This window comes from Mytilus edulis, chromosome 9 (assembly GCF_963676685.1).
Source record: "Mytilus edulis chromosome 9, xbMytEdul2.2, whole genome shotgun sequence".
Taxonomy (NCBI): Eukaryota; Metazoa; Mollusca; class Bivalvia; order Mytilida; family Mytilidae; genus Mytilus; species Mytilus edulis.
In genome coordinates this window covers 16,181,497-16,242,748 of record NC_092352.1, presented here as the reverse complement: position 1 = coordinate 16,242,748, position 61,252 = coordinate 16,181,497, and the positions used below count along the sequence as shown (strand labels likewise).

At 32.2% G+C, this 61,252-nt stretch overlaps 3 protein-coding genes and 1 long non-coding RNA gene across 7 annotated transcripts; 3 read left to right on the top strand and 1 right to left on the bottom strand.

Annotated features, from left to right (window-relative positions):
• Nucleotides 1-6,382: 6,382 nt before the first annotated feature.
• LOC139487702 (ankyrin repeat and KH domain-containing protein 1-like) lies at nucleotides 6,383-35,658 on the top strand. 4 transcript variants are annotated; one of them, XM_071272692.1, is made up of 34 exons: nucleotides 6,383-6,709; nucleotides 8,134-8,287; nucleotides 9,221-9,377; nucleotides 9,789-9,939; nucleotides 10,928-11,075; nucleotides 11,599-11,832; nucleotides 12,364-12,506; nucleotides 12,892-13,081; nucleotides 13,505-13,696; nucleotides 14,177-14,286; nucleotides 14,855-14,942; nucleotides 15,354-15,481; nucleotides 15,816-15,956; nucleotides 16,542-16,638; nucleotides 17,810-18,724; nucleotides 19,126-19,941; nucleotides 20,623-20,768; nucleotides 21,600-21,742; nucleotides 22,245-22,350; nucleotides 22,663-22,770; nucleotides 23,135-23,310; nucleotides 23,628-23,689; nucleotides 24,238-24,434; nucleotides 24,932-25,149; nucleotides 25,490-25,899; nucleotides 26,312-26,420; nucleotides 27,130-27,258; nucleotides 27,871-28,020; nucleotides 29,411-30,711; nucleotides 31,521-31,760; nucleotides 32,448-32,675; nucleotides 33,466-33,647; nucleotides 33,990-34,130; nucleotides 35,454-35,658. In XM_071272692.1, exons 1-34 carry the CDS (start codon nucleotides 6,533-6,535, stop codon nucleotides 35,487-35,489), a joined length of 7,923 nt encoding a protein of 2,640 aa, XP_071128793.1. In that variant the 5' UTR covers nucleotides 6,383-6,532; the 3' UTR covers nucleotides 35,490-35,658. The 4 variants fall into 4 exon arrangements, with proteins under 4 accessions (XP_071128793.1, XP_071128794.1, XP_071128791.1 ...); XM_071272693.1 differs by having other exon boundaries at nucleotides 33,990-34,169; XM_071272690.1 differs by having other exon boundaries at nucleotides 6,390-6,709; nucleotides 10,928-11,084.
• Nucleotides 35,659-39,142: 3,484 nt separating this feature from the next.
• LOC139489580 (FAS-associated death domain protein-like) lies at nucleotides 39,143-44,302 on the bottom strand. Its single transcript, XM_071276157.1, has 3 exons — nucleotides 43,800-44,302; nucleotides 41,835-41,861; nucleotides 39,143-39,779 (listed from the first exon to the last, which is right to left on the bottom strand). Exons 1-3 carry the CDS (start codon nucleotides 44,200-44,202, stop codon nucleotides 39,511-39,513), a joined length of 699 nt encoding a protein of 232 aa, XP_071132258.1. The 5' UTR covers nucleotides 44,203-44,302; the 3' UTR covers nucleotides 39,143-39,510.
• A 10-nt stretch (nucleotides 44,303-44,312) lies between these two features.
• On the top strand, nucleotides 44,313-60,320 carry LOC139489575 (alpha-2-macroglobulin receptor-associated protein-like). The gene is made up of 7 exons (XM_071276151.1): nucleotides 44,313-44,758; nucleotides 51,565-51,706; nucleotides 54,958-55,107; nucleotides 55,837-55,932; nucleotides 56,281-56,510; nucleotides 56,841-56,999; nucleotides 58,400-60,320. The coding sequence occupies exons 1-7, from the start codon at nucleotides 44,621-44,623 to the stop codon at nucleotides 58,466-58,468; spliced, it is 984 nt and encodes a 327-aa protein (XP_071132252.1). The 5' UTR covers nucleotides 44,313-44,620; the 3' UTR covers nucleotides 58,469-60,320.
• On the top strand, nucleotides 52,269-53,467 carry LOC139487701 (uncharacterized). The gene is made up of 2 exons (XR_011655869.1): nucleotides 52,269-52,404; nucleotides 53,105-53,467. It is a non-coding gene; the product is annotated as an uncharacterized lncRNA (long non-coding RNA).
• Nucleotides 60,321-61,252: the final 932 nt, after the last annotated feature.

Here is a 61,252-nt window from a genome sequence, read left to right as displayed (position 1 = left end):
GCGCGTAGCATGATATGAAAAATTATCACAAAAAAAGATCAAAGGAAAAATGCACAAAATAGCGATAATACATGTTATATATTTTTGAGACATGTTTCAAATGATTAAATCAGTTGATCCTATAATATTGTTGCCTTGTAGTTTCATTAGCCTCCTCTTTTCGAAATCTACAAGGGTGTCTTCCGACGGATTATCATCGTTTCTCAAGACAACACTCTTTTCTCTTTCACTCTTCCTATCAGTGTGAAATCTCCAGTAAAAATAAAATTTACTTTTGTACGTCTTTTCGTCGTTTTTTTTCTCTTCGTTTTTCGTCATGGCTTTGTCCGTTTTTAATCGATTTTAAATCTTGAAAGCTCCTTGGTTGCGTAAAACCCTGAAGGTTTACGCAGTATATATTGGACGATGTCCGTAGTCTTTCGGAACAGCAATAGCTTATTAATTGACCTGATAAATAAGCATTAAACTTTCCTAATGGTTTTTGTAGTAAATTAAAAGCGTTATTAGGTAAACTTGGTTTTCAGCATGTCTGGGAAAATCAAAATACTAAGTCAAAGAATTAGAGGAGTAATTCGTAAAATATCGGAAACAAGCTCTTTTTTTGTGACTCTAATAATGGTAATAGTCATGGTAATAAACTAAGAACATGTCACAAAGTTAAAAATAATTTTGAATTAGAAAAATATCTTCTACTGGACCTTAAAGAAACGAGTGACTGGTGAAAAATAATGTTAATCCAATTCTTAATTGAACCAATGCATGTATATATCATAAACTTCAGTCCTCTGTGCACGATTTTATCATTTTTTACGCAAATATATCGTCAATTTTTTTTTCTATCTGTCTGTTATGATTTAACAAATATATATATATAGTTGAAGCCGAAGTTTACCGATTGTCGCCTTATTGTAAATAATCAACAAAAAGAATGGGTATTTGGCACGTGTTTAACATATACAATCAGGTAATGGTTTATGTTATGACAGATTCATCACCGGATTTTTACGAGGAGGGGCACACTTAGGTCACTATGCATACGGAAAATATGTCGGCGAATTGCTTCTTGGCAACAAGCAATTAAAAATAAGTAAAAGAATAAAAGAATAAAATAAAGAATTTTCCTCAGAAAAAAGTATATGTACATAAGTTGTATAATGAAAACTATCCATTTAGTTTTAAAAAACATATGCATATTTTTTTTTAATTTGAGGTTTCATATGACTTTAAACGTACAATTATTATACAATGATTATTTATCACCTTTTATTTAAAGCTAAATAAATAAATTTGGTGTATTTACTGTCTTCTGATTGGTTAAAATTATTAGTTTTATTTTCAATGTTGTCAATTTTGATGGCGACACGCCCACTCTGACGTTATGTATTCATACGCCAACATGTGTGTACGTTGTTATTGTTAATATAAATAATATAAAATGTTCCTTGAGCCTTATTTTTAATAGAAATTTATTTATAATGAATGGCAATAATTTATTTTGATTTTATTGAACCATAAAACTAATTTTTGACTCTTCACATTTTACATAATCCGCGAATTCAATGTGAAGAGTCAAAAATTAGTTTTATTGTTCAATAAATTCAAAATAGATAATAGCCATTTATTAATAATTAGTTTCTAATTAGCCATATTTAAAAAAAAAAATATCGATGAAATGTGATATCATATTTTTTCTTTTTCATATTTAATTTGTATTTTCTTTTCCGTCAATACTTATGACATCGGTTCGGACGTCCTAGCTAAGATATTCCTAAGATAGCTTCGATGTGCATGATGAGACGTGTCGTAGGTCGGTCCTAACTTTATTCTAAATTCTGTCCTAAGAAATTCTTAGGACGGAACCAAGGACAGTTTTGATAAACAGGCCCCTGGTTTCAAAGAATTTACATACATACCATTAGACAGTAGTGTAACTTTGCCATGTAAAAGACAGTCTTTAAAAGTTAATGAAAAAATCGTGTTCAGATAAAAAAAAAAAAAAAAAAAAAAAAAAGGAACGCCTTACAACAGTTCATAAATGTGGCCTTTAAACAAACTAATATTTAGGTCATGGGTATTCAGTGGTAATTTCAGGTTTTACCATGTTATGTTTTTTGTTGTTCAAATTCAAATTAGATAAATTTACCATTAAACTTGCAGGCCTTTTTAATGACCCACAATTTAAAATAAAAGAAGGCATCAAAATAACTAGAGCCTGTGTCGCTCACCTTGGTCTATGTGAATATTAAACAAAGGACACAGATGGATTCATGACAAAATTGTGTTTTGGTGATGGTAATGTGTTTGTAGATCTTACTTTACTAAACATTCTTGCTGCTTACAATAATCTCTATCTATAATAAACTTGGCCCAGTAGTTTCAGTGGAAAATGTTAGTAAAAATCTACAAATTTTATGAAAATTGTTAAAAATTGCCTATGAAGGGCAATAACTCCTTAGGGGGTCAATTGACCATTTTGGTCATGTTCACTTATTTTTTTGTCTTACTTTGCTGTACATTATTGCTGTTTATTAACCAACTAAGTACATTATTGCCAAAAATGACTTTTTTCTGTAATGGCCCTGTTTTTTTCTGTAATGGCCCTGTTTTTCTGTAATGGCCCTGTTATTTCTGTAATGGCCCTGTTTTTCTGTAATGGCCCTGTATCAATGCCCAGCTTGTCTGTATTAAGCCCAGTTAGGGTTTTTAATAAAGTTAATAAAATTAAGCTCTAAAAAGTATAATACCTTTTTGTATTTTATTTAATTTAGTAACCAGCAACAAACATTAAAGAACCATATAACTGGATATCTGTTCATCCTGTTTTGCAACACATAACTTCCGACGGATTATCATCGTTTCTCAAGACAACACTCTTTTCTCTTTCACTCTTCCTATCAGTGTGAAATCTCCAGTAAAAATAAAATTTACTTTTGTACGTCTTTTCGTCGTTTTTTTTTTCTCTTCGTTTTTCGTCATGGCTTTGTCCGTTTTTAATCGATTTAAAATCTTGAAAGCTCCTTGGTTGCGTAAAACCCTGAAGGTTAGCCATATTTGAAAAAAAAATATTGATGAAATGTGATATCATATTTTTTCTTTTTCATATTTAATATGTATTTTCTTTTCCGTCAATACTTATGACATCGGTTAGGACGTCCTAGCTAAGATATTCCTAAGATAGCTTCGATGTGCATGCTGAGACGTTTCGTAGGTCGGTCCTAACTTTATTCTAAATTCTGTCCTAAGAAATTCTTAGGACGGAACCAAGGACAGTTTTGATAAACAGGCCCCTGGTTTCAAAGAATTTACATACATACCATTAGACAGTAGTGTAACTTTGCTTCGGACGCAATAAATTATAAGACGTGTTGTTTTCCATTTTTTTGCCATGTAAAAGACAGTCTTTAAAAGTTAATGAAAAAATCGTGTTCAGATAAAAAAAAAAAGAAAAAAAGAAAAGGAACGCCTTTACAACAGTTCATAAATGTGGCCTTTAAACAAACTAATATTTAGGTCATGGGTATTCAGTGGTAATTTCAGGTTTTACCATGTTATGTTTTTTGTTGTTCAAATTCAAATTAGATATATTTACCATTAAACTTGCAGGCCTTTTTCATGACCCACAATTTAAAATAAAAGAAGGCATCAAAATAACTAGAGCCTGTGTCGCTCACCTTGGTCTATCATCGGGTGTGTTCTAGTATTGGTCTATATATACAATTTAGCCCAACAATGTGAGATCTTCAAATTTGAGTTATTATTGTTTTGTTTTTCCCTCAGCGGGATCCGAACCCTTGTTTCTGTGACAGTGTGGCATCACCGTCTGCACTTATGCTGTGTTCGATCAATACATTTCTGCACATGATTTCTGTGCACTCGTTTCACTTGAATTTGAATACGTTTTTCTCTTTAACATGTTTAAGATGTCTGTGTACAGAAAAAGAGATAGATCTGTAGATCTGTTCAAATTTTGCTTTTCTATACATGCAGTTTGGACAAAGTGAGTTATCACAACTTTTACTGGAAAGGTTGTAAATGGTATAGTATCTGTTATTCAAGTTGCAATACATATTGTTTCAATATACGTTCTGGTCAAGGTTCAACACGGTTCGTTCTTGTACATTTTGTAGATCGCGAATTAGCCTTTCTCGCTTCAAATGATATTGTCAAATATGACAATCTTCTATCTTTGGTTTTCAATCTGATCCTTGTCTACCATTGATATACCCAATTTATCAGAACTTTATGTTCCTCGATCCTTTAAAACACCTCGCCTGCAGTAGTAATCATTTTACGATATGAAAAAAAAACTATTTTGATCATTGGATAAAGAAAAGTGGCAAATGTTACTAATATTCAAAAACCTGTTTTGAAATTATATGAGTACCAGTTACAAGTTCAATGGAACTGAATTAGTTTTTGTTTCACATGTACGCGGAAAAGCAGTGGCGGATCCAGGGGGGGGGGGGGGGGGGGGTGGTCCGGGGGTTGGAACCCCCCTTTTTTTGGCCGATCAATGCATTTGAATGGGAGCATATAGTTGGAACCCACCCTTTACTCTGGGTTAGGAACCCCCCTTTTTAAAATGGCTGGATCCGCCACTGAAAAGTACATCCAAAGAATTACGCTAAAATAGGCAATTTTTGTTTCCTATTGTTGACTTTTCCTTATTTGATGGTGATTTTACTTTTGTCCCATCTTACGGTATGCATATTTTTCTGCTCGTATCCCCATGACTTGGTGACAATTTACATTTCAATTAAAACGTGTTCTACCTTTTCTAAAACATGATTTAGTATTAAAATGCAAATCTACTGCAAGCATGCGATACATCAAAAGAAAGCAAGCATGCGATACATCAAAAGAAAGCAAGCATGCGATACATCAAAAGAAAGCAAGCATGCGATACATCAAAAGAAAGCTGATTTTGAAAGTCATCATAACTGATGATGTAACTTTGGATGGGGTTCACAAAATAGAGAATAATGGACAAAAAAGATAAGAATAGAGAAAAACGGGAATCGAAAAAATGAACAATCGATCTGATCAGTTGATCCCTGTCAACTGATTTTTGTTCTTATGTTGTATTAATGTCACAGGTTAGGAAAACGTTGCCGAATGCTCACAATGACCACAATCATGGTGCATGTCCGATATAACTGTTTTTTCGTAAATTGTTTTGTTATAAATTAGACGGTTCGTTTTCTCAAATGAATTGTTTCATATTTTCATGTCGGAGCCTTTCAATTCATAGCCGACAATACGTTATTGAATGCCGTACGGATGCAATTGCTTCGTTTGAACTTTTTTTGATAGTAATTAGTTGTTGCATTGGCAATCACACCACTGTAACATCTCCGTATTGTTATAAAAACAATAATGATGAGAAAACAATCAGTTAATATTAAATATTCATTCAATTAATTGAACCAAACATTCATTACTGCATGATGATCAGTGATAATAGCCATCATGAAACTTAAATTTACTCACGAGTTCGTTGTTTGAAACAGATTGTTTAAATGTATAAACTATCAAATTTTAAAACCAAGTATAGGTCAAGTATGAGGGCCCTCATGGGGTTTTTGATTATGTGATTACTTGGCCGTTTTTTTTAATGATTATTTGATTATTAAGCCAAATATTTCATGATTATTTGATTACCTAGGACTGTATTTTTAGTTTATGATTATTTGATTACTAAAGATAAGCAATTATTTAATGATTATGTGATTATATTGGCAAAAAAATGGTGATTATGTGATTACTAGGACCCCCCATGAGGGGCCTCAAGTATATAATTCTGAAATTTAATTATTTGGTGAACTTTTCAAAATTAAAAAAAAAAATATGTAATTTTGAAATTCAAGTTTCTATAAAAAAAAAAAAAAAAAAATAACACATTTATCTGTTATTCCGACTTCATGTTGAACATATTTATCTTCTTTTGATTTTTGAGCGGGTGACTTAATTATTGTTCACTGTCCTTCACTCTTATGAATCTAAAAAATAACTGTTTTATAGAAAAATAAGCATAATGAAAACATGATGGGGCAACTGCATGGTGAAACAGCTCTGATTTTTTAAAAACTGTAATGGTCAGGGACGTCGAGAAATTTTTGTTTTCATTTATTTAAAAAGCAGACAAAGATTTTATTATATAATCGAAATATTTATTGTTTTTTTTTCCAGGAGCGGGCGAGCGAGTAAAAAAAATACAACCCAAAAAATAGATTAGTTTTGACTTAAACAATTTTATCCATGAATAATAAAGTTATTTGTATACTTTTTTATTCGAACAAAGAAGCGAATGAGACAAAAAATGAATTAAATTCGTTGAAAACAGTGACGAACCTAGCTCATTGTCATAGTTGTCTGCTCCTGCGCACATCAGTTCATCCGGGGCTTTTTATGGTACATTTGTAATGGCGGTCAAGGTGGCAACTTAGCATGAGTTTATGAAACGCAGAGTTTATTTTATTAGTGCTACAATTTTAAACTATAACCAGTTATTGCGTTTGAATTGACCGCAGAAATGCAGAATGGTAATCAAGATGATAATTCAGAAGAAAACAATGAAATGCGAACCGTTGAAATCGAGCAAGGCAGTCAGACGGGGTCATCTTCCGAAGAAAAGTCTGACAATGCGCCTACAGCTCAGTCAACATTTGGGCCCGATATATCTGCAAGCGACGACGATGATAATTCAGATGTACGTATGAACTAATTAAGGATTAACGGTTGTCATTTGATAATTTAGTTGAAATATGCGACCAGATTTAGGGACAGGAAGCCATTGGTTATCCGGAACATGTGACCCTAGAATCCATGATTACAAGAGAAGAAATTCAATATTAGTAAAATGGATAAATTATGCCACGAGGAATATGTTTTTGAATTGAAATAAATACATATTGCAATTTTGTAACTTACTGAATACAAATGAAGCCTTGAAATGTAGTCATTATCCTTACATCCATTCATAATCATAATCTATACAATTTACAAATAAAAAGAAAGCTCAAAATCACCATGCATGCACAGTCCTCTTATTTTATGATCTATTGAATTCAACCATATTTAATTACTTGTCACATGGATCATTTAGATAAGAATTGAAGCTTTATCATTTTGATGTGTTGGCTGTTGAAGAACACTGGCTTATACCTTTCTAGATGCATGTAGATTTTCCAATCAATTACAGAGTACATGTGTACTAATTGTAATTTCCAAAAGTTAACTATATATTTGGTTGACATTTGTTTTGGAAAGATGTAATCATAAACAATCATTGATTGTCTCAATTCATGTACATGTATAATTGATGTAAAATTTGAAATAACTTTCTCAAGTGTGTGGAAATGCCTTACTTATCAACCATTGAACAAGTAAATGTTGTTGTCTCTGTTTTTGTTGACAAGACAAACATGTTACTTGGCAGTGTTCATTGTTAAAAAAAATATCTGCAAATATACAGCAACTGTTTTTTTTAAAATTAACCCTCACCGAAAGAAGCTTAGTTTACCACGGTATTTGGTGCCATTGGAGTAAAGAATTACCTCTTACTTTTTATAAGCTTTAAGAAACAATAGATTCCTGAGTTGATTCCTTCCTGTGTTAAGTATGTTTTGGTTTAAGATGCATGTTTTTCTGACCTCATCAACATGAAACTTGGTATATAATGTCAGTAATTCAAAAATGTCAATTTCCAGGGAAATTATACTTGGACCGGTGATTGTCTTTATGAAATCAAGTCCAATTGTGTATGATTTCACATCTTATCCTAAAAAAGTAAAAGGATATAAATGTGAAAGTAGCAATATTGTTAGAAGCAGATGTTGTCACACTTCAAGTGGTTAAAGTAAACACTTCTCTTTAGGGTCTTGCCACTTCTTCATGTCAGAGTATTAGCTTCCCCCTTTAATTTAGAGTGAGCCCTGTATACGCTTAGTATCGTTAGATTGACATAATGTAATATGTTGGATTGTAAACAGGATAACTATCAAGAATTGATTAGAACTTGGACCTAAAATGTTAGAATTAAACAAGCAGCAGATGGATATTTTTCCATCAGTTCTGTTATAACATTATTGTTTGTTTCATGTATGTTTTAGACAACATTATTTTTTTTTATAGATCGGATCCTTTATAATGGACAATGAAATAGATGATGATCAGGACTTGGAACCTACTAAATTCCTCTTACCAACTGAAGGCATGGAAAATGCTAACATTCCTTCCATAGACCCTGAAACCCATGCCAGACTTGAAGCTTTACTAGAAGCTGCTGGTAAGTGCCACAATATTCAATAGAAATTATTTTTAATTCACTATGACTCAGGATAACTCAAAACCATTATAACAAGTTTACTTGTAAATGAATCACCTTGCATGTATTAGATACACCTTGAGATTTATAGCTCGGTGTATCCAAGAGGTTATTGTAAATGCAGAATGATAGTTTTCACTTAATTAGGAGGGGTCTTTCATCGATTTGACCATATGTTATTGAATAGCAAGATTGGAGCTGAAAATATTTTTATCATTTAATGACATCTTTGTGCAAAAATGAAAAAAGAAGTTTGGTAGCATTGTGAATGATACTAACCTACTAAAGTGAAAAGGACAAAAATGTTTACAACAGGCCATCATTATGTACATCTACAACAACGGGCTTGCCACACCATAGATAATATATGAATATTCAGCGATGGACACATAAAAATGTTAATGGTTCTAGTAACACGACCGACCTTAGGTGAAACCCCTAGAACTTTTTTTCCAATTCTAGAATTTTTTTTGTGGAATGTGTATTTTAATATTAACTAAATTTACAGACTCCAGTCATTTGAATTTCCATTAAAAGTCTTCACTATGGCTAAAATGCAAGAAATTCTTAACAAACTGAGTATAACATAATTAACCAAAAATTTAACATGTCCATATTTTACAACAAAAAATAGAAAATGGTGAACTTCCTGTAGGGGTGTGTATTATACTGGAAGGGGACTTTGTAAATATAAAATATTTTCTTGATTTTGACAATAAAAAAAAATCAATGCTGCCCTACTAACCACTCTTTTCAAGGATGTAACTGGAATCGCCTATATATTTTTATTTCGCTCAAAATTAATGTATCAGATATAAATAATAAATGTTCATTAAAATATTGGCAGAAAAAAATGTTTTTCATTTATATTTGACATTGAAATCTTGATTTCAGGAATAGGAAAGTTGTCAACAGCAGATGGAAAAGCATTAACCGACCCTGAAGTGTTACGAAAGTTAACATCATCTGTTAGCTGTGCTCTTGATGAAGCTGCACAAGCTCTGCACAGAATGAGAGCTGAACAACAAGGACAGATAGCTGGTGCTGAAGGGTAGGTCACAGTATATTTGTTATATCTTTAATATATGAGCTTGATTGAAATGGTAACTCTGAAATAAAATGTTAAAACAGTGAGTTTTACAAAGTTCAATTTCATTATACAGCGTTTCCAAATACTTTGGCTTTTAAACTCAGCTTTAATTTCACGTTCCACTGAACATAGAAAATTATAGTGCGAATGTGGCATACTATGGACACATGCTTGTATAGTGATAAGATATGTTTGGGTCAGTTATTTACCTGATTTGTTTGTTTTGCATTTTTAGTGGCATTTTCCACTACATGATGTACTTTTATTAAATCTGGAAAAAATCCTGTTGCCAAATACAACAAAAAGGAAATAAGTTAGATTCAACGGCAAAAGTTACCCTTGCCATTGCACTATAAACATATTTTTTTTCAGATGTAGATCATTAGCAGAAGCATGTAGTGATGGAGATGTTCCTACTGTAAGAAAACTACTTCATGAAGGTGGCAGTGTTCATGAAACTACAGAGGAAGGAGAAAGTTTACTCTCACTAGCATGTTCAGCTGGATACTATGAACTAGCTCAGGTAGGTTCCTAAAAATGAATTGTTTCAGTTGTCAGACCTAAGAGCAGAAAAAAGCCAATTGTCATCAATGGGTCTACGAGGGCCTATTTTGTATATTGACTAACTGCAATGTCATGTTCAAAGGGTTTTGGTCAATGTATACCAGATTTAGTAGAAGAAAAATATTGTGTTACTTTGATATATTTTGTAAACAAATTATGTAATTTAAAAGTAAATTTTGTAAATGTATGCATCACATTTAAGATGGTGTTTTAAGTTAGCTGTACACCTAATAATTGGCTACCTTTTTAGATACTTAAGCTTCAATGAAAGGAGTAGGTCTGTTAAGGGCCATTTATGGCCTCAAATTTCAAGGTCATCTGACAAAAGATTTTGGAAACTTTTAAATCACTCATGTGTCTATTTCAGTTAATTCAATTACTCTACGTGAAAGATTTTTACTGATTTAGACATTAAAAACGCTCCAATTCAAGATTATGAAAAATCTATCAAATATGCCAAAAATGTCTATTTTCAGATGGTTTTTGTCAAAAATGAACGTGGCCAATCTTTGTTCATCCTCAACCTTTATATATATTATGTATTATCATCAAATACGACTTACATTATAATATTAAGAATGAACATAAATAAATGGGGGCACTTTCATTTAAGACGGAAACCGTCAAAAATTTAACTAATATGCTAAAATTGTGAAGATTTCAGTTATTTAGCATGAGTTAATGATGCTAGTACCCAATATATATGCATTGTATTGTCAAAAACAGCCCATATTTATGTAGCAGAAGCATTCTACTTTCCAATAAATAACTAACAGTTTACATTTTAACAATTTTGTAAAACTGCTATATTTTGGGGCCAAAAAGGGGTCTTACTGAACCTACTCCTTTATTTTGACTATTAGCAATTTAACTAACAAAATTAAAGAATTGTTAAGTAGAAATTCATTTCTACATTGGAACTTAATAAATTTCTTTCTATTAAATAGGTTCTGCTAGCAATGAAGGCAAATGTCGAGGACAGGGGAATCAAGGGAGATTGTACACCATTGATGGAGGCTGCCAGTGGGGGATATGTTGACATTGTAAAACTGCTGATTTCACATGGAGCAGATGTTAATGCCCAGTCTTCAGCTGGTAAATATGGTAAACATGTCCACTTTCAAATGACACAGGAAATTTGCTTTGATTCTAGAATCTTGAAGAACACAAATCAGCTGAATAAAATATAGTTTCTGTGTCTATGATTTGACTAAATTAAAGTGAGCCGTAAAACATGTACATGTGTGCAAAGTCACTGAATCAAAGCACAAGTTCATGGTCATTTTGAAAGTGCATATTCAATATTTTGCAGACTTAAACTGACTTAAGATTTTAAGATAAAAGTGTATGACTAAAGAAAAGTGAAGACAGTAAACTGTATATTATGTTTTACAACCCTCAGTTACAAATAAATGTCTGCAAATTATCCTGACACTTTGTCTACAATTAAAATAAGTCCATGATGAAAGGTTTCAATTTTTTTGACCACTTTTATATGTAATAAATATGGATTTATATATGATAATGAAGACAAAAGTGTTAGGCCATGACTTTAACATGCACTATATTTGTGCTTTATTTACCTGTTTATATTGAATATGTATCCCTTTGAATTCAGGAAACACACCATTACATTATGCTGCCTGTGGTGGTTATGAAGATGTGGTACAGGTTCTCATCGAGGCTGGTGCAAATGTTGAACAGCATAACGAAAATGGACATACACCTCTGATGGAATCAGCTAGTGCAGGTCATGTTGGTGTTGCCAGGATTTTACTTAATGCTGGTGCTGGAATAAACACCCATTCCAATGAATTCAAAGAAAGTGCTCTTACACTGGCTTGCTACAAAGGTCAGTTGATGGCAGTTACACTATTAAGAAGCTTTCATGGATTGAAATTTGTGAAATTTCTTAGATGTAACCAACTTTGAAGAAGCCTGTATTTTGAGAAATGATTAACTCTCTTGATTTTACAATAGTACAAAGAAAATGGTTGTCCCATACAACATTTATTGAAGTTAAGCTTTTTATGAATTAATGTCAACATTAGTATTTATATCAAAGTTGCGACTTCCTCAAAGGTGTAGTAGTAGCATGCTTGCCATAAAAGGCAGTGTTGTGAGTTCAATCACTGGAAATGTCAGACCAAAGACTTAGAAATTGTTATTTGCTAATCCTTTGAGCTTCAATAAAAGATGCTTTTAACAAAGTTCATATATTTTCACATCACATTAATATGTTCTAATTCTGATATACATGTAAAATTTACATTCACCTATCAATCCTACAGCCATCCATACTTCAATTTTTTGGTGAAATTCCCTTAGCGGTTAACATTGTCAATGCAGAGAATAACTTAATAGTATTTAATTTTTGTTGCAGGACATCTTGAAATGGTAAAATTTTTGTTAGAAGCTGGAGCAGACCAGGAACATAAGACAGATGAGATGCATACAGCTTTGATGGAGGCATCAATGGATGGGCATGTAGAAGTAGCTAGGTTACTTCTGGACAGTGGTGCTCAGGTGATTAGATATTATAGACTTGTTTTGTTACTGGTGCTACAAATCTGAATTTCTAGTGGCTTCTATGCTCCACATAAAGATAGATTTTGGATGGGGAAGAAACATGTTTTTTTTTTGTGTGTTCTAAAAGTGATAATTAGTATTTGTCAATTAAGCTTGATGAATAGAAAATGTAAAAAAAAAATGCAGATTTCTTGAAAATTTTGACCACCAAAATTTGCAAACAACCAGCATAATTTCAGCATTTTGCAATAGAAAAGATATAATTTGAAAACCAGCATATTTCCCTCAAGGCCCACAAGAAAAAAAACTCTGATTTTAGTTTCTCATTTAGTTAATATTGATAGAGGATAGAATAAAACTAGATATTTACTGTAAATTTTAGGTGAACATGCCAGCTGACAGTTTTGAATCCCCGCTGACCTTGGCAGCATGTGGAGGTCATGTAGAACTGGCTAGTTTGTTGATTGAAAGGGGAGCTAACTTGGAAGAAGTCAATGATGAAGGTTACACTCCACTGATGGAAGCTGCTAGAGAGGGGCATGAAGAAATGGTGGCTCTTCTTTTAGCTCATGGTAAGTTAGCCTTTTACCATTGAAAATAAGTAAGTCTTTAATCAGTGATAATAGAGTCTTTGTACAGATTATATACATTTCTAACTATAAATCTAAATCACTGGAGTTTTAACGAAATTTTCATTATAATGATTTGAAAATTTTTGATACCACTGAAATAGCATTTCTATGTTAACATTTTTGTTGGTAGAATAGCCTATAAAACATCAATTTAGCCGTGAGAATTGGAAGGTCAGTAAAACGCTGAATGCAATATGTGTTGATGCATATGGATACATTTTATCTTTTCTAAATTATGATAACAACATTGTAGTTCAATCACCAAACTGTTTAACATAAAAAAAGAAATTGGCACAAATCCACTTTTTGGTAAAATTAACGAAATGATTACAATTGCTTATAAGTTATGTTAACTATTTGCAGGTGCTGACATCAATGCCCAGACTGAGGAAACCCAGGAGACAGCCTTGACATTGGCATGTTGTGGAGGATTCTTGGATGTTGCAGACTTTCTCATCAAAGCAGGAGCTGACTATGAACTTGGATGTAGTACACCTCTCATGGAAGCTGCACAGGAGGGCCATCTTGAACTTGTTAAATACTTGTTAAAAGCTGGTAAGAATTTTATTATTTTGAACTGAGGAATATATTTAAGTAATAACTGAATTTACTTTCTTATTGCAATAAGAATTTTTGTGTCCTACATAAATGGGGCATTATGGTTTATGGTCTGTTTGTAAGTATGTCCCGCTCCAAGTTTTTGATGAAGTTAAAATCCAGTCAACTTGAAACTAAGTACACATGTTCCCTATGATATGATCTGTCTAATTGTAATGCCAAATTAGAGTTTTTATCCCAATTTAATGGTCTATTGAACTTAGAAAAGGATATTGTGGGTGGGGCATCTATGTACCATGGACACATTCTTGTCTTAGGCTAATTGTATTGTAGAGGTGTTTTATTCATATGAAGATAAGCATTCAGTAACAACACATTATACTGTAGAGTAAAATAGTATTTTGAAATATGAATGATAGAGTGGTTAAGTTTTACTTGATAAATACATTTTATGTATATTAATGTTTATGTTTTCAGGTTCCAATGTGCATGCCCAGACAGGAACAGGTGATACAGCACTGACATATGCCTGTGAAAATGGACATACAGATGTTGCTGAAGTCTTGTTGCAGCATGGAGCTGAACTTGTAAGTTTTAAGAATTAAGTTGTACACTGTATTGGCATAAGCCAACACAGCTACTTCATGTAGGAAATACCAAAGAGAAGAACTTAGAATAAGTTTAATTTACATTCTTAGGTTGAAATTCCCATAGTTAGTGAAACATTTGTTTCTTGATAATATCAAAGATATAAAAAAAAAATGATGATTTTCAAAAATATTGGAATTTATGGTCTTGTTTATATCCATTTAGCTTGTAATATATGATCTTGAAAATTTGTTAAATATCTGCACAATACTCTTAAATTTGTTAAATATCTGAACAATACTCTTAAATTTGTATTAGCTGTAAGATATACATTTTCTATTTCATACTTGGTACTGACACTCCCACTGTTAAATTTATTTTGGTTAACGTTAATGTGATAACTTCAGGATAGTAATAAAGTACTGTCAAAGAAATTTTATGTATGTAGGATAATCCATTGTATCAAAGGTCATTAGTTTGCAAAAGTTTTTGTACTGTTCTCTTTTCTTGTTTCAAACTTTGTTTGCTCTACATAATTAGATGACATTTAAAAATGTTACTTTATAGGAGCATGAATCTGAGGGAGGTAGAACACCATTGATGAAAGCTGCTAGAGCTGGGTATCTCTGTACTGTCCAGTTTCTTATCAGTAAAGGTATGCCTTTTATTTTGTTATCTCACAAAAATAAAGCTGTGACTTTGTGGCAACTACAAAACAAACTCGAAATGAAAGTTCTTACTTGGATTTTTTTTCTTAACAGATAAGCATGTCTTTTGTAATAGCAGCTCCTAATGGAAGGAGTATTCTGGAATGTTTTTTTCCTGCAGAAGAAATATTACGGTAATTGTTTCTGACAGAAAAAAGGGGTATAGAATATAAGCGTCAATAAGAAGTAATATTACAACAATGTATATATTAACACAGTGTCTAGAGAAATTTAAGTTGATAGATCAAACATACTTTCAACACTATCTCAAGAAAATGCAAACAATAACTAAAACTATTTAGCAGCAACTGAACATCGTTATTTACTCTGGAAGATTCAAGTTTAATATCTGTTTTAAGGTGCTGATGTAAACAGAGCTACATCAACTAATGATCATACAGTTCTATCCCTGGCCTGTGCTGGAGGACACCTAGCTGTAGTAGAACTTCTTTTAGCACATGGAGCAGACTTTATTCATAAACTGAAGGTATAGGAAAAATGATATGAAGTATGATAATAATGTTCAATACAACTTGATAAATTGTGATAAAAAATAAGCATGATGACATGATCAGTTTTTAATATTATTGATACAGCTAGCAATAAATGATCTCATATTTTGTATGTTAACAATGTTAATTATTGCCGCTAAAAAACACAAATTATATTACTTTTGATTTATATATAGTTTCAGCAGAGAGTGTTTTATATCAATATTCTATGACATTTCCTATGTGTGATATGAAATGTTCTAGCTGCTTGAAAATTCTTGGATTCTTATAATGATGAATTATTTTTAAATGAACATGTATCTTTGGTAGGATGGCTCGACCATGATAATAGAAGCTGCCAAAGGTGGACATACCCAGGTTGTGAAACTGTTATTAGAACCCCCTAATAGAGTCCTGATGAATGGATCACCAGAGCTTGAACTACTGCCAGAGCCACAACATCTTAATGAGGTAAAATTCTATAAATAAAAGAAATGGAAATGTTCAGTGTAAATAATGGGAAAATTTACAATGAATTTATCATTATTTTATGTTAAAAAAAAATTCAAAAAAGATTTTTTTTCTTTTGCCCGTTAGACACGACAATAATCAGAAGAAAAAAAATACAAACAATAAAAGCTTGCTTTTCCCTAATACAGTGAAATTATTTGAAAGTTAATGTTGATGCTTAAATTTTTATTAAAGAGATTTTTTTTCAAAACAACAATAAAAATTGTGAGATTAAGGGAATAAATTCTTAGTCTTGACACCAAAGATGTGGAACAACTATTATGGATTCATTATTATTTATCCTTAATAATGAATCCATAATAGTTGTTCCACATCTTTGGTGTCAAGACTAAGAATTTATTCCCTTAATCTCACAATTTTTATTGTTGTTTTGAAAAAAAATCTCTCTGGTATGCAGACTTTTGTAAAACCACGAATCAAATATACACTAAAATTTGTACCTTCAAAAATAAATAATCCAGTCTGATATATATTAATTGGTAAGATAAGAAGTTGATTTAAAATATTTTCTTTGTTTATTTTCAGGCCAGAGTACCAACACAAGGTTTAGGAAACATTGTACCACCAAGTAATCCTGATTCTTCAACTTGTGCTAACGCTAACTTCATCACTGTCCCTCCAGGTAATTAAATATATTATCAATGACTTCCTTCTTGCTTATATCGTTTAATTAATGGAAAGCCCCTGTAGCTTCTTACCTCTGGCAAGCTCAAGGTACAATTTGATATGGATATTTATTTAAAATACCCTTAAGATGAAATAGTGAGGCCTGTGTTGTAGGTTTGCAAACCTTTCAGTTGAACTAGCTTCATGAATTTATGTTGAACATTTTTAAATGAATAATAGTTCTATATATTCTTTCTGAGAAAATTTACTAGATATATTATAAAAGATGAATGAAGACCCTCTATTCCAATAATTTAAAAAAAAAGTTGCAACTCATTGTAATTTTTTGTTCAATAAGTTTTTTTTTCCTTTTCAATATAAGAATCAAGAGATGTATGTGGTATGATGTCCAATGAGACAACTATCCACCAGAACCCAAATGGCGAAAATACAAACCAAAGAAATAACCAGATACTGTTAGATCACAAAATCTTACAGATTATCAGGGACATCACTTGCTCTAAAATTTAATGAAGCATCAGTATTTAAAATACATTTGTGAATACTTAGCCTATTTTTATGCCCCACCTACGATAGTAGAGGGGTATTATGTTTTCTGGTCTGTGCCTCCGTTCGTCTGTCTGTCCGTCTGTGCCTGTGTTCGTCCCTCCGGTTAAAGTTTTTGGTCGAGGTAGTTTTTGATGAAGCTGAAGTCCAATCAACTTGAAACTTAATACACATGTCCCCATGATATGACCTTTCTTATTTTAATGCCAAATTATAGTTTTGACCCCAATTTCATGGTCCACTGAAACTAGAAAATGATAGTGCAAAGTTCAGGTTAAAGTTTTTGGTCAAGGTAGTTTTTGATGAAGTTAAAGTTATATCAACTCGAAACTTAGTACATATGTTCCCTATGATATGATCTTTCTAATTTTAATTCCAAATTAAAGTTTTGACCCCAATTTCACGGTCCATTGAACATAGAAAATGATAGTGGGAGTGGGGCATCCATGTACTATGGACACATTCTTGTTCACCCTTTTTCTCATCATTTGCTACCTTGCCTTTTTCTTCTGGAGAACAATTTTTTTAAGAACTCCCAGCTGTTTATAATGGTAAGGTAACAATTCAAAAGCGCTTACTTAGTATAGTGATTCTAATTTGATTTCTAAATACTTTTACAGGTACTCAAAATCTATCAAAGAAACCACTAGAAAAGGAATTCAATATTGCTGCTAGAAATAATGAGCCACAAATTCTGAAAAACATGCAGAATTCAATCAAGAGAAGTCATAATAACAACAATGGTGGAGGAAAAGTTAGTAAACCATCACCTAACACGACAGCTACCTTATCAACAACTGTAGAAAATGTAGCCTCTAATCTAGAACAAGAACCAGAGAATATGGAGTCTGACCATACGGTTGATGTCAAGGCCACTGAGAGATTAGAGGCTATTATTAATAATGTGATGGCCAATGAACTGGATAATTCCGCATCAACCAGAGAAGAACAGATTTTAAGGAAACAACAGATTTTACAAGAGTTACAGAAGGTTGAAAAAGAGTTACAGGAGAAGGCTCAAGCTCAACTGATACTTAGTGCTCACCATCAGCTAGAACAGCAACAACAGCAACAGCAGTTACACCAAGTCTTACAACAGGGGGCAAAGGCATTACAAAATAAACTTGATGCTCAGGTTAAACGTAAACAAGATGAATTAACCTCACCTGATGATCTCACCTTAGAGGAACTGTGCATTGAATCATCTGTTGATCCAGAACCATCTAATGATCTGGACAAACAAATAAGCAATATTTTGACAACTGATGGTTCAACTGCAGTAGGACAAATTGTCTTTCCAAATATACCTTATGACGGGGTAATACCTGTGACATCTAGTCAGCAAGTAGAAGAAGGAAGTCAGGCAATGGATAATAAGGAATTATGGGCAAGAAATAATGGAAATACGCCCAAACGTAATGTTAACAAAGTAACCAGGACATCTAGAAACAATCAGATTGTAACCTCTACCACTTCAACAGTGACCACTTCTTCATCAATTGTAAATGGTATCTTAACACCCGACCAAGAAAATGGTAAGTTAATCACAGTATGTAGATGACAAATGCATTTTCTAAAATGAAAAAAATATGAAACTACACTTCATGAATTAGGTCATCAAAAGCCTGATTTTCTTCATCAAAAACAACCATAAGTAAAAATTTCAAAATCAAAGAATAAAGTCATCCTTTGGCTTGTCGGTAGAACTGTTGAATGGGGTCCATGGTTTAATCCACAGTGACACTTTTATATTGGAAGGAAACAATTGAAGGAATTTTTTTTTGTTTCTGTAGTAAAGGCTATTCTTTGCAGTTTCATAAATAGTAATAGGTTTTTGAGAAAAACACTAAACACACTTACAGAAACTTGTTTTGCATATAAGATGACGAGTTTACCCACTATCTTATTACTATTTTTATGATATTTCTATTTTCAGCAATTGCCCAAGGTATACCACAAATTGCAAATCCTGGGTCACTGACTCTTGCTGCTTATAAACAACAGATCCAAACTTTGTCAGTGAGGCAACAACAACAGCAACAACAAATACAGGTTCAACAACAACAAACTCAAACGATTCAGTTTCCACAACTAACCCTTACTCCAGAACAACAAGAACAACTACTTCAGATGTTATCACAACCAAACTTTGCTGCCCAGCAACAGTTAGCATCCCAGCACATTCCTATTGCAGGGCAACAAATTGTTCAACAACAAACCATTGGACAACAAATCAGTCAACTTCAACCGTATATACAGCAGCAGCTTCAACAACAACCTCAGACTGTTCAAGCACTGCCACAGGCTTTTATACCACAACCCTTGATCCAACCTCACCTGATATCTCCGCAACAGTTGTCTCAGCAACAGCAACAACAGTTACTGCAACAACAACAACAGGCACAACTCCTTCAACAACAGCTTCAACAACAGATTAAACAGCCACCACCAGTACCACCAGCAACCATGCCCAAAAACCAACGACCAAAGCGTCATCTGTATAACAACCAGACAGTACCAGGCATGCAAGGTCTAGAGACGATTACTCCTCCACCTTCCACTCCGCTGACACCCAATCCTTCACCAGCTTCTCCACAGAGTATATCACCACTCTGTGCTCCAGTAGACTTAGATTCTCAGACAGAGAGCAATCATGATACAGCTTTAACTCTGGCCTGTCATGGTGGTCATGCTGAACTTGTCAGTTTGTTATTGTCCAAAGGAGCTGACATAGAACATCGAGACAAGAAAGGTATAATAGTAAAAAAGTATTTTTTTCTGAAATTTTTTGGTCAAGGAAATGGTATAAAACATAAATAGTTTCAATTACTGTATCATAAGAACAAATCAGTTAAAGCTGCTTATTTGTTGTTGTTTTTTTTAGGAAGAGGGGTAAACATACTTAAACCATCGGTAAATTGAACATTCAGTCATTCTGGATCAAATAAAATGAAGTTCATGTAAGGCTGAGGGGAAAAAATCTGTCACGGTAACTTCAAAAAAAAAAATGTTATCAACCAACCCTGTTTTTGACACAGACTTCTGTTAATCAACATAATAATTTATCTAACTTGCTTCTACTGGCACAGAAAACCAGTAAAACATTTTATTAATGTCAAAAGGTATTCCAAATAGGTTAAAATCCAAGAAATTTGCACAGCAGGTGCTTCAAAAACATTGCAAATGGCTGCATTTCCCGTATTTGAAACTAATTACGGACCCAGACCTGGAAAAACCATGCATATTTTCCGCATTTTGTTTACAATGTAAAAAAAAATCTAAAAAAAATCGGACCTACCAACCCTATTTTCCAAAATTATGTTACCGGAAACATTTTTTTTTTGCCTTAATGAACCAGATGTAAAAAAAAAAAAAGAAAATCAAGTCTTCATAAAGTTAATTAGAAATATGTATATGTTTTTTTTTGCTTCAGGATTTACACCACTGATACTAGCTGCTACAGCAGGACATGTAGATGTGGTGGAGATTTTATTGGATCATGGTGCTGACATGGAAGCACAGTCAGAAAGAACCAAAGATACACCATTGTCTCTGGCTTGTTCTGGAGGAAGATTCGAGGTAAATGTACTGAAATAGACTGCATACTTTATATACTGTAAAAGTTTTAGTTTCTTATTACAGCTCTTCTATAAATGCATGCAAAGCAAACCTTTGATCAACTTGCTTGCTATGTTTGTTTGGGTGTTTGTAAACAAAAAGGTAGGTAGTCTGTTTCAGTCTGTTTACTATATACTGGAATTTGATTGGACAATAAACATTACTTTTCTTGCATGTCAGTTTTTAGTATCCTATCAAATCCCAGTATTTATGAAACAGACTGAAACTCTGCCTACCTAATTTTTGCAAATATCCAGTCAAACACATCAAGTAAGTTGATCAAAGGCGTGCTTTGCATGCTTTTATAGAAGAGTTGTAAATAATATATTTAAAATTTAGGAAGTCCTTTGCATGACAGGAAGGAATCTATTCTTAACCCCATCACTTTGGTATGCTCCACAAAAAAAATTGATGTGACCCTCATTTATCTTTGGCTTTACTTAAACTTAGATATTAAAGATCAATTGGGTTTTTTCTACTGGATATTTATTTGCCAGTTAAAATAGCCTTTGAAATCTTGGTAACGGTCATAATCTGTCCAATTGAATGTTTTCAAAGAGTTTCAACCTCAAACTGTACAGGGCCCAATGGGAAAAAACATAAACAGGATATATCCCCTACAAAAAGAATAAAATCTTAAAACAGTAAGTTTCCTTTCTAGAAAATGTTTTTAGAGCAATGTGCCCAGAAACTTATCAACTTAAGTAATTACAAAAAAATTCTTTAAGTTTAACTTGAGTATCAGTTGAATTGTGAATTATTCTGAGCTTATTATATAATGTATTTGTACAGGTTGTGGAGTTACTTTTGAGTCGTGGTGCTAACAAGGAGCACAGGAATGTATCTGACTACACTCCCCTTAGTCTAGCTGCCTCTGGAGGATATGTAAACATCATCAAACTCTTACTGTCTCATGGTGCCGAAATCAACTCCAGGTAAGATATGTGTTAAATTTACTGGTAATTGGAAAATTTAAAAATTGTTTTGCATACTGTGGATTCATTTATTTTCGTGTGTACCAATTTTCATGGATCGGTAACACTTGCATGTTCGTGGATATTTAATCTCATGGTTGTGATGCAGTCTACATACAAGCCTATAGTAAATTTGTCATTCATGAAACATTAAATTTCGTGGTTCACCTGTAACAACGAAATCCACAAAAATTTGTATCCAACAAGAATTAATAAATCCATAGTATGTCAAAATTATGTCTTCTTGAACACAGTTTGAAAATAGATAAAACATCTGGGCAGCTGAATTTTATTTTTATTTTACTTTATAATTGAATATATGAGGCAAATCTGTCAACAAAATTTTTTTGAGAAAAAAATATAAAAATTTATTTATTAGGTGTTTAAATTTTTTTCATAAATTAAACTTATGATCTTACTTTTAAATCCAAATAAATCTGAGGTATACAATTCTATTTCAAAGGACTGGCAGTAAGTTGGGCATTTCACCTTTAATGTTGGCTGCAATGAATGGGCATACAGCTGCTGTGAAACTTCTACTTGATATGGGCAGTGATATAAATGCACAGGTAATTAAATTTGAACACTATTTAATGTACTGCAAATGTTATTTTGTCTGATGATCTGAAATGACACTTGGAAAATCATTAGTAAGCTATATAGCAGTACTAGTACAGAATTTTATGTAGAATTATAGATGAAAGATGGATGATAAGGGCAATTGCAGAAATAGATCGTAAAAGGATTGTTGAAAATGTAATTTATACCTCACTTTCGGCAGAAAAGAAAAACAATGCCAGACATCATAATATCATAGATCAAAGAGAAAATGTAAACAGTACTGTAAAACCATCCTACATGTAACTTCCATCAATTTTCAGATTGAGACTAATAGAAACACAGCTTTGACTTTAGCATGCTTTCAAGGTCGTCATGAAGTTGTGAGTCTACTTGTGGACAGAAAAGCAAACATTGAACATAGAGCAAAGGTGAGTAATTTTCTTAGGTGCTTCTATTAGGTGTAAAGAATTAGTATTATGTCAATTAATTCTCTTGTATTAATTTTGAAAAGAAAAAAAAGGGTTTAGAAATCTGTCTAGCAGTCTAATTGGGCATAAAGCAAAATGATAAATTTTCTCAGTTACTCAGTAGATGATGATATGTTAAAAGGATTTACAAATATTGGCTCAAATTAAGTTCTTACATGTATGTTCTAGTTTGAAGAAAATAAATTGTGGAAAAAATTAATTTGCCACAGTTCCGGAACATCTTTTATAATTACAAGATTTTTTGATTGGGGAACTAGCTGTTGATAATGTTGAAAAAAATAGTCATTTGATCACCTAATTGTAGACTGGTTTAACACCATTGATGGAAGCAGCTTCAGGTGGTTATGTAGAAGTTGGGCGTGTATTGTTAGACAAGGGAGCTGATGTCAATGCTCCCCCTGTCCCTTCATCAAGAGATACAGCTTTAACCATTGCAGCTGATAAAGGACATTATAGATTTGTGGAATTACTCTTGTCGAGGTAAGGATGTTCACTGTATTAAGCTAAGAGCAAATTATACAATAAAAGGATTGTGGTGCAACAACTTCCCATCCAAATTTAAAAAAAAAAAAATCAGATGAAAGCAGGTGTAATTGAATATCTGTTAACTATTAATCAACAGTAGAAAACTTTGAAATTTAAATTAGGGGGGGGGGGCTGTTTCTTTTATGTTACAGTGAAATTATAATATTTGTAAGGTTATGAAAGTGCCATATTGAATGAAATAAAAATGAATTTGTGTTATTCATACAAATTAAGATGAATGCCATATACATAATGAAAGCATATGATTTCAGAAGTGCTCAAGTTGATGTGAAGAACAAGAAAGGCAATTCTCCACTGTGGTTAGCATGCAATGGTTCGTATTTAAAAACATTAGTAGATCTCTTTAGCTTTTTGTCATAGAAGCGTATTTAAATCTACATTTTAAATGAATTCTTTATACATCACCTTAACTTGTTAAACATGCATTCATATCGTGTAAACCTTACAGAATAAACGGAAGTGTGTTAAATACCTAGGTATACACACTAAAAATGTGGTTGATAGTTGGCCCAGTTTGTGAACCTCTTATCAGATTATTGTCACCTGCATAATGCTATTTCTGTATTGCATAGTAATATTAGATTCATTCATCTATTTACTGCAAAATAGAGATGACAATAATGAGGTTTAATTAATTTACTACTAAACAGTCTCTTCAACAATGAGCAGGAGGTATAATCAAAAAGCAATAGCTCATTTTGTTTAATTTTTTTTATTTATATAAAAGATGCCAGCTGAAAGCTGTGAGAAAAAAATTCACAAGTAAGTTGCAGGCATAACAATTGAAAGTGATTTGTAGAATTGAATTAATGAATAAAATGTCAAGATTATAAATTTAACTGAGAGAAATATTTATTTCAGGTGGACATTTAGATGTAGTACAGTTACTTGTTTCTGCCCATGCAGACATTGATAGTCAAGACAATAGAAAAGTATCATGTTTGATGGCAGCATTCAGGAAAGGGCATGTAAAGGTTGTCAAATGGATGGTTAAACATGTAAACCAGTTTCCATCAGATCAAGAATTATCTAGATACATTTCTACTGTTCAAGATAAAGTAAGTAATAAAGTTTAGAAACTTGTTAAACAATTTTGTTCTAAGTTGGTCAATTGACCTTAAAAGCTGCCCTATGAAAGAAAAAAATAACATATTTTTATGTTTAACATTGCTTAATGGTAATCTTGATATAAGCATGGCTTTTTTGCATTAGATATTTAAACAAATTAAGGACACTCTTACTGGGACCAGGATTGTTCTGTTTTCTGATGGTCTTGTTTCTCTCCTTATACTCCTGCTTTTGCAACCAATAAAACTGACTGCAATGAAAAAGCCAAGTGGGCTAAAAATGTCTTAAACACTAATCAATCAATCAGATGTTGCAGATTTTGAAGATTTTTTCCTCAAACTTCAGAACCAATTGAATTAAATATTGACAAGATTCATCATCACAGTGTCCAGTTTATAGTTTATTTATTATATTTTGGTGCATGTACCCACATGGCTGCCATGGCTTACAGCTTATTGTGACAATAAATTTCTCTGTTCTACTTCAGGAATTGGCAAAGAAATGCCAGCAGTCAATGGAAATAATTGTTAGTGCTAAAGATCGTCAAGCTGCAGAGGCAAATAAGATAGCATCTATACTTTTGGAAGAACTAGACAAGGAAAGAGAATCACAGGAGAAAAAAAGAGCTGTGGCGGCTAAGAAAAGAGAAAAGAAAAGACAAAAGAAGAAGGAAAAACAAGAGAAAGAAAAAGATCCAACAACAACGTAAGCCTTTACCTATTTATCATTTTATAAATTTTGTACTACTTTATACCTTATAGTCACAAATGGTAAAATATTGGTTTAAATTATAGTTTGCTTGAGTGTGGAAATAAAGGTTTTTTAAATGGCATCTTTTGGAAAAAGAAATCAGAATAAAACAATGCATTCAGATATAAAAAGAAACAGCACTTATTTTTAGGTCATTTATTGAGAATATGTTTATTTCATTGGTTAGATTTTTGATGAAAGGTGATGATTTTTTTGATTTTTTTTTACTTATTTACCTTACCCAGTAGGAATTGATATGTTCATTTTGAAACTTAATTGGAATTTTTGATTTCAGTAAAAGTTCAACACCTGAGCCTGAAATTGATATTCAAGAAAAAGATGAGGTGATAGACGACATAATAGATGATCCAATACGGGTAGCACCACCCATGGCAACAGTCACTTCTACTATTGGTATAACGTTACCGATTGGCAATGAACCCAAGTACACCAAAGCTAGTCGTAACAAGAACAACAGAGCAGAGACTACTGTAACAGCAACCGAGTCAAAGAAAAATAAGAAAAATAGAAGAGAAAAAGAGAAACCATTGGATGTTGATGTTCCGCCAGTCTCTATATGTTCTGTTATGACAGCAACACCTACAATACCAATAAAACAAACAACAACAAATAATAGTGATAATAACAACAAGTTAAAGAGAAAGAAAGATCGATCAGATGTATCACTTAAATCAGGTTCTACAGGTTAGTATTGACAATGTAGATACGTTTTACATTGTGTTACATATTAACTGATATACATTCAAGAAATCTATACTTCAGCATGTTCTTTTTTATTTTAACTACTTGAAATTTTTATTTTCAAAAATCAGTTTTATTGTCTAAATATGATGATATAAACCTGGAAATTTTGGCACTAGTGTGTGTCAGTACAGAAATGCAATTAAATACCAGTGTAAAAAAAGATTGTAGAAAGCAAATTTTAAGTGAGACCTAATTGTTGAAGTGCCAAAGGTTAAAGCACAGAAATCACAACAATATCCTTTTTAACAGCATACAGATTTTTTTTAATGAGACATGCATTAACTTGTATAGGATGTCTCATACATTTTTCAAAGGGTACAAGACTTTTAATGATCTTTACTTGTTATTCTAGGTATTGGTGATCTAGATGATTTTGGTACACTTCCAGAAAAACTGAAGATCTCTGACAGGGAGGTGGAGAAGTTAAGGAAGAGTGTGGAGAAAACAAAAATATCTAAATTGTAAGTTGAAATTATTATGAACATTGCTTTATTGTAGGATGAGCAATTATTCTGTATTGTGAACTGTTACTAAAATGCAAAATAAGCAACATTAAATGTTAGCTTGCATTTGTGTGGACGTTTGTAAAAGAAACAGGCTAATTTCATAATAGGTTCTTAGATATGGACATACACTAAATATAGTTTCTGTTCTCTACTTAAGTTTTCCTCTATAACCTAATGTTACGAAACGTACGGATTAACACAAAACACAGATCAGTTCAAGATAAAAGTAAAAAAGACAATGACTTACACATAAGGAATAATTATAAGCTAAAGACATCAATTAACATAAAGGTTACACACATATTTGAGACATGCATATAACATAAAGGTTACACATATTTGAATGTGACATAAAGACATATTAGCAAGGACATAAAACAGCAACTTATAATTGATCATGTTTTCCTAGACCAGTATTAAAATCATATCTTATGCCATTTTTTTTTTATCTGCACAATGTTAAACAACATGGCTCATTAATAAATAAAGAAGTTAACAAAATCTACAATTCCTGTAGCTTTCAGTGATGGGTTATGAATTTAAGATGCTTTTGCAAATCATTAGTAATTCTACATTAAATTTTTGTCACTTTGACAAGAAGTCTGGAATTAAATTTTTTTTTTTCATTGATATATATTTTTAAGATATGAATATTTGATTTTAGGGACAACAAACATGAAAACCAAGGGAAAGTAAACATTGAAGTGGTACATCAGCATAAAATTTCTCCTGGTTTATCTAGTCCAAAGAAAGGTCAGAAAAAAGAAGAGGGATGGAAAGAAGTAATGAGGAAGTAAGTTCTTTAAAAGCAGATTGTAACTTTGACGAAATCTGAACCTTAATGTATGTTAAATGTAATTTTTTGTTTGTCTACCTTCTATTCACATGACATAAGAACCAATATTTGTCAATGTTTTTATGAAAATATTGGACTTGCATATAAAGGAACTGTGAGGTAGAAGATGGGTTTGCATTGCATGGGTATGTGTATCAATTTATTTTCAATAGCAAAAGTTGTCAACATAGGTTATTTTTTTTATAAATAAGAAGTAGACATTGACATTTAAAGTACTATATGATGTATTGTTATGTTATTATACATACAAGTGCATTTTAACTTGTGCTTTACTTACATTGGTTCAACTTGATATTAACATTTATATCTCTGGTACTGTATTATGTAAGATATTCAAAATGTATACTTTTACTATTGTTTTGTTATCCAACATTATTAGTAAGAAGAACTTAATATTTGATTTATATTTACCTCCCTTGTCATAAGTGAATGCTTCGAGGCTCCATCATCTGATTTAACTTGAGAATATATTTAGCATATATAAGTAATGACATGCTGCCTAATAATTTTCATTTTACATGAATTTAATTGGTTTGCTTCTTATTTTAGGTCAAAACGAGTACAGGTGTCGTCATCAGCTATAAGTCGTGTGATTGGTCGAAGTGGTTGTAATATTAATGCTATTCGTGAAGTGTCTGGAGCACACATAGAAGTAGAGAAGCAGAAAGGAAATGGTGGAGAAAGGGTCATTACTATCAAGTAAGTGTTAAACATCTATGTAGATAAATCAATGGGATGATCACATAAAGTCAAAATCTTTTAATGACTAATACTGACAGATTTTAATATTTTTATGCCCCACCTACAATAGTAGAGGGGCATTATGTTTTCTGGTCTGTGCCTCCGTTCATTCATGCGTCCGTTCACTTCAGGTTAAAGTTTTTGGTCAAGGTAGTTTTTGATGAAGTTGAAGTCCAATCAACTTGAAACTTAGTACACATGTTCCCCATGATATGATCTTTCTAATTTTAATGCCAAATTATAGTTTTTACCTCAATTTCATGGTCCACTAAACATAGAAAATGATTATGCAAAGTTCAGGTTAAAGTTTTTGGTCAAGGTAGTTTTGGATGAAGTTAAAGTTACATCAACTTAAAACTTAGTACACATGTTCCCTATGATATGCTCTTTCTAATTTTAATTCCAAATTAAAGTTTTGACCCCAATTTCACAGTCCACTAAACATAGAAAATGAATTAAAGAATCTGAATATAAACCAAAACACTTACAATTTTGTTTAAGTTTACATGTTACTGTGAAGATACCAGAGGGACGGTCAAACTCATAAATCGAAAATAAACTGACTATTCCATGGCTAAAAATAAAAAAGACAGACAAACAATAGTACACATGACACAACATAGAAAACTAAAGAATAAGCAACACTAATCCCACCATAAACTGGGGGTGATCTCAGGTGCTCCGGAAGGGTAAGCAGATCCTGCTCCACATGTGGCACCTGTTGTGTTGCTCATGTTATAACAAATCCGGTAAATAGTCTTATTCACTCTAGGTCACATTCATGAAAGGGAAGGGGATTGTAGTTACGAAGTAACGAACATATCCGATATCATCTGTGAAAGGATTATTCCAGAACGGTCAACCACCATGTGATGGCGTCCGTAAAATTTACGAAGGGATGATTACAACCTAAACTTTAAAAGCTATGAAAAGGAGCATTGTTATCCTGAAAGTTGCTAAATATATTTTTAACACGAAGAACTGCATTTTGACCTTAAATATTGTCATTTTTATCAATTAAGAACTAAAGAGTAACTGTCATCCACAAAGATCTTAATTCCCAAAAAAAAGATATTTAGAAACAACACTGCATCGTAAAACATTCCTGATTATTAAACTGTAATGTGTAGAAATGAAGTCCTGGATTTGAGCAATATTTTGATCTTTTATAGGTCATATAGACTTTGAAAATCACATGCTTCTGCATTATATTTTATTGTAGTAATTGTGATAGGATAGATAGGTTTTGGGGATAAAAAAAACAAATAATTTTAAATCTAAATTTGGTAGGTTAGAAGTCAATTGTTTGATAATCATTCATATAACAGCTGATTTTTTTCTTCTTCAGAGGACCACCTGAAGGCACTAAGCAGGCACATGCTTTGATAATGGCATTGGTATCTGATCCTGAAAAAGAATTAAACGAGTTGATACCAAAGTATACTAATAAACAACCCCCACAAAAGGAGTCCATGTATTTTAGTATTGATACTTCCGTACCAACCACTTCTAGTGTCAGTTCTTCTGTTTCATCTACTGTTGTTACATCGTCTTCAAGGTCATCTGGTGGTGGAAGGTCAGGATCAAGGTCACAGACTTCAAATGTTCGACTGGCAACACTTCCAGCTAGTATTGGTGTTTGGGGTGGACCTCCGACTACATCTACTATTACTTCACCTCGAAGAAATCAACAGAAATCAACATCGTCTATTCCAGCAGGATTAAACCAGGATAAAAATGTCACTAGACAACTTTTCCCTATGGAGAGTAAAAAACCTATATTTTCGAATCCACCAACCACTAGTACCAATAACAGTCTGACTTATACTTTTGCATGCTCTTCAAGCAAGGTTACAACAAGTCCATCACCAATATTTTCTGCGAGCAAATTAGATATGCCTCGATCCCCAGGTCCACCCATGGTTAAAGTGTTACAGCGACCGCCTAATCAAAAGAATGAACCACTGCCAATAGTTAGTAACCAACAACAATCAATGTCTAATGGTCCAGTGCAATCAACAAATGCTCCACATGGAACATTTTCACCCTTTAATAATTCATTTAGCAATGTAGCTGATCAGTTTCTCAAGAGAGATGAATCAGCAGAACGTATGAATTTTGCAAGCGTTGCTGCAGCTGGGGTTGTCGCCTCAATGGGAAATAGTCCAATGTCTGAAAGTTCTGGTTTACCTGGCCAGATGGGAGGCAAATCAGATGCAGCTCTCCAGGCCAAAGCTCCAGGATATAGACCAACAAATATAAGACCTATGACCCCTCAGGAAATGGAGGCTCAAAGAATATACAACTTTGTTGGAATGCAAGGAATGCAACCAGTAAGAATTGGTGTTGGAGAGAATGAACTGAATAGAGCTCCAGGCTACAGAATGCCTAACCAGTCACCAGTAATATCTCCAAGAAATCAGGGAGAACTGTCACCACCTAGTCATTCTATTGGTCAGTTGCAGCCTCGTAAAGATGAATATACCACTCCAAATCAACCACTTACTTTACCCAAGATTGAAAGTACATTGAATCCAAATGCTCCTGACTTCACATCACGGCAGCCAGGACAACCACAAGGACAGAATATACCCCCTGCAATGTATCTACAGTCTCTCTATTTAGCACAACTCTTTAATAACCAACCTGGTAAGATTTTCACTTCATAATCTGTAACTGTTTGTTTTATGTGTTTACATTTACATCAATGTAGACCATACTGGACATGAATCACTATATGAGGCATTCTTTTTAACTAATAAATGTATACGTGTTCCAGACCATACTGGACATGAATCACCATATGAGGCATTCTTTTTAACTAATAAATGTATACGTGTTCCAGACCATACTGGACATGAATCACTATATGAGGCATTCTTTTTAACTAATAAATGTATATGTGTTCCAGACCATACTGGACATGAATCACTATATGAGGCATTCTTTTTAACTAATAAATGTATATGTGTTCCAGACCATACTGGACATGAATCACTATATGAGGCATTCTTTTTAACTAATAAATGTATATGCATAATACTTTCCTCAAGTGAGTTTAAAATGTAAAATATTGAAAAAATGGTAGGATTGTATATTATTTAATTGTTGGAATTGACTGATCTCTGATCCTCTTGTAGAATTATTGTCAATAACAAACTGTCAATTGACATGACTGGTACATTTTATATTATATAAATATATTAAACGAAATCAAAGAAAAAATTCTGTAAAGATCTGTTAACTGTCAGACTGTAGGAAAATTATTCATATATAACCTCAGTTGTGAGTTATTGTTTATGGCAACAACCAATATTCTTAACCAAATGAGCAGTAAACTGTAGTTTACATTTTTTCCCTGCTAGTGATATACAGCACATATCAAATTGTCCAGTGACGGAAGTAGGAAAGATGGGAAAAAACTGGAACACTGATGATAAATTATAAATATATTTTAGGTGGACCAAGTAATTCTCCAAGTATGAACCCACAAAGTATGATATCACAACAAGAGTTTGCTAGTCTAATAAGTCAGTTTGTTGCTAGTGGTCAGGCTCAGGGACCACCTCCACCTGTACCACCATCAAGTGGACCAGGGGGGTTTGTACCAGGCCCCCAAAATATACAACCAAGACCATTTTCACCACTACAAACAGGAAGACCTAATAGTGCCCCAGTAATGGGAGTTATTCCTAAAGGTTAGTACAACATACAGAATAAAATAGATTTAAGATATAAAAAAGGTTAATATTCAATTGTATTAAAATATTTGTAGCTGAAATAATAACATGTGTACACTCAATAATCTGTGTCCAGATTGAAGCATTATGAAATGAATCTTGAGCAAAGTTTATGGTTCCATATTTGCAAAACTGAAAAGGAAATTGACATCAAAGATATTTGTAAGAATAATTGTTTTTTCTTTGATTTTACTTTAAATAACTTCACTAATTATATAGTTCTACAATTTTATGTCTGTCAGTTTGGTTAAGGTAACTCTGGGATGAGTATATTCTGTTTTTAAGTGGATTTTTGACAAATATTTATATTGTCCATTGTGCTTCCTCCTCAGTTATTTCCAACTTATTTGATGAGAAAAATCCTTGTTGATATACTGTAAATTAAGAAATTATTGTGTTTGTTTATTATTGCAATTTTTTAAAACAAAACACAAATGTGAGATTAATTATTACAATATTAGGAAAATATGCATTCAGTTATATGTATTGGATAATGAAATGCGAATTATTCTCATACAGACGCAATATTTACCTTAATAAAGACCTGACTATAATCTCTGAATTAACAAAATCATTTTCATTATCATTAGATAACAAAAATTGGGTACAAAAAGTAAACATGTGTATCTATTTTATTTTCTTCAGTAGTGGATGGTAGCTCACCTGGACCAGTACCTCCAAGTTCTGTATCACCTTTGCCTGCCACACCTCCTCCTATGATGGAACCAATCAAGGGAGATGATCGGAAGCATTTACGGCCCATTGGTGGTGAAAGGGCTCAGCGGAGAGCACCTGGTGGACCTGGTCAAGTCAACAATATGACAAATAATTTCACTACTGACTATAAAACAGCAGTGTGGAACCTTGCTTCAGGTTAGTAGAACTTGGTAATGGTAGCGTTGAATTATCTTCTACAAATAATTACTACCATGCTACCAAATTAAGATTCGATAATATGCTTAAACATTTTTAAGAATCTGTCAACTTATTGAAAAAAAAATTAATCCAACCTGACTATATATAGATATAACAAGATGTGGTATCAGTGCCAATGAGACAGTAAAAATTGTCTTCAAATCTGAAATGAAAAGCTTTGAATAAATATAGGTTTAACATATTTGTGTTTCGTTCATTTAAAAAAAAAAATAAGGCCGTTGGTTTTCTCGTTTGAATTGTTTTACATTGTCTTATCAGGGCCTTTTATAGCTCACTATGCGGTATGGGCTTTGCTCATTGTTGAAGGCCGTACGTTGACCTATAGTTGTTAATGTCTGTGTCATTTTGGTCTTTTGTGGATAGTTGTCTCATTGGCAATCATACCACATCTTCTTTTTTATATTAACAGTTATATTAATTATTGTAATGCTTTGGAATTATGAAACGTCATATTTATTATTGTAATGATTTGGAATTATGAAACGTCGTATTTATTATTGTAATGCTTTGGAATTATGAAACGTCATATTTATTATTGTAATGCTTTGGAATTATGAAACGTCATATTTATTATTGTAATGCTTTGGAATTAGAAATCACCAACTTATGTTGCATTTTTGCTATGAATGAAATACTCACATTATACAAATCAACAATGAGCCAATTATAAAGTTTCAAGAATTATATAAATTAAACATTTTAAACATAAACTTTTATCTCCATTTAGAGTTAAGTATGCAGTGGAATCCTGTGAGCTCTGATGTAATGACTTCGGTGTCGAACCCTCCCATCATAACCTCCTCTGTGATATCCCATGGATCACCTACACCTCAAATGGAAGATGGTCCTCCGCCATCTTTACAAAACAACACCGATTTCATGAACGGTCCAGTTGATAAATCATTTGAGGTAAGTCCAATATATTCATTTCTTTTAAAATGAACACCTTCCATAAAATCCATACTATTACCCATCATAATAAAAAAAAAAAAAAAAAAAACATTATAAAAAGGACGCACACTAATTATTATCCAGCATTTGAAAAAGAAACATTTTGAAAATGTACATGGAATGTAAAAATCATTTCTCTGTATAACGTATCTAGTTTTTAGGTCTAAAGAATTAAAGTTTGTACTTTTGATCAAAAAAATATGTGAAAAATATTTATTTTATTCATTAATTGTGCAAATGAAAAGCTAAAACAAATATCCTGCTGAGTAGATTCTAATACAGATATTTTTTAAATTTCAGAGTAATGTAGATATGAATTTCCTGAAGTGTGCCGGAAACTCGTTGCCACCATCTTTTAATCCTGGCCCTCTTGGTGATCATATGCCTAACATGTGGAATGCCCCAGTGAAGGGGCAAATGTCTGAACCCTCTGATAAAGGGGTAAGACATCATCCAAAAGTATCTGCCTAATTTTGTATGGTAATATCTCCATGACAAAAATGGTGCATGAATTTAATTTGTTTTTGTCTGGTCTGTGGCTAATGTCACAGAAGATGTGAAACATAGGGATGCTTATCAGCGGCATCATTTCAAACTTTTTGTATAAACTAAGCTAAATATTTCAGAAGGTAGAAGACCTAGATTCCTCATATCTTATATACAGATTTTTTTTTTAAATTAAGAGTAAGAAAACAGTATATTTGGTATATATAAACATCTCTGTCAGACAGGGTTCACAGGGTTCAGTTTTTTCGTGTTTTGTCTGTAACTTAAAGCAATATCTCAGTAATATCTTTTGTATGGAATAGGTGTCTGTCTAGCAGGGTTTATCTGACTTAACCATATTTTATGGATCATTGCTATTAATATTAGTTTTACCATAATCATAAATTTCAGTATTTATAACAAAATTTAGAATAATAAACCTCATGATTATTAAAAACTCTCAGTATCAATATTTGTGAAATTAAAGGTGTTGTGGCTTCTTTATTGAAAAATAATGATAGGGTAAATATGTTATTTGTCACTGATATTTGGGAGGTGAGAAAGTGCTTGTTTACTCAAATGTTCTTATGATGTTGTATATAGTGGTGCGATCTGGAACTGCACATGTGTTCTTATGCTCAAATCAGTTGTCAAATGAAGACAATGATTAGCTTGAATAATTTCTATTTGGGAAGATAATATTTCTGACTTAAATCTGCAGTTTCTCATCATGTTTGAAATGAGGGGATTTCATGTGTCTTCAGAATAAAATCAGGCGAGACATTTCAGTATGTGCACTCATGTCATTAAACTGAATTGTGTTATATTATATGAATGCTTAATACATGGTCCCCTACCATGATGGCTGCCACAGCAGAGTAAATTTTCAAAAAAATAACGCAAATTATTGGAAACTTAAACCACACATTTCAATGATGATTTTCTATTTGAATAATGTTATGATTGTGTCTACAACCACAAAACAGACTAAAAATGAATAGGATCTACTATGAACATTTACATGAAAATGTTCAAAATAAACTTGAGAATGGAAATGGTTAATGTGTCAACAACAACCTGACCATAGAGCAGACAACAGAATCGGACACATTTTAACCCAAAGTCAGAAATTGATGTTCTTAAAACATGAAAAAAAAGTCTTCAGCTCAAGAAAAACACGAATGAAAGAAAATTGAAAGAGAAATTTGAATAAGATACTTATTGCATATTGAATTTCTGACATTCTCGTTGTAAATGCTATACTTCTTTCTATTTTAGATGTGGAATTCCTGGAGCTCTCAGACAAGTTTGTGACTGTTGTTGTTGCCATTGTATAGAAAGCTGGAAGTCTTTATGTGTTAATGGACGATTATAAGCTTGGCGTCTTTTTTTTTTTCTTGTTAATTGTCAGACATAGCATTGCCCTCTTTCATTATAGATAAAAATATCAGCAGGGTGAACGCCCTTGTTGTAAGTTAATAAATGTCTTTGAGTTTCTTTATACAGACACGTAAGGGATAGCGGAAAAATTGATTTATATAGACTGAAGATCAAGATCTTCTCAATTTGTAATTTATTGGTGTTTGTACAGTTCTGTCGGTGTCAAATCTCAAAAAGTTGGAAAGACTCCTGGAATGTTTTGTATTTCAATGAGTAGTGGACTATTCTAGCTATGCTGTTTTGCTCGAGTAGTATGACAGACTGTCTTGACAAATAATGTTTAATATGCTTTCATTATTCACAACATGTGTTTCTGGAATAATCTTCAGCTACAAATGAGACCTTAATAAATATCAGAATATGTGGTATGGGTGCCAATAAGACAACTTAAGTTTGGAAACATAAAACCAGAAGGGCCTCAACAGAACACAAGTAAAGGTTGGTTACCTGATGGAAATGTACTGTTTGGTTTGCCAAGTTGAAATTGTCTAAGTGTATTAAATATCTACATCAACTCTGATTTTCACATACCTGGTAGTCATAAAAAAGATTAAATGTTTTTGCAAACAGGTTCCTTTCTGGCATTGAAACTTTTCTTAACAGTATAAACTAAGATGTGGTATGATATTAAATTAGACAACTCTCCACCAGTGACCAAATGATGAAGAATAAAAATATTTTGTTCCCTAAATTTTAGCTCCAAATAGGGTCTGGTGAGCTTTTGAATCACTTAAACGATCGTCAACTGTAAACTTTTTCAAGAATCTTTTCCTGAGGCTTCTGGAGTGAAATTTGAACTAAATCATTATTTGGATGTTAAGTTGAAAAAAGATGTGTCCAAAGAGAGTGCCTGGCAACCAATGTTGCAATTTTACCTATAATCTTGGGTCATTTATAATGATGTAAATGGCAAAAATGGTTAACTGGAAAAGATGAATCGTCAGTCAACTAATCATCAGTTCTGTGACTTTTTCAAAGGGGGTATTAGTTTTAGATGTTGAAAATTGAAGGAAACTAGATCTTTGCTACAAATGTCTAAATATAAAAAATAAGTGAAACATTTTACAAAGGAAAGTCGACTCACATTAGTTATTATTCTTGAGTGATAGATTTTGACCATATTCATGGTTTTTATATAGTCTTGAAGGAGCCTAAAAGCTGGACATGGGTATGATGTTTCTGGCGGCTGTATCAATAATATCTTGGTTTGTGATTAGTCGGTTTATGGGGGAACCACTAGTCGTAGGTCAAAGATATCTGGTATGCAGTTGTATTAGCATTGGCACATCTTAATTCTATGGAAATTGGTCCTGTACCTTCAGTTATATAGTTAATTTACTTCCAATATTTTTCATAGTTTTAATATTTTTATTTAACATCTACATTTTACAATCAAAATTGCAAAATGACAACACATATTTCTGCGGTAATAGTTAATGCCCTTTGCCTTTTACCCATGTCTGTCTACACGTCCCAAAATTGGATTCCTTTGTCTTACTTTAGTTTGCCTAAACCAAATGTTATGAAACTTATACACAGATCAAGTTGAATTTTGAAAGTGTCCCTTTAACCATTTCAGAATTATGCCCCTTTTCAAACGAAAAAAAATGCTGATTTTTTTTGTTTCCGATCTCGAACTTAAGTTTGCCTCTACCAAATGCCAAGAAACTTGCACACAGATCAAGTACAAATTTGTGAAATGTCACTATTACTGTGTCGAGTTATGTCTCTATATAATCTTAAATGCAAACAGGGGCATCATTTGTGTCCCATGAACATATTCCCCGTTTATTTTTATATAAAAAAAGGGCAATTGGTTCACTCTTCAATTTGTTCAAATTTGGCATGTCAGACTATGTCATGAAAAATAAGAAATATTCTGCAATTTTATTTCCTAGGGAATAAATACTAAATGCATTACAGTATTTTTTCCTTGCTGAATAAAGACAGAGTCGAATTTAGGGTGGGCCCTCCCCCCTTTTCTTGGAAAAGTTTAGTTCATTATATTGGGAATCACTGGAGCGGGCCCCTCTTAGGCAGTCAGTGGGCCCCCACTTCTTAAAATTATTGGATCCGCCACTGAAAGAGTATAAAATATTTGTTCCAACAAGAACAGACAAGAGTGCACACGCTGAAATGTTTCACCTTCTATACTAATCATTGATATTATGTTGATAGTCCTAAGTATAAAGCTAAGCTTTATTACAACTGTCACATAAACTTAACATTAACCAAGATAACTAAACAAAGACCAATGAACCTTGAAAAAGAAGTCCAGGTCAGATGAACCATGCCAGGCAGACATGTACAGCTAACAATGCTTCTATACAACATATATAGTTTACCCATTACTTATAGTTTAAGAAAAATAGACCAAAACACAAAAACTTAACACTGTGCAATGAACCGTGAAAATGACGTCTGACACAGTTAAATAAAACCTGTGCGACTGACAAAGATCATAAAATATTTACATACACCAAATATAGTTGACCTATGGCATATAGTGTTAGATAAAAAGACCAAAACTCAAAAACTTAACTTTGACCACAGAACCATGAAAATGAGGTCAAGGTCACATGACATCTGCCTGCTAGACATGTACACTTAACAATCATTCCATACAACAAATATAGTAGACCTATTGCATATGGTATGAGAAAAACAGACCAAAACACAAAAATTTAACTTTAACCACTGAACCATGAAAATGAGGTCAAGGTCAGATGACACCTGCCAGTTGGACATGTACACCTTACAGTCCTTCCATACACCGAATATACTAGCCCTATTGCTTATAGTATCTGAGATATGGACTTGACCACCAAAACTTAACCTTGTTCACTGATCCATGAAATGAGGTCGAGGTCAAGTGAAAACTGTCTGACAGACACGAGGACCTTGCAAGGTACGCACATATCAAATATAGTTATCCTATTACTTATAATAAAAGAGAATTCAACATTACAAAACATTTGAATTTTTTTTTCAAGTGGTCACTGAACCATGAAAATGAGGTCAAGGACATTGGACATGTGACTGATGGAAACTTCGTAACATGAAGCATCTACATACAAAGTATGAAGCATCCAGGTCTTCCACCTTCTAAAATATAAAGCTTTTAAGAAGTGAGCTAACGCCGCTGCTGGATCACTATCCCTATGTCGAGCTTTCTGCAACAAAAGTTGCAGGCTCGACAATAATATGGCAATATTATTAACAAAGTTTCCAGTTAGTTGGAACAGGTATATGTGTTAACATTGTTGAAGACTGTACAGTGATCTTTGGTTGTTTAAATCATTGCCCCTGATGGATAATTGTCTACTTGGCAATCATACAACATATCTTTATTTTCATATGAAGTGGGCCTTTATTGGTGCACATTTTTCATAAAAATTAGGAAGATTTACAGTTAGATACAGCATCCTGTTCTATGTGAAGATTACTGCAATGAAAACATTGAATATAGGACCAGCACTGACCAATAGCAACACACTTCCACTGCACTATAAAAATATGATAGTCAATAGAGGCATATATACATATTTATTTACAAGATCAATCAATACATGCTTTTCAAATAAATCTGCTGACATTTATTTTGATGATGGAAGTTATCAAAATAAAAATAAAAATATACATTTTTAAATACAGTTCTTAGCACAAAACCAAAATATTTTCTATAACTGATTTTCTCTTATTTTATAAAAGTAAGACTAGTAAGATTCATAAGTAATATGACATTGGACAAATTTGTTTAGAATTCTACAAAATGAAAAATGGCTTACATTCATTGGTTCAACTTTTAATGGTGTTTGCAAAATTATCCAAAACAAAATCACAAATTTTTCTCTAAATGATTAGGTTCTTCAATATCTTATGAATTAGATCATATTTAGTAATTTCCCTTTTCTAGTTTTGATGCCAAGTCAAATCTTTCCACAGATCCATCCTTTAGAGCTCTAATGAGTTCAGTCTTTGTTGCTCTCTCCTTGTTCTCTTTTGCCCACATGACCAATGCTTGATAAATCTGATCTCTCAAACTTCGTGGATAATCTGTCTCTACTATATCAACATCAGAATCAGACATACCTAAGGCTCTTAGATAAAATCTCCATTCTCTGCTTAGGTTCTTCATTAGGAAATTAAATTCTGGTCTCAGAGCTACAAAAATAAGTTATAATACTAATAGTAATTTGTTCCTTTAGTACAAATTAACTTGGAATTATTTTTAGTTATGGAATTTGCATAATTTCTTGTGTTTGAAATTTTGTACTTAAATGTTCTGTGCTGCGCACAACACTTTCTATTACAAAGAAGATAGTACATTTTCAACACCATCTATACAAAATGCATTCATTGTATGGGAAGTTTTATGAACTGCTCAAAACATTATAATACCAAATAAACATGGAATTTATTGAAAATTTTAAGCACAAGAAATTATGCAAATTCCATAAATAAAAATAATTCCAAGTTCAAATAATTGCCTGTTATTTGTTCATTATTTAAGAATTGAATGCTTCTTTTTGTAACTTCATTGGGGTGTAAAAGCGTTGACCGAAGTACATTTTGTATGAAGTGCGGAAGCGCTTCATTCTAAAAATGTACGCACAGTCAACGCTTTTACAACCCTATGAAGTTACAAAAAGAAGCATTCAATACTTATAATTACATTTTTTAGCTATAGGATCATGAAAACACGAATTTTATATTTTTTTTTGTTTAATTCACCTGTGCACTTTATTGTGGGACCTCGTGTTATCATGAATGATAAGTTTTATTGAGTGATGCAATTGCTTAAGGAATAACACATGATGGTGCAGGTAGCCAATCAGAACAACGTATTATAATGAAACATACATCTAATGTAATTATTGGAATATGCAACATTCTTTTGTAAAAGCTTTAATTTAAATGCGAAAGAAAGGCAATGTTCGCCAAGCTTTCTCCTTTTTCATAGAGAGTACTAATACATGTTTTATTATGCCTACAATGTACAGAACAAAATAATGTTTTAGCAAACAATTTACAATTCACGCATGAAAACTCTATTTTACCGACGTAGATGAGTATGAGTATACTATTTTGTATTTATATAGTAACATGGTCGACTGTAGGATAGAAGTCCTTCTTCCAGCACGTGAGAAAAAAATGTGTGCTTCAGCCGACAAAAAAAGTTTAAATCGATTACTAAGGCAGCAACCATTTGATTTTCTGGGGGGGGGGGGGGGGGGGGGGCTATGGTTTTTTTTGGAAAAAAAAGTTTGTTTCCAGTTTTTGGAGAAAAAAATAATTTGTTTTTGATTCTGAGAAAAAAAAATTGTTTGTTTCACCCTCAGCTGCCACTATATGTAATGCTAAAATTGAAAGAAAAAAGTTTGTACAGAAAAAAAAACCATAGCCCCCCCCCAGAAAATCAAATGGTTGCTGCCTAATAAGTCATGGAAATTTGGTGTAATATCCCTAAACTATCTTCCGGCATGTTAATTTTTGGTTTGTATTAACGACTGTTTACGTCATCATCTTACTTTAGCGTATGGAAGCATCGCACTTTAGCGTAGACCATCGCACTTTAGCATGACCATCATACTTTAGTGTCCCAATCGCACTTTAGAGTCCTACATATATATTATTTAAGATTTCAAAACATTCTGTATAAATAATATGATACTCGCCCTGACACCTCACAAATATGTAAAGTTAAATTTATCCTATAAAATGTGTCTGTAAATGGCACTTCTTTCTCATACATGAAACAATTTGAATAAGTAATAAATTTCACGATTCCATTTCATGGATCTGTGATCAAGGTTAAGTTTTTATAATAAGGGCTGTTCCTCAGGTACTATTAGCAGTATGTCAAATATGAAATGATTGTATTCATCTGACCTTGACCTCATTTTCATAGTTCATCTGTGAATTAATGTTTTCATGGTTTCTGCTTTTGGTCGGGTACATTGTAGTTGTCTCTTTGACAAATTCCCCATTTCCATTCTCAATATAATTTTAAGGTTTGGTCAGTTACTGTACTCAGATACTATTATAAATATATTAACTATATTTCATTTATAGAATTATTGCATGGTGAACATTGCTGTCTTGCAAAGTTGATATTCTATTTTCATTAAAATGAGGATTTCTTCTGTGTGTTAAGCATTGCTGTCACTTTGAACTTTAATGTTTTACTTCAATAAAACACAGTTTTTAATTACTCACCATTAAGTTGCTGTTGTACAATAGGATCTAAAAATATAATGAAAATAATTGTAAACATGTGCGCACAATTAGCAATTAGTTTTCAGTATCAATTAAAAGACTTTTCACCAGGTTTGTATTTACTAGAGCAATACAATGCATGTCACATGTGGAGCAGGATTTGAAGAAACTATGAACACTACTGTTTTTGGGGATTTTTTTTGGTTCTTGTTGCTTCCATGAGGTGTTTTGTGTACTGCTATTTGTCTTTTGGTCTTTCAACATGTATGAGTTTGATTATCTTTATGGTATCTTATGCCTAAACAATGCATATCTATTGTATCGCAAGGTACAGACAATTAGAGACCCTCATCTGTGCCAGCAGTTGTTGTTGACAGATCCAGATATTAAACTGGGGGCCCACTGACTGCCTAAGAGGAGGCTCGCTCTTGTCATGCTTAAGTGATTCCCTATATAATCAACCATTTTTTTTCCTAGAAAAAGGGGATGCCTAGCCCCCTGCCCACTCCCCCCTTAAATCCGACTCTGGCAGTGCAATGAAAATACAAAGGAATAAAAGAGAAACCAAGTCAACCAAGTTACACTCTCCGTATATACATGTACATCCAAGTATACTACATCTTAAAGACAAGAGTGCACACGCTGAAATGTCTCGCCTTCTATACTAATCATTGATATTATGTTGATAGTCCTAGGTATAAAGCTAAGCTTTATTACAACTGTCACATAAACTTAACATTAACCAAGATAACTAAACAAAGACCAATGAACCTTGAAAATGAAGTCAAGGTCAGATGAAACATGCCAGGCAGACATGTACAGCTAACAATGGTTCTATACAACATATATAGTTGACCCATTACTTATAGTTTAAGAAAAATAGACCAAAACACAAAAACTTAACACTGTGCAATGAACCGTGAAAATGAGGTCAGGGTCAAATAAAACCTGTGTGACTGACATAAAGATCATAATATATTTCCATACACCAAATATAGTTGACCTATGGCATATAGTAGATAAAAAGCCCAAAACTCAAAAACTTAACTTTGACCACTGAACCATGAAAATGAGGTCAGGGTCACATGACATCTGCCAGCTAGATATGTACACCTTACAATCATTCCATACAACAAATATAGTAGACCTATTGCATATAGTATGAGAAAAACAGACCAAAACACAAAAATTTAACTATAACCACTGAACCATGAAAATGAGGTCAAGGTCAGATGACACCTGCCAGTTGGACATGTACACCTTACAGTCCTTCCATACACCGAATATACTAGCCCTATTGCTTATAGTATCTGAGATATGGACTTGACCACCAAAACTTAACCTTGTTCACTGATCCATGAAATGAGGTCGAGGTCAAGTGAAAACTGTCTGACAGACACGAGGACCTTGCAAGGTACGCACATATCAAATATAGTTATCCTATTACTTATAATAAGAGAGAATTTAACATTACAAAAAATTTGAACTTTTTTTTCAAGTGGTCACTGAACCATGAAAATGAGGTCAAGGACATTGGACATGTGACTGACGGAAACTTCGTAACATGAAGCATCTATATACAAAGTATGAAGTATCCAGGTCATCTACCTTCTAAAATATAAAGCTTTTAAGAAGTGAGCTAACGCCGCCGCCGTAGCCGCCGTAGCTGCCGCCGCTGCCGGATCACTATCCCTATGTCGAGTTTTCTGCAACAAAAGTTGCAGGCTCGACAAAAATTGATTACATGAAGGTAGGATTTAAAAAGATACAACAGGTTGTATATATAATGATTTATAAATTAAGGAAAACAAAATTTATCAAAAATAAGAAGCATAAATAAAATTATATTTTGGACTGTTTCAGACATTAAATTGTACACTAGACTTATTTTCTTTGCAAAATTTATTTACATGGAGTTTTTTAGCTACTGACCTAGGAACAATGTTAATGAAATAATTTTTTTACCTTCTCTTCTACTAGCAACACCATTATGAGATTGATGCACAGGTTGTGGGACAACAGGTTGAGCTTGTTGAAAAGCCTGATGTTGAACTCCAGGTGAAACATCCATTGGAACCTCTCTATTTCCTACAGGATGATTTAATCTGATATTTCCAAATTGTTCAATAACACTGATAGCATTTAGTTTTTCACACTTGACTAAAAGTTGTTTCAGGAAAGATGTGTTATTTGCTGTCAGTTTTTCTCTTGACTGTAATTCAGTGAATAAATCCAAAGCAGTTTCCACTTTTTCCATGTCTCTTTTTTTCACAATATCTTTACACATAAATTTCATGCGATGTATGTCATCAGCGGTCAAATGTTTTGCAACATCAATTAACATCGAGTTGAATTCCATGTCTCCCATAACTGTTATATCTATCTAATAATGTTTAATCATAATACAGGAAATCCCTTCACCAACTTTCACTTTGAATGGGTTTTTACCTTGGTGAACCTGAATTAAGTATTCTGAACTCTTAATTTAATTACCATGATTGTCAGCGAACAAATATATTGAGAATCAATTGTTACTGGATTCTATATGTTTTATTCATATATACAAATACATATAATGAGTACAAAAACAAACACACGTCTAATTATTAATTACACTGAGAATGAAACGAAAGTATACGGATCTCAAATGTATGTTTTATACACATCTCGAGATAATTTATTCGTAATCTCTGGTGCGCTTCAAATTACGTCTTCTGTCCTATGCAGCGAAGATAAAAAGTAACATTGAAATTATATTTTCCATCGAGAATCTCAACACGGATAAAATGAATTTTATGTTAATACTCTTTATTTTCACACTTACTGTGACACACACCAGTTCGATCAACAAGTACAAAGAAGATGTACAGTCCAGTCCTTTTAGAATGAACAAGATAAACCAGATATGGCACAAGGCATTAAAGGTATACACAGATATCACATGGCCTCCTTCTATTCTAACGCCAAATTATATGGTTTACGGGGAACTAGGTCGTCATCCGATCGAAATATATATTAAAGTTCGAACAGTACTATTCTGGGCAAATTTGATATCCGGAAAACAAGCAAAGTTTTCCTTCATATTATATCAACTTTCTCGTCATATGAACGAGCACCATAATGTCCAGATAAAATGGATCCTGTTTATACAAAAAATATTTCAAGATTGTGGTTTCTCATACATATGGGAGTCACAAAATTTTGTTAATAAAGAAATTATGGTTAAGGTTCATGTGGACCCTATGGCTAAAATGGCCATATTTTCACCTCAAAATTTACTCTGAGTACAGACAAACCTGCGAATCTGTAAAAAAATTCAGGCATAGCATGCCCTAGATAAATGAATTTTAAATATGTTTTATGTTTTAGAAAAATAAAAACTTACCAGGATTTTGCGGTGCACTTTTTTTCATTCCTCCAGAAGGTGCCAAAATAAACTAAGTTGGGAAACAGGTTTGAAAACTTCCCCACAGGTAAAACTTAAAGTGAGCATTTTTAGTTGACATGGACATTAGATGGACAATAGATACCTGACAATGATTGGTAATTTAAACTGTGTACCTGAGTGGAACATATCAAGGTAAACTCAACTGTTTGTTAATTTCATCATCTTCTGCAGGGACGAAAAAAAGTGTACGGCAAAATCCAGTTAAGTTATGAATTTTCTAAATCATGCAATGCATTTGAATTCTATTTCTCTAGGGCATGCTATGCCTTAAAACTTTTCCAGATGCACAGGTTTGCCTGTACTCAGAGAAAATTTTGAGGTGAAAATACGGCCATTTTAGCCATAGGGTCCACATGAACCTTAAAAACTGTTATAAAGCAGAGATTGCTAGATCAATATATTCAATACTGGAATTCCCTCATTCAAAATTCACCAAAAGGTATTAACTACAAAATTTTTAAGAAAAACTTGGAATTCGAAGAATATTTTAATATTTTGGACTTCAAAGACGTAATTGTTTTTTCTCGATTTAGAACGACTAATACTAAGCTACCGATTGAAACAGGAAGATGGCAAAACGTGATCAGAGAAAACCGCTTTTGCAGTCTATGTAACAATCGACAAATAGGTGACGAATATCATTTTATATTTGAATGCAATTTTTTCCATCAAAAACGCAAAGAGTTTTTAACTGAATATTTTACAAAACGGCAAAATACAGTTAAATTCTCTGAACTTATGTCAAGTACAAGAAAACCAGTTCTGAAAAAGCTTTGTTCTTTTATAAAAAATATAAATACTAGTGTTTGTACTCCTGGCTTGTAACTTTTGTAACCTCTCTCGCTTGTTTTGTACATATTGTAAATATTTATTGTTGTATCTGTTATCTCTGTACCGATGTAATGCATTGGCTTTATGAGAATAAAGATATATATGATCCTATTCTGAGATTACTCTGACGCCCAACAGCGGTTTTGCCATGTTTATCATGATTGCTAAAAAAAATTGATTGCCGAAATTAGAATAAAAATTTGCATACTCCAGTCTGGAGGCTGCAAGTAACTTGACGTCCATTTCAAAATAAAAGTTTAAATGCAACAAGGGATGTCCGGGACCACAATTGTCGTCCCTTGATTTTCGTTGTTCACGAATATAGTCCCTAGTGTTGACAGTGGGTTACCTGCCAATATTTTTCATACCCCTTCCAAATTTATTTCTTTATGTTTTATGCCTCAACTTGGAAGTAGAGGAGGGGGGGGGGGGGGTGAAATTACACTGTAAAAAAATTTGGGTCCAGAATTTTAAAGGAAAGTAGTGATTTGGTCCAGCTGGAAAAGGTTAAAAATTAGCACTTCGTAAGCTGTCAAAAGATTTCAAGACGCCCTAAACATAAAATTGTCACTATTTTGAGTTAGAGCCGATGAAGTTTTCTATAATTTTGATATAATTTGTCCCAAAAGTAGTACAACACACTGTAACAATTTCACTGAGAAAGCGCAGGTGGGATTGTTTTAATTTTCATTTATGTTCTAAACGAAATGCACTACGAATTAATTGTGGTCTCGGACCGGAGTAGTCACTTTGAAAACTGTCAATATATAAAATTGAATGTTGGCAGATAGGTGAAATTTACACAAATGAAGAGAAAAAATGAACATATAGAGGCCTGATTTTTATGGATTTTTTAGCCTCAAGTTGGCTAAAAAAAGCAACAAAGCAGTGCACCCAGTTTTGGCATGCAAATATCCACTTTTTGATATGGGACAAGCTCTGGCATGTACCAAAAGAACACAGATTGATAACCTGCTAACCCTGCTGTTAGGTGCAGCAAATGAACAAATTCCGAAATCTCCTGCTTTTGGATATTTTAAACAGGAATAAAAAGAAACGAACAATCTGTGCTCATTTGAAAAATTTGGTCATTAGTTTTATGTTTGGTGTTTTACGATCAAAATATTTTTTGCTATGTCAACTCCAACAAGATAGAGATCCTTGTCTTGATTAAGCCTCAAGCAGCAGTGTAAGAAAGAAGAAATATAACTGCAGATTGTATAAAATTTTTTTATGACCAAGTTTACTTGTCATACTGAATCTTTATTATGCATATTAGTTATGAGACTTGAAGTATTAAAAAAGTAAACAAAAAAACAACTACAGTAATTCAGAAATTATTGCAAGGTTTTTATACAACCGCAAAAATTGAAAATTTTTTGGTCGTATATTGGTATCACGTTGGCGTCGTCGTCTGCGTCGTCATCGTCCGAATACTTTTAATTTTCGCACTCTAACTTTAGTAAAAGTGAATAGAAATCTATGAAATTTTAACAAAGGGTTTATGACCACAAAAGGAAGGTTGGGATTGATTTTGGGAGTTTTGGTCCCAACATTTTAGGAATAAGGGGCCAAAAAGGGCCCAAATAAGCATTTTTCTTGGTTTTCGCACTTTAACTTTAGTTTAAGTAAATAGAAATCTATGAAATTTTTACACAAGGTTTATGACCACAAAAGGAAGGTTGGGATTGATTTTGGGAGTTTTGGTTCTAACAGTTTAGGAAAAAGGGGACAAAAAAGGGCCCAAATAGGCATTATTCTTGGTTTTCGCACTTTAACTTTAGTTTAAGTAAATAGAAATCTATGAAATTTTTACACAAGGTTTATGACCACAAAAGGAAGGTTGGGATTGATTTTGGGAGTTTTGGTTCTAACAGTTTAGGAAAAAGGGGACAAAAAAGGGCCCCAAATAAGCATTATTCTTGGTTTTTGCACCATAAATTTAGTATAAGTAAATATAAATCTATGAAATTTAAACACAAGGTTTATGACCATAAAAGGAAGGTTGGGGTTGATTTTGGGAGTTTTGGTCCCAACAGTTTAGGAATAAGGGGCCTAAAGGGTCCAAAATTGAACTTTGTTTGATTTTATCAAAAATTGAAAAATTGGGGTTCTTTGATATGCCAAATCTAACTGTGTATGTAGATTCTTAATTTTTGGTCCCTTTTTCAAATTGGTCTACATTAAGGTCCAAAGGGTCCAAAATTAAACTTAGTTTGATTTTAACAAAAATTGAATCCTTGGGGTTGAAGTTTCTTTGATATGCTGAATCTAAAAATGTACCTAGATTTTTATTATTGGCCCAGTTTTCAAGTTGGTCCAAATCGGGGTCCAAAATTAAACTTTGTTTGATTTCATCAAAAATTGAATCCTTGGGGTTCTTTGATATGCCAAATCTAACTGTGTATGTAGATTCTTAATTTTAGTCCTGTTTTCAAATTGGTCTACATTAAAGTCCAAAGGGTCCAAAATTAAACTAAGTTTGATTTGAACAAAAATTGAATTCTTGGGCTTTTTTGATATGCTGAATCTAAACATGTACTTAGATTTTTGATTATGGGCCCAGTTTTCAAGTTGGTTCAAATCAGGATCCAAAATTATTATATTAAGTATTGTGCAATAGCAAGAAATTTTCAATTGCACAGTATTCAGCAATAGCACGAAATCTTCAATTGCACAGTATTGTGCAATAACAAGAAATTTTCAATTGCAGAGTATTGCACAATAGCAAGAAATCTTCAATTGCACAGTATTGTGCAATAGCAAATATTTTCAATTACACAGTATTGCACAATAGCAAGAAATATCTAATTGCACAATATTGTGCAGTAGCAAGAAATTTTCAATTGGAGTTATCTTTCTTTGTCCAGAATAGTAGTTAAATCAACTTAAATCATTGTTTTATACAATATACAATGTATATTCACTTTTACTACCAACTGATAAATTAAAACAATCTTTACCATTCAGTGATAACAAGCACTTTATTTTACATTTTAATATTTTATGATGTATTTAAATGAGTAGTTATTGTTGCAAACTCCATTAGAAATTTGAATTGAAATCAGTTTTGGAAAAGGGAAAGGGGGATGTGAAAAAAATGGGGGGGGGGAGGGGGGGGGTAGATTTTTCTCATTTCAGATTTCATAAATAAAAAGAAAATTTCTTCTAACATTTTTTTGAGAGGATTAATATTCAACAGCATAGTGAATTGCTCAAAGGCAAAAAAAATATTTTAAGTTCATTAGACCACATTCATTCTGTGTCAGAAACCTATGTTGTGTCAACTATTTAATCACAATCCAAATTTAGAGCTGAATCCAGCTTGAATGTTGTGTCCATGCTTGCCCCAACTGTTCAGGGTCCAACCTCTGCGATCATATAAAGCTGCGCCCTGCGGAGTATCTGATTATTGCGAAAAGTGCGACAGTCAGGGTTATAATCGCAATAATTAAAACACGCATTTTGAATTTTTTATATGAATTAAACAGGATTGTTCTTGATATCGCAAAAACTAAGATCGCATTTTAGTTTAAAATGACAATATCACAATAATAAATGCATGCAATAATTTCTGAATTTACAGTAAGTTGTATAGATTACATATATGTATTAACTTTTATTGGTAGTGTCTTGTAAATGAATAAATGTACAGGTCATATATTTAGCTTAAACATGTGGTTCATGCAAAATCCCCCCTCAGTCATAGCTGAAGGGAAATCTCCTTCTTTGAAGGTTTCAGAGGCTGGCAGGTATACAACCTAAAGTAAAATTGTGTGACTGAAAACACTTTATCACTATTTAATCCAATGATTGAATCTGGAATGGTTCTGAAATTACACAACTTTTTCTAGAGCCCAGTTTTAACAATGTATTGTGCATACAAAATTTCAAAGAGACATTTTTAAACCTTTTTAAACACTTCAAACAAAGCATTTTTGTTATTTTAATTTGTATTTCCAGTGACTGGATCATAAATCTATAATATTTTTTCTTTCAGATTCTAAACTTTTTCATCCCTCAGCTCATTACTTATTCCCTTTGAATTTGTTGCACTAAACACAAACAGAAAATTGACTGTTTTTTCTGTATTGGATAAAATAGGGATGAGGTGCATTGTTTTGGCTTGAGTAGTAGATATTTATTGAGCTGTAATAGGTTGAGCCAGGAAAGTATATCTTTGACTCAGTCATTTGGAGGACTAACTTTGAACACAGAGGTTCCCAGTTTAATTCACAGAGATGATAGTCATAACTGTAAATAAACTCATCAAAGATACTAGGATTGAAATTTTATATTTGCGCCAGACACATTTCGTCTAAAAAAAAAGTCATCAGTAATTCTCGAATAAAAAAATGTTGAAAAGGCCAAATAAAGTATGTTAGAGTTGAATCCTTCTATCATGCCTATACACTTTTGAGGATCATGCTGTATTGTTATATTTGGCACTGAAATAAACAACTAATAGTGAATACTTTAGATAAGGAAATTTTTAATGGCTGTTTTATTTTTCACAGTAAAAGTTGAAACCTCGAAAGTAAAACATCTCATGGATTTTACAAGGAAAACTGATTAAGAGGATAAGGACCATACATGAACCAAAACAATACGAACAGGGGCAATTTATAAAAAAGATTTTACAGACTTTATTTCTAAATAAAGGGAAGTATCTGTCAGATTTCAAAACATTTAACTGATGACAGACAAATTTGAATGGGGGCCTCGCTGGCCAAGTGGTCCAAGTAGTTCTACTACTGTAATCACTAGTTGGTCAACACTGAGGTTGTGAGTTCGAACCCTGCTGGTGTGGGTGCACTCGTCTCCAATCTTAATTTGACTAAGATTTCAGTTTTCTGATAGAAGGTCTGTGGTTTTCTCCAGGCATTCCGGCATCCTCCATCAATAAAAACTGGCCGCCGTCTTGAGAAAGCAGCTATTATTGGTAGTGTAATCAAACAACACACATTCATGATTGTTAAAATTGTATTAAATGACACATTTTACAAATGTTTTAATTATTTTTGAAATGATTAGCACATTGTATGTGCTACATGAATTTGTAAAGGACTCTACCAATCGCGAATTCAAAATGGTGAATTTAGATTCAGTTGTCAAATCCTGAAATAATTGTACTATGAAGCGTCTTAATGGCATGGTGACTCTGATGTGGTTGAATTGTGATAGTATTGCTTCCCTTAAGAAGTAGTCATTATTTTTTATTTGCATCAGGTGCTTGATTGTTTGTTTATAAGAGAACATTATAGAGAACTTTCAGCTTTATTGAAGGCAGTGTTCATTTTTGAAATTTTTTATTTAGTTGGTTTTTTTTTCATTTTAAATCCCAATTTCATTGTGAAATCTTTTAAAAATTAATTTGATGACGACCTGGAATTGTATTAATATTTGAAGTGTTTAAAGTATTATTTGTGCATGACATTTTTTAATTGATAGAGATTAAAAGGGCATATGTTAGCAGACTTGTATGCTGACCTGAAGATTCAAGATGGTTTGGAATTACAACTGAAACGTCTCAAGTCTGAAGATATGGATAAAGGAGGAATGAAAGAGGCAGAAGTGAGAATTAAACTAAGAGGTGATCTTATTTTACAAATATTAGTTTGACAAAACTGAATAGTTTAATGAAGACTATGTGTCAGATGCTAAAATTTCAATAAAGACACTCCAAATTGAATAATTGTATTTATCTGTTTCTATGAACAATAAAATACATTCAATGTATATTATTGAACATAAAAAGCTCATTCTTATTAAACCTTAAAGGAAAGAAGAAGGGATGCAGTTTTTTTTAAGTTTAAACATATTTTATTTACTCAAAGTAAAATGGATTGGACACGAGTAAGCCATACTGCAGTTTAATAGGTGCTTTGCAGCTTTGTCAATACAGTAGTATTATTGTCTCACCTGCAACAAAAATTACAGTATGTGAGACATAGGGATTACAAACTGATAGTTGTGGACTATAATTTGACCTTGCTGTATATAATTGGATAATTCATATATATAGGGAAATGGCCTTATGTAAAATAAAATTGTATTCCAAAACAGTGATAAATCCAGTGGAACACAAAATTTTAAAATATGTCACTGTTATTAATTCAGTGCGTGAACCGGTGACAAAATATTATCGCCCCTGTAAACAGTGGGCTCTTCTGACTAGAGGTAATCGGTAAAGAACAGCGGAAAATGGTGTACATTGTTTACGAGCTTGAAATGAGCTAACACAGACGAACTGAGACGTGTCAACGTAATGTGAATATGATAATGCACCAGGTAAATTATTAATTGTTAAGTTTATCACATCATCGTATCTTCATATGATAGGTAAATAAGTGAATTTTCGATTTTAAGTGTCGTCAGGGTTCAAACCTGGAATCATGCCAACCTTTCATTATTTTTTTTTAATACTAACCTATGGTCGGAACATCTTGATTTTCTCCCAATTTGTAAAGTTAATTATGCTGCTTGACAGATATTTTTTTTGGGAAAAAAAATTGATATGCAGTCAAATGTGGCAGTTTTTAATATTTGTTGCTATGTGAAATAAAGGGAAGTAAATTAAAGTAAGAGAAGGCGCGCTTTTTCAAATAGTAAACAATTTAATTCAGATGCATAGTATTTTGTCAAATGATAAAGAATATCGTAGAAACTTGCTAGAAATTCATCTAATTTATAAAAGATATACAACATGACATACTGAAATCTGAAAAGGGGTAAAACCACCATACCTTGAACAAATTCAGTTAAAAAAAGGGGGGGGGGGGTAAAATGCTAAGAAATTTAGATTTTATTTATTTTTTGTCGACAGCCAAAAGATGATTTGACATGTAACTAACTACTTTTCAATTTCATTGTAAAGTAAAATTGGCTTTTTTTGGGGTCTCTGTTTATTGTGGTCTGACGTTTTCAGGTTCTCTTTGGATTGCCAAATAATATTATAATCATCTAATTGAATGTTCAAATTATTTTGCAGCGATGGTGTGTATGGAAGGAAGACTGTCATAAAACCCAACAGTTCCGGATGGCCCTTTAAATAATTGCTTAACATCAATAGCGATGTAAGATTCAAGTGTTTGATTTAGCACAAGTTTAGCCAGGTTTTCCTTGTAATTGTGGCAGAAAAACCACTAGACAGTGTCATGCATTGAAAGGATATCAAACGGATATTTTATGGAATGATTCTCGTACATATAAAATCATATGCATAGGAATGTGGAGCTAGTGTCTTTCATGCAGCAATTTTTAATTTCCAATATAAACTCTGAAAAGACAAGAGCATAGAAATGTATACCAATGAGAAACATTCTTTGTGAATAAAATCATTCCAAAACTTAAATGTGTCATTAGTGTTGCATTATTTATCAGTAGAGATAATCAGATTCCAGTAAGATTGTCCAACTGATGTTTTGTTTTTGTAATCGTTTTTTGTAAATCTTAGTTGTTTTGACAATCCGGGCTGTGCATGTTGCCCGGCTGACCCTTTCAGTGTGAGACAATATTTTGTTTATGATAAACAAAATCACTGATTCAAGACTGGAGCGGACCCCTTTTAGGCAGTTAGTGCGAATCCTTTAGGTTTAAACCATTACATGCAATACGGGGGGAGGGGGAAGAATTTTTTTTACCGAGTCAAACATTTTTCCTAATTATAATACATTGAGATTTAATATATACTTTGCTATATGTAGTGTGTATATTAAAGTATTGCCAACAAAATTCATCAAATTTGGGATCATAATATTGTTTAAGAAAAACCCTTACCCCCTGTACATCATAAAAGTTCATAATCTTCTGTAGCACACGTGCATGGTTAATTCGGATCACATATTTTCTATTCCGATGTTATAAGAATTCGAAGGTTCATATCATTTACAATATCATTCAAAAAATTTCTGGGATTTTTTTTTACTATCAACGTTGAACCTCGAGGTTACATTGTAGTAAAAAAATATCCAATAAAAACGTTGAATGTAAATGATATGCACCTTTAAATCTTATATTGTAGGACTCATGTTGTTCAAACATAATGTGTTGATCAATTATGTTATGATGATTTTGATAAACTTCACATTAGGTAATCTTTCACGTATATTGATTACATTATATCGAGTTGTCCCAACGATATACTTGTCGGTGTGCTCGATCATACGAATTTACCGACATTCATTATAGACAAAATGACACAACTTTGAAAAATTCTTGTGACGAAACTACATTTCGGAACACGTTAAAAATTGGATACCCAGAAAGCTACATTATTAAGGTTTGATATATATTTTTTTCAAAAAAAAAGAAAAATATGCAGTCAAATCCCTATGTTGAACAATAGGTTGTTCAATTAACAGCATGTTTGGCAATTAAAAAATCATATATTAACACATTTAGCTTTAACATATACCTTATTTATAGTGGTTGTATAAAAGTTATATAATGGTTTTGTGTTTTAAGAGATATTCATCCCTATGCATATCGAGTTTTATGCGTAAATTGTCTCTCCTGTTCTTAGACCTTTTCTATCTCTTTCATAAGAAGAGTGACTTTTCTATTGTTCTAGTGTCACTGGAAATCCCACTGAATTCAAAGTTTTTCATAAAATGTTATATCATTCTGTTGTTTGCCATAAATTTTATCTGCAGAGTAGAATATCATTATTTAGTTTACATATTATTGATAATAGTCACTGAAAGTTGGAAAGTCAACAGTTATTATAGTGTTACAAAAATACATTTCTGTGGAAAATAGCACTGGAGATGAATTTTTTTTTATTAGTCAAATTTATTAGTCAAATTTCATAAAACAACTTGATTGTACATCTTTAAATTTTAGATATTGTGAATAAGTACAATTTACAAGATGTAATACACATCCCAGATGTTACTGGTACTAATGAGGCATTCAGTAATGATATACCACCAGATTTTAAAGACAAGAAGTTGCAAAAATTATGGGAGAAAGCTGGAGATTCAGGATTTTCTGGTAAACTATACAAAAAAAGTAAAATAACAAAAAAACAAACTCCTAGAAAAATTCAAAAGGGAAGTCTCCTTTCAAATGGCAAAAAGCTCAAACACATCTGAAATGGCTGTCACATTTGCACAGGTCTCCATGTAGAACATGGTGGATTACATCTATACCAGAAAGAATCATTTAAAGTAACAAAAATGCAATCTTCTTAATTGTTGTTGTGTTATTCATGTAAAATAATAACTTGATTTCCAAGAATTGATCATGTCTTGAATGTTGTATAACTGCATGCTTTAAATCACTTCAATTCATCTGAAAAGTATTGAATAAAAAAAACTATTGGAGAAGGAATCAATCATTTATTTTCATTTACAATTATTGTTTCTTGAACTCATATATTTGTCAATTTTGTGTAATTCTATGTTTTTATTTTACATTATTTAACATTAAAACAACAATGAAAAACTTATTTTGATATTTTATTCAATTAAAGGAACTAGTTTCTCTTTTTCTTGGCCAGCTTCAGAAGTTATATATTGAATATTGTGCTTTTAAAGGTACATGTGTAAAGTTTATTGCTAAAGACTATTAGTTGACCTTTTTGTGTGATTGTGATTACCTTGAATGTTGATGTAAATTCCAAATCTCTTTTTGTTCAAAATGAATATTACAGATCTACGAAAATCTGATATCTTTATAAAAGAAGAAAAAAATCAAAAATTTCTTCTTAATTTTGTTTAGATGAGGAAATGGAAAATCTGAAGAAAGAATTTTGGCATCAACAGCTTAAGCTGGATGAATATGATTTATTGAAGGATGGTTTTAAATCTATATCAGGTTGGTTATATTAAATTGAAAGATAAGGTTTTAGAAAAAAATATAATATGGTACATCATTTATCTAGCACAAAAAATTAATGATTCCACAGGTTGACATGAAAAAATTGAATCTCCAAACTCATTATTGTGTTTGAAAACAGTGTCAGATTTTGTTCTTACTATAGAACACTCAGGAAAATAATAAATAGTATATATTTTGTATGAATTTAAAAGAAAATGTTCTGATTAAAATTAATTATAAAAATAAGAAGATGTGTTATGATTGCCAAGCACAGTGGCGGATCCAGAACTTTACACAAATGAGCAATGAAGACTGATAAATGAATGTCTTTTTCCATTTTATCAGATTTAGACATGATAGACAATAGCTTGGATGGGTTTAACTATGATAAAAAGAACAAAAATTTAAAATCGATGAACAAAGATATAAAAGATGGATATGAAAATCTGGCAACACTTGGATCCAAGAAACATTTTGAAGATGATGAATTAGAATTTAAAGATAAAAGGGTATATGAACTATACGCTATGGCAAGAAAATCAAATATGACAGAAGCTGAGCTGCAGTCATTTATGGTAAGCGTAAAAAAAAAAGTTCAAAAGTTTTTGATTTTTAGTTTTAAAGTAAATATCGAAAATATAACCATGATGTTTTTCTCAATGCTTCTACTCTCGGTACACATACTACCATATGTTTTGAACAATTTTCTTTCATTAAAATTTCTATCATATTCTCATAGTTAATACAGAATTGAAAACAGTGCATTGAATTTTATTTTAGAAATAAAGCTAATGAAAATAATATAATTTTATAAATTATTTTTGCAGTGTAAAACATTTTTTGATGTTTTATATAAATTATAGGGTTTTCATGGTCCTAATTTTATGTAAATTATTGATATTCAGGAAGAGTTACGGCACTTTGAACACAGAATTGACAAACATGAATACTTAAAAGAAGAAGTTCAGATTGCTGAGAATGTTCTTGGAAGAGAAACTAAGGATGGTGAAATGCCACAAAAACATGTCTTATTAAAACAAAAGGCTAATGAATACGGAAGTAAGGTTAGTATTAACCAAGATGGTAGCCTTTTATGTAATTCTATGTTTTTTTTGTATAGTTGTTTGGCTGGCCCTATGGAGATTCTCTTAAAAATCTGTTATTTATTTGGGGATTACTGCTGCCAAACAGTGTCCATTCATTGATATGAAAATGCTTTTACAATTTTTTTCAAATTTAGACATGTTGTTTCCTGTGATAAAATGAAGGTCAAGTTCAATTTTCATGATTTTACCTGTTCTTGTTAAGTTTTTGACTTTTTAGTAGAAAAATTTGTTTTCTATCACTTGTTTTTTTGTCATTCATATCTCTTGGACTGCTGAAGTTAATGAGAACTAAAACATTTAATTGGATGGACATACTAAGTTCTGTCATTTGGTTCCCATCTAATAACAGTCATTTCCAAATACAGGATACAAAAATAAAAAATTGTCAGAAATCTAAATTTTCTTCTTGATACCCATTATACCAATTGGCACCAAATATGATTTAACATTTCAATGTACTGTGGATTCATTATTATTCGTTTCGTGGGTTTCGTGGGTACAGTTGAACCACGAAAGTCAAATGTTCAATAAATTACAAATTTTCTATACGTTTTGCATGCAGAGATAGGCAAAACCATGAAATCAAATATCCCCAAAAATGCATGTTTTCATCAATCAACGAAAATTGATACCAACGAAAATAAATGAATCCACATTATTTTATTCATTGAGTATTGTTACTAATACCATGTTCACACTATATAATTTGCACCAGGTCGATCCGTTGATTAAAATGTACCCATTTTATGCCCAAAACAGCGACGGAAATGAGATAGGATTAGACGTTTGTCATTAAGCAGGTTTTTCAAGAAAGATTTATACAATTTTATTCCTCTTGCTGCCGCTTATTTGATATGGGTTATATAGTTTGTGACCCAGTAAACATGGTAACTGGACATCTGTCAAAATATGACGTCATTCGATATATGACGTCAAGTAATAGTTACGTCACATTGAAGACTTATTATGCAAACGTCAAGTTAGCAACAACCTCACATTAACTTCACTTTGCGTCACATTTAGAAGTGAGGTAGTTATCCCTGGTTTGCCCTACATTAACTCCACCTCAACTGAGGGGTAATTTTAATCCGGGGTTGCCTCAGGTTAAGGCATTCACACTATCTAAATTTAACCCAGATTAACAAATTCGGGTCGAACCCAGTTTAAACAGGTATAGTGTGAACGTGGTATAAGATATCCATGAACACCAGTATAAATGTCAATTGACAACAAAATGATTTAGTATTTCATTGTATATTGTTCATTGGGAATGGTTACTTGGATATGCATAGACAAACAGTAGTCGGACATAATAGAATTTTATTCAAATTATTTAAAGTTTTTTTTTTTATTTATAGGTTAAGAAATATCATGCAGAATTGCAAAAGAAAGTAAACAAAGCTTTAGCAGGTCATATCGAGCTGTGATATTTGTATAAAAAGACAAGAACAGTTCTACTAGAATACAGAACCAGTTACAGGGAAACCAGTGTGTTAATACAGGGCATAACATTTATTTCATTTCTTAATACTCAGGCAGCACAAACAAAATTGTAAGTCTTGATCAAATTTTACATGTAAAAATTAGGTTTGAATGAAAAGTGAAATTACACATACATAATGCTATCTTTATCCAAAAAAAATCAAAGTAATGTTGAACTTTTTTGATGTGATTAAGTACTTTCTATGTATATTTACAAGTCTTTTTATGAATTTTGAATATTTTATTTTGAAAATATGAAAGTTAGATGCTGTTGATTATATAAATAGAAGAAAAAATCTAGTCATACTAATTAAATTTTGTAAGAAAAAAAATCACCTGCTTTCTTTCTTTACGCATCACATTCTTTTACGTTGCATTGAAGATATAAATATTTAAAGCTGACACAAAATAAATCTGAAGTTTAATTATTTTTTTTAATCTGTTTTTCGGATTTTGAGTCTGCCTAGAGAGAATCTAGACACCTTTATAAATTCTGCATTTAAAATGCATAATTATAAACTACAACTGTACTATTTTCTATCAAGTATAATACAAAAAGCAGTATAGACAATTAAAATTTGTCAATGTAAAAATAAAATTACAATTGTAATTGGGAGTAGTAGGAAGCCAGGAACAAAATTCTATGTATAATAATGTAGATTATTTCTTTTCTTTTGTTCGTGGAGAGCCTTAGAAGATTTGAGACATAATACATATTGTAAAAAAATTAAGCTTTAGGGGTCATAAAAAAATACTCAATTTTTTTTATTTTTTTTTAATCATGCCTATGTTACATGAATATTGATGTATAAATTGATACAAAATGAGTATGTCAGTATAAAAGTTCAATGATAGTTTTGTTACATTTTAAAACTGTGAAATAAATGCCTGTGTATGGTTAAGAGCTTGTAAACAATTTGTCTGATATGTATGATAACTAACTTCTATTAAAATTGAATATTAGTGGCACACTTCTTGGTTGGCTGCATTGTGCAAAACCTTAATCATGGATATCTAGCGTTTCTTCATTTTGCATTATTAAGCAATCCCTCATTTTATTGTAGAGTAGATGTATTTTATTGAACAATAGTGTTACATTTTAAAAGATCTGTATTTGAGGTATGGTGCTATAGTTGTTCTTCAGACATAATTGCACATTTTTTTTATGTACTGCTGATTCTTTTGATTGGATGGTGCTTCAGTATTTCATAATCTATTTGAATTTATATTTCATAGACTCAAAATGTTGTTTTTTTATATATTATACTAGATCATGTGTTGTGAAAGTCGTTATTTCATGGATGCCCATTTTTTTTTTTAATGTTTTGAAAATTATTTGTTCAAACTTTCTTTGATTTGTGGTCTCAAGACTATAAATAACTTTTCTACTTTTTTCTGTTAAATAATTTCCTTTTTTATAAAGTCATGAAAAATTGTTTCCAATTAAATGAAAGTATTTCCAAGGGAATAGTTTAGTTTATTATGTTAACTTTCTAGATCTTTTGATTCTTTTAAGGTGCATTTTCAGGTGGAAAGACATGAACTTTACTGCAATAAATTTGTATAAAATGTTCACTTTCTCACTAAATTTACAAGAAATATGAAGTTTCAAAGAACTGCCTACTATCAAATAAAACTATTTATATTGAATTATAGAATTAGACATTCCAGTGTGATTTTTTAGTAAATACATTTATATGTTTTATGTTGCATGTTTTATTTGTACATAATACATTTGATTATAAAAATGTTTAAATTCTGTTTGCCATGTATAGAGAATAAAGTGTCAAACTTACTCATTAAGAAATTTTAATTTACTCATCTGATACAGTAAAATAGATGTGTGTATTAATAAAATCTATTTATAGATGTTGGTTAGAATAATAAAGTCTGGAGAATTGATAAATTTAAGATTATAAGCTCTAGACTTATGAAATCTGTGTTCTATATTCTTAATTTTGTCAGACACTATATCCAGAGGGTGACCATGTAACGAGAATCTGAAGAGCAAGTTTTAAAATTTGAAAAAAAATGCGGTGTGAATGATCTTGTTTTGGTGCACTCCATTCTTAATTGACTAGGATTGTCAGTTTTCCTATGATCGAAGGTCAGTGGTTTTCTCCAAACACTTCGGCTTCCTCCACCAACAAAAAATGGCCACCACAAAATAGCCCAAAAGTGGTGCTTAAAAATGGTGTAAAAACTCAGAAATCAAATCAAATCTATTATATTGACATTGGACATTAAGGAACAAACCAACAATCAGTCTATAGATTGATACACGAAGTACTCATCATTTGGTTCTTTGGTTCAAAATGATTGAATAACTCTAGGATTAGTCCTATCATTACATTATTATAATAGTATAATACTGGTGTTGAAAGATAGTGGACTTTGGGGCTTTTTGTTTATCCCTGTGGTCAACTCTAAAAACTTTTCAAATATATTATTGTATTACTAGTAATACCAAAAAAACAATTGGCAATATCAGTCATCAAATCATTTCATCATAGAAGATATATATTTTGTTTACCTGAAGAAATAATTAGTTCCTGCTACATAATAGATTGAAGCATGTCAAAAATCACGTCATAGATCACATGAATATTTTATACAGTGCCATGATTTAGGACAATAAAACATCAGCCTAGTATAAAAGGGATTAATAATTCAATTAAAAAACCCAGACTTTGTGGCATTGTTGATTGATTATTGTTCCCTGAAGCATC

Excerpts from the sequence above, each read along its gene's own strand:
- LOC139487702 (XM_071272690.1), top strand. The coding sequence starts at position 6,533 with ATGCAGAATGGTAATCAAGATGATAATTCAGAAGAAAACAATGAAATG. Across the intron at positions 15,957-16,541 it reads AGCCACAACATCTTAATGAG|GCCAGAGTACCAACACAAGG; the intron begins GTAAAATTCTAT and ends GTTTATTTTCAG. Across the intron at positions 18,725-19,125 it reads AACACCCGACCAAGAAAATG|CAATTGCCCAAGGTATACCA; the intron begins GTAAGTTAATCA and ends TTCTATTTTCAG.
- LOC139489580 (XM_071276157.1), bottom strand. The coding sequence starts at position 44,202 with ATGGGAGACATGGAATTCAACTCGATGTTAATTGATGTTGCAAAACAT. Across the intron at positions 41,862-43,799 it reads TGTTGCTAGTAGAAGAGAAG|ATCCTATTGTACAACAGCAA; the intron begins GTAAAAAAATTA and ends TTATATTTTTAG. Across the intron at positions 39,780-41,834 it reads TGTACAACAGCAACTTAATG|CTCTGAGACCAGAATTTAAT; the intron begins GTGAGTAATTAA and ends TTATTTTTGTAG.
- LOC139489575 (XM_071276151.1), top strand. The coding sequence starts at position 44,621 with ATGAATTTTATGTTAATACTCTTTATTTTCACACTTACTGTGACACAC. Across the intron at positions 51,707-54,957 it reads AGTGAGAATTAAACTAAGAG|ATATTGTGAATAAGTACAAT; the intron begins GTGATCTTATTT and ends TTTAAATTTTAG. Across the intron at positions 56,511-56,840 it reads CTGAGCTGCAGTCATTTATG|GAAGAGTTACGGCACTTTGA; the intron begins GTAAGCGTAAAA and ends ATTGATATTCAG.